Genomic DNA, 72,089 nt, shown 5'->3' on the forward strand with positions numbered 1-72,089 from the left:
ATTTGGGCGGTTTAGATTTGAGTTATTCATGCAACGTGTGAAATTTGCTTTCGCAATTAAAAAAGGATGGCTGTCGGCTGTCGCACTCTGCCAGCGGACCTACTCACTCCTTACACAAAACGGCCAGGTTTCATTTGAAAAACCTTCAAATTCCGCTTTTCAACCGAACATATTCCCATTTACAAAGCGAGTTATTCTCGGGTTCTCAGTTTGTACGAGCCTCAAGGTTCGATGATCCAGACTGTTGATCTGTTTCAAACATCGTGGATTGACCATCTGAAGAAACTAAAATCCTGACCGTCTATCGTGTCCTGGAAATTGATTACTAAGAAAGAAAAATTCACAGCCGTCCACGTCCAACTTAAAAGGCCCATGATCAGATTCTTTTAACATCACGATCGACCTACAGTAACATAACAATAATCTAGATCGCTGACGCATGGACCCACCTATACAAAAACAAATGAATGGTTGAGATAAATTGACCGACGGTTCAAATTCTTTGCACACACGCGGCCCACTTGATTACCTTATTGACAGAATCTGGACGGTATAGATCGCCCCACGAGCGAATCCAATCTTACACACGTGTGACTCGCGTACTCTAACGACTGCAATTGACATTTCCTGTTTTTGAACTTTGATACTCTGGCACTCAGAAATTGTCCACGTGGAATATAAATAACTTAAATCAAACCGTCCAAATTTGGGACCCCAATTTATATGGATCGTATGTCATAACATTAATTGATTGAGTCACCTGGCTAGCAGATTTATGGATATCTTATTCGACGGAAATGAAAATAATCAACGGTCTATAACAGAAAAACAAATGTCAGTTAATCAAATGTTAGGATTATCCAATAACCATGATTTTGATCAAATGAACTAATTATAGTTTCTCCCAAAATTTGGACGGTTTTTATTGAATTATAACTTTTCTACATTTAAGTTAAAGAGTGCCTACGTATCAACCATCATGGACCGCCAGAGTATCAAATAATTCCACTATTTTAACGAGCGTACTCCTGTGCTAATTCATCACCATCTAAAAAATGGTGGTGACTATCTAAATGTGGATCTTACGTAGTTTTTGTGCAATCAAGACCGTAAAAATATCTAATCCAACTGTGGATTGATTATAACCCAAAAAATGCATCGATTTTATGGTACTAAATCTCGCTTTTACAGTTTAAGAAATCTATTTAATATTCATCAATTGGATTATTCATATTAATTGATTATTGTATATTTACAAATATGACCCATGATTTGGATGGTATGGATATATGCATATCATTTTCACACGTGAGAAGATGACCCACTAACATTTCCAAAACGGTGGTAAACTTTCACGTGAGAAGACGGCCCACCAACATGTCCAAAGCGCTGCCGCTCCAACGGCTACTTCCTGACAGAAACCCGAGTATAAGTACCTCTTCTCTTCCCCAAAACTCTCTCTCTGTAAGAAAAGTACAGAAAACGCTCCGATTTCCCCTTATATAGGGTTTCCAAAACCCTAATTTCTTCCCCGAAATCCTCTCTCCCTCTCTATACATCCTTATATTCTACCAGAAATCTGAGAAATGGAGGAATTTGCGACCGATCCGAAGGAAGAGTATCTGATACAAGACTACGGCGACGAGTTTTACGAGGAGATCGAAGCGCCCAAGTTCGTGGATTTCACTGACCCTGATCGATCCCGGCCTGATGACAGTTCTTGGTTCTGCGTGCGCATCGGTAGGTCCCGATCTCCCTCGTTCATTCGATCTGTTGTTGTTCTTGTCTGCTCTGATTCGGTCTGGGACTTGCATTATCCCATCAGATTTCAATTTTAGTCCATTGATATAGTCTTTTATATTTTCTCCCTCCGTACGAATTCTTGTTCTGGATCTTGTCCGAAAGAGAAATGCTAGATCTGTTCGTACGAGGAGAGATTGAAGGGGTGAATGATGGCACACGTGCTGAAGTGGCACGCCTATGTTTGATCCGGTCCATGTACCTGTTGTAGTTAGATCTGGACGTTTCCCATCCCAGCGCAGGCCCGATTGATGAGTGTGTATGGCCTGATTTGAATTATGTGGCATGTTCGCGATTGCCCCATGTAATGACTGGCCCTGATCTCACAAGTGTTTTGAATATGTTCCGTGATTCGCATTTTTCAAATTCTCCAACACAAGTCGCGGTGGTGTTCCTCTATCTGAATTTAGATCTGTAGAACTGGAGCTCAACTTTTAGTGATCTGGACTGTTAATCTGATGGGCCTGAACTTAGTTGGGCAATGATGAATTGCAGAAGTAGATAGAACTCGAGAAATAAATGCAGAAAACAAAGGAGATAGGCTTAAATGGGATCACGTCCTCACAGTAACCCTTTTTCATGACCCTAATCCGCACTATACTTGTAACATGTTCATATGACATTTTCTTGAATCATTGCTGTAGCTTTCTCTTTTTCTCTCTAATATCCGTTATTGATAGGAAAAGAGTGACATTTTCTGGAATGGGTGTGCTCCTGTGGTACCATTACCACTTTAAGCCATGGGTGGTACTGGACAGAAGTGAGGCCCAAGTGATGTGATTAAGGATAGTGGTATTGTCCATAAGATGCATTACCTCATGTTTACCCCTCGTACATCTGATGCAGGGAAGGACGTGATGAGGTCGATCACCGTCTTCCTCAGGGAATAACTACTCTGAATCCACAGAGCTCTCTGGACTCCTCACAGAGCTTCCTCGAATTCACGAGGGATAAAAATAGAAATAATTTCTAATAAATTGATTGATGATTTAAAAAAAAAAAAATGAAATTACAATCCTTAGCTCAAACCAAGGACGGAGTTTTAGACTCAAACTCCAACTCACGCTTCCTAAAAACGTGACTTGCTACTATTTGTAGATGGTCACCATTCCTACTAGACTTCACGGTTTTCAGCCAAAAATAATAAGTGTCCAATTTAACCTAATTATGTTGTTCTCTTAACTTTTCTTAAACCCTTTTCATGTTGGGCACAACTCCTACCACTCAAAGGATCAAAAGTTATACACCAACTAAAGCTTACTATTTATAGTAAAAACAAAATTAAGAGGGACTTTTGACCGTCGATCTGATGTAAACTCGCAAATCCGGCAGGGGCAACCCAAGGTTGGTTGGCTAAAGTAGTTTCTCCTATCCCAAAATCATATGTGATATGTCGAAAAACTCATTCCGGTTTGCAAGATACAACTGTTTTAAGGTTCTGACATTCCAGATCATTTCCGCCTCCAATCGGACCTTCTCTGGTCCATCTTTACCATGAAAGTGTCTGCGACCCGCTCTACACCAACATCAAACTCCGCTGATCATAAAATCGGGTGGGCCACACCACAGGGAACAAGTTGAGAGTGGACGCCTACTGTTGATTTGAATGGTAGACCTACTGCGTAGTTTCTGCAATCCAGGCTATTCATAACCTTCTTCTGACATGGATGTGTACTTCACTATTTCCGTCTTCAGGATGTGACCAAAAGCATGAGAAAGTTGATCCTGATGCTCTTTACAAGAGTTTCGTTCTTCGGGTATGTGATCCCTTTCATGTGCTTTTTCCACCAATGTCATTATTGTGTAACTTTCACATGTGATGCTTCTGAATTATACAATACAGGTAATGGCAGCAAGAAGTCCCAACCTACGCCTCCGAAAAGCACTGAGTAGACGTGCTCCAAGGTATGTGAAAAACTTTGATACTCTAGCAGAGTGTGATGGATGATATGCAGGCACTTGGAAATTGCACACATGGCATATAGTTAGTCAAATTAAACAGCCAAAATTATGGTGTGCAGTGTGGATTTATCATGGACCAAAAATTAAGCTTGTTTGTTTATCTGACTATCAGATTGGTGGACATTTATTTGATGGTTAAAAATGAAAAAAAAATAAAATTCCAATGGTCCTCTTTCCACAAACGAGTGTCAGAATCAGGCGTTAGGATTGTTCAACCAATCTGATCTTGGATTTGTGACTCGAAGACAGTGGAATGCATAATCTAGCATATGCCACTTGTACAATTCCTCAGTGCCTTCATAATTCAAACATCATATGCAGCTGGAGTATCGTATAACTCCTTTTTTATCATACTAATACTATTTGGGTCATCCAATAACAGAAAGAATTCATTTTTCTAGTGCAATCCTCAAATGCCCTCGTTCTGCACCAGCGAAATCAGCCAAGGATAGGATACCGAGATTGACCATGATGACATCAATCTCTCAAAAGGCCCGTGATAGCAAAGTGAAAGTTTCTCTTATTTCCAAGTTGAATTTGACTCCGAGCAATGGAAAGACAAAGAAATCTTCTATTACAGGAAAGGCTTTGACGACTCCTAGGCACAAAAACTGCCCTCAGAATCAAGAACCCTTTCGAAGTGTTCGGAATCCAAAAGTAACCCCAGCATTGCCTAAGAGTAGCACAGCAGCAAAAGCACTAGTTTTTCATAGTCCAAAGAAAACTGAGAAGACAACTTCATTTAAGTGCCATAATATTTCTACACCGGATATCTGTAGTGAGATGAGGAAGCTTGCGATAAGCAGTCAAACAAAGAAGGCAGCGGGTCATTTTTGTAAATCTTTGAGAAATGCAGCGCGAGACCCAAATTGTTCCGTGCCCACTTCAAGCCCTGCAAAATCACAGTTGTGTGCTTCCAAGCAACACCGTAACCAGGCCAAAGTTTCATCCATTTCTCGAGGTTTTAAGGGCCGCGAAGTTCCTTCAAAGTATCTGAAGAAGGTAGGAAAGGTGAATTTACAGAAATGTGATGGATCCATGCCTCAAAGAGATGGTGATGACTCTAGTGATATGGAGATTGATGGAAAATCGAGGAATGGCTCTATGGAAGCATGCCCAAATGGATGTGAGGGGAGTCTTAAAGATGCAAAATCTTCAAAATTAGGAGACGCAATCACTACTGAAGAAGAAGAATCCTTGCCGTCTTCAAGGGAGCCATCTATTAAAGAGAATACATTATCGCGGTCTGAGAAGGATCAGACTTCAAATAGAGTGGTGGCTGAGACTGAAACAGTGCAGAGTTCTGATACTGAAAGTACTTCCGTAGTAGGAGTTGCAAATACTACAGAGGAAGAATCATTCCCTTCTTCAGATGACTCCTCCATTAGAGAGAACTCTCTATCAAATTCCGAGGAAGATTTGCAAGAAAAAGATCCGATAATTCAAACTTTGAGTGTAGTAGCAGAGGAGGCTGAAATTATGGAAAGGGTTGAGAAGAATTTAGAAGAAAATAATCGAACTTCAAATGGTGGAGTAGATGATGAGACTGAAGAACCCATTGAGATTGCTGACAAAGAAAATGCATCTGCCTCGGATGAGAATAGGTAAAAAGCCTAAATACATTTCATTTCTTTAACCATTTCCCATTATTTATGTTTCTCTCAATGATAATATTCATGGGCTATTCGTAACTGATGCCAGAGATGTTAATGTACGTGGCCACCATTCAGAAAGCAAGGTTGGCCATCACAAGGTTCATGAAAACCCTCAAAAGGTACATTTTTGTAATGTCATTTTTTTTTTCTGAGGGGCTGCTAACTCACAAGAGTAGGGTTTCAAATCCTAATTTCCCAGATCCAGGCCATTTATCAGGTGTGATGCCAATTTGTCATGGCCTGAAAATCAGTCTCAGTCCACTCATCATATGGGCTGTTCATCATCATCTTAGTACACGTGGCCAACCCGATTAATGGACTGACCTTACTCTTGGACAAAAACACATACATCCCAGCAGCATGGATCTTTCAAGCACATGCTACATTGGGAGGAGAGAATCGAAATGACACCTGCATTTTTCTTGTTTTTGTTAGTTTTACGGAAACACAAATATTATTGTGAATTTTCAAGTATATCTGAACATCATGCAGGTCAATACTTCCAAAACTACTCATGAAAGCACTGCTACTAGCGGTACTCAAGGCGGGAAGTATAAGAAAGCAAAACCAACAAATCCCAAGCCTTTTAGACTAAGAACTGATGTAAGTAAACCCCCCCTCCCCTTCTTTCACCTGTTTTGGTCACTCCCACCTTGCACTTTGCACTTGTGTTATTGGACCATCATACAGAAGGACGATAGCCCAAATACGAAGGTGATCAGATATGCTATAGTAAACCAGTCAATTGCTGGCTGGCTGCTAATGGACGTTCTAAGTTCAAAATGTCACAAGGTTTGGATGGTTATGATTGCTTTCAAATTTTTGGGGCTATGGCCCATCCATATGGTGTGGCTGTCTGCCCCTATGGTGAAGACTACACTAAACAACACTTTTACAACGACGCTTCGGTATAAAATGCCTAGTTGTAAAACTGAAATATTATTGCATTCTTCGGGAACGGGGTATCTAATGAGACGGGTTGCATCAGGAAAGAGGAATTCTAAAGGAAGCAAACTTGGAGAGAAGGCTTCAACTCCTTGCTCCTTCAAAGGAAACCACTCCAGTTTCCAAGCTTCCAAATGGGAACTTGCATAAAAGACCGCCACCTCGGAATGAGTTACAAGTGAGTTCTGTAATTCAGGACTTTTTTTTTTTTTCGTAACCGAAATAAAAGCAATTAAACCATGTTTTTGGGTTCCTTTACCTTCTACAACGTAGCAGAATGGGATGGTTAATGGACGATGTAGAAGAAACAGCAATACACAGGAGAGCAGCCAGATTGAATCAGATAAAACAGTACAAAAAGCTAACTCAGTGAGTACCAAAAGAGAATTTTTGCTAGATATTTTTTCAGAGATCATGATTGTATAACAACACTGCCACTTGAAAATCCAAACCACCCATCAGGTGGGCCTACTGTCTGGATACCTGACCCTAAAAACCAGGCAGGCTAATCCAATCAGTGCAGGAAACAAATGGATACTTAAAAGAGCTTCACCAAGCTTTTTCAGCTGTTTGTTTGTTTTCAACATTCTGGCCCACTTGATATTGTACATGTGCTCCACATCTGCACGTGGCAGCATGTAGTTGGTTTAGCGTACTTCTTCCTCAAACTCAAACATCGATCCTTTAGATTTTGCAGCAACGAATGAGACCTGCAAGCCTTAAGTCAGCAAGAAGTGCGGATTCCAAAACAGCTGCGCAAAGTCCTCAAATACACAAGGTATTGCAGTTTTCTTATCTCTTTGAATTGAGCTACCATGTGAACTTTGTAATCATGATGTAGAACTTTGTAATCATTATTTACATCATTGATATCCTTCACATATGCCAGTTGAAAGATGGAAGGGAGAAAGTTACTAAAGAAATACAGAACAGGAGTCCCAAATCGCCTTCATTGCGGCAACAACTCCTCAAACCTGGCAGGTTAGTTTGTTCTTTCTAACATAGTTCCATTCACTGCATCCATAGCCCAAGTGGTAGACTGAGTGAAGATAATCTTGTTTCAACACTAAGGTCTTGGTATCGATTCCCAAGTGGGGTTTGTACTAACATGTTAACCCCCCCAAAAAGAAAGTGCCAATGTGGCACACATGCACAAGATCCAGGCAGTTCCCATGTTCAACCGAAAATTCCCTTTCTTTATTTTCTCCATCTTTTGCAGGGCTGCGGCGTCGCCAGGTCAACTTGCCGTAATAAAAGAAGCACCCCATGAAGACATAGTGGAGAACAGTACTACTGCTGCTGCAGCCAGGTCTTCTTCACGTGGGAAAAGGCCTGTAACAGTTCCGAAGGAACCGATGTTTCACAGGATGCATGTACCAAAGAGCTGCACGAAGACACCAGTGAAGGCGACCTCATAATCAGGGTCATGATGTCTCGACCCTTTGTATTCGATTGTTTTATTCATTTTTACCTATGTTTGTAATCTCTAGTGTTCTTTTTTATCCTATGTTTGGAGGGCATGATTTGATGCTCATGTGCCTGATTTTCCTGACATTAAAAAAATATGAGAATGAAAAGGTCTACATGAGTAGATTGCAGAACATGAATTCCTGATTTGTGATTGATTGCCTGTAATAGAGGGTTGTCCTGTCTGAATTAGATGAAGAAAAACTGAAATTTGAATGAACCAAAATTGGCTTCTTTCTTTGGAATCAAGCCACAAATAGAGTTGGACTGCGTTGTCTTCCAATGTCTTCAATGTATCAGGACCCTTCATCTCCTTGTCGCTCCACAAAATACAACCCGTTGGTTGGTCCGCTGCTGCAATGGCCCACCAGCTGATCAACAACACCAGTTGGTTTCAAAAGCTGATTCCCAAGCAAAAACTAAAAAAAAAAAAAAAGACAGATGCGGAGCCACTGTTCGTTCCCCACTTACGGTCATATCGAACAGGTTATCATCACCCTAGGATTGAAAACTGGTTTCAGTGTACCGCATTTGTCACCACCCAAGCAGCATGCTATGAACACTGATCAAGAGGGCAGATTCAGTTCCACAGCGACATCTTGACAAGTCATATGGGGCCGGCTCAGTCAATTTGGACTGAGTTGGACTAGAATAGGGTGATACAAGGCGAGAGTAACCACCTCCCCCTAATGGACACCGATTAGGTGGTGGTGTGTGATGTGTTGGGCGCTGCGGAGTCCTTGATGCATGTGTTTTATATCCACAATGCCCCTCGGCTTTTCCAGCTCATTTTAGAGCATTAATACAAAAATGAATCAGATCTGCAGCTCAAGTGGACCCACACCACAGGAAAAAGTAGCCCACCTTAATGTTTATTTGCCAGCCATCCTGTTGATAAGGTAGGTGGTCACATAGATGTGGATGAAGGTAGAACACAAATATCAGCTTGATCCAACACTTGTGATTCTCAAAAAGTGTTGATTTTTGGGTGTTCAATCACCACTGTTTCCTGTATCCACTTCAACTTTCAGATCTGCTTCATTTTTTAGTTCATGCCCTAAAACGAGCTGACAGACGAAATAGATATAAACAAGGATCTGCTTCATTTTTTAGTTCATGGCCTAAAATCAGCAGCCAAGATGGCATAGATATTAAACAAATACATCATGGTGGGCCCCACCGCTTGTGGTGGTGTGGGCAACACCACCTGATCTGTGTCCTCACCATAACCATCCCAGCATGTGGGCCCCAATGCACATGCTAGCCATCCTGAGTCGGGATGGGCAAGGCAAACCTAAAATCCCTACTTTTTTTCCAATCAGGGAGATGATGATAAATCTAGACAGTCTAAGGATGGTTTATGATCTCAAAATCACATCTACCGGACAACCATGGCCCTTGCTTTTTTAGCTGCGCCAGGTTAATTAAAGTTGTTCGTTAGCTACTTCGATCTTAAGCTGTTGATTTGTAGTGTGCTAGTTGGAAATTTCAAATGCGCCATTTCACAACATACAATCCACTTGAAAAAAACAAAAAACATCATCTAATATTTTGGATGTTTTTTTTTTACAAGCACTCGCCCCTCCCCCACACACTCTCACGCACTCCACCACAAGTGGTGCTCAAACCCGTCAACCTCGTGTTGAAATTCTGGCATTTGGAAATTATAAATCCTCTGATTTATGGACATTTGAGTATGTGTAGGACCATCTGATATTTTCATTTTTAGCTGTCCAATAAATGTCCACCAATCTGATAGTCAGAAAATCAAATAAGCAGTCTGGATAGAAAGACTTCGATGGATGGAGGTAAAAGATAATGGAATCATTATTTCCATTGTCACTTTCTTGGTCATGGATTTGCAAGTGAAGATCCTAATCACCACTCCTTTTCTTGAGAAATGTGTATCCCAAAATGGATGAAAACATTATTCTTGGAATGCATGTCTGCATGTCAAATCAAGGGTTACTTGTATCCACATATGCAATTTCTAAGTGCCTGCATATCATCAATCACAGTCTGCAAGTGTAACATTTTTTTTTTTTCATTCTCAATTGTAAGCTGTTCGACTAAAATTAAATAATGCCTCTCCAGAATTCATTGCATTACTTGAATACAAAACTGTGGCGATCAACACCCTGATGGTTTTTCTTTTCCTTTCTTTTTTTCTTTCTCATTGCATGGGTTTCAAAGATTAAATAACAGAAGGAATTAGAAATTATAGGATTCAGTTTACATGTTTTGCCTTCTTATTGCGTTTATGATTGTCAGTTCCTCTGTCTTTAGTCTCCTTTCTCTTCCCACCTTTGTGGAACTTCTTCCGTCCCTGCCACCAAAGGAAACCCAGGAAGAATAGAAAGTGAAAAAAAAAAAAAAAAAATCATCCTGTAGTAAAATATGCAGGGGGGGGTGGGGGGGGGCAGGATTTTTTAAAAAACAAAAGGCTAAGGACACGTGATTCCAACAAATATCATGTCATGGTATTTCGTGATTAATCAGTCTAATTTGGTGCAATTCATGATATTTTGGTGCAACCAAACGCCTAAACTAGAATTATGATGACAATAGTTTGTGTGAAAGAGCACTATAGAGAGCAAAAACATATTTTTGCCCTTTTCTTGTAGGTATGGGAAACGAGTTCTGTGAATCCCATGAACATTAAACCTAAGCATAACAACATGTATTTGTGTGCCCTATCTAGTATGTAACCTGGTACAAGAATCATGCCATTCCACTCATCAGGGGTGCCAGTGTACCAATAAATGGACTGTTAAAATAAGCTGATTAAAAGTCCAAGCCCACCTGACGAATGGACCGACCTAATATTTGAGCCAGGGAACATATGCTGTGTACACCATAGCATTTCGGCATACGGCAAATATAGTACAACAAAAAATTTTAGTATCATCTGGTGTAGACACTGAAAAATACAGTTGAAAATTCAGCCATAAGAAATGGAGACGGCCAATAAAAAATAAAAAAATCAGAGGCGGATATATTCATGTATTTTCTAACTAGGCCAAAAGTATCAGATGTGTACCACATTAGCATGTTGGTCAAGTGTTAGTGGACTAGGGATCTCACATGTGTGGAGTTGGCAAAACTCATGAGGAAGCATATACCATCTACAAATTTCAGTAACATTGGCATGTTTGCTAACTTGGACTGGGTATGATAAAGGGAAATGGTAACAAATAGCACTTGTTTTTGGACCATGGCATATACACAATGGACCACCAGATGAATGACCTGAATCTCACACACATGCAACATTAGCACATGTGAGAAGATTAAGATTAATGATCCTACTCATGTAAGCATTGGCAGCGCGCTTATGGATAATTTCATAACCTAAAAATAGATAATCATGGCAATTTTATACATGCGAGAATAAAGTGATGGACATGAACATGAATACCATTTGTAATCCCTGCTAAATACAACCCTACAATTGCCAAGAGTTCATGGGAGAGAACATATAATCAAAATCGTACAAGGCGGATTTCAAAAGAGAGAGAACACAAGCACACACCTCAGCAGAGAAAGTCTTGAGAGGATCTCTACTTTTACCAAATCTTCTATTAAGCCCCGGGCGACGAGCTGAACTAGTTTTTCCCATTGCAGCTCTGGCAAGCTTAACAATCTTGCTGGCTTCCTGTGTTGTTGGGTCCAAAAGGTATTCGGGCACAGCACGTAAATGAGCGGGTGGAGGCTTCTTGCTGAGTACCTTGTCATGCTTCAGTAAATCTGCAGTATTACAAGCCCAACTCAGAATTTGGGACTCATGTGGTGTCCTTGCCAACCACACGACCATGCATGTCAAATGGAATTAATTCATGAAAAAAAAAAAAAAATCAGATTGGCATTACCTAAGTCCCTTGGATTATCTTCAAAATGGGCCTTTAACCTAAACAGAAGGAAAGAATGTCAGTAACAGATATTCATGTAACTGCAATTTGATTGGAGGCAGAACTGTTGCAACCCATTTGGCTTTTGGCCAGAAATAAACAAGTCACTCAGTGACACGTCAGGAACATATACATGTTACAACTGAATATAGGGGAATGGCACATGCGATATGTGAACTTATGTGCCTCCACTAAAAAAACTTGGTCATCTTTCTTCTGGTCCCATTCTTCTGTACTGTGACAATCAAGTTGCTATTCATATTACTAGCAATTCTGTGCCGCATGAGCATACTAAACATATTCAGATAGATTGTCACTTCATCTGTGAAAAGGTGGGTGCTAAAGAAATTGAAACTCCATTCATTTGTACGGAGGAGCAGCTAGCTGATATCTTCACTAAATCTCTTGGTCGGGACAACTTGCATCATCTGGTAGACAAGTTGGGTATGATTGACATCTATGCTCCAACTTGAAGGGGAGTATTGAGAATATATGTATTTTTTTTAGAGTGTGTGTGTGTGTAATCTGTTGGAGCACAATATGTGCTTTATATATTAATAATACGAGGGTTGTGTAAATAAGTCAACACAATCATTGCCATAGCCATTTTTCCTTCTCTCTCAACCCCTTCTCTTTTATTTTTTCTACTGATTTATTCTTAAATCTTCTTCCACTATTGTGTATTTTTCATCAAACCTGTTAAGCACGAACAACTCACCAAGGGGAAGTAGGATACAAAAATCACCTGATCTAAGACTCAAGAGGCCCACACCGGGCGCGAGATAAGAGGTTCTAGGAGCAATTTCCCATTGGTATGGCCCACTGAAGTCCTCGATTGGACCGATCTCTTGTACGTACAGCTCAAATAAGGGTTCTCACCTTACGGACATAGTGGGTTCTAACTTCTACCTCATTTTTGGGCTCACCTACTTACATGATCAGCCACAATGAATGGGCGGAGTAGATGCCATACAGACATCAAGGTGGGCCCCACAGCTTTTTGTTTCATGGTCAACCTGTAACAGGTGTTGTAGGAAATCCGCCTCCGCAGAATAAAGTGAGAGAGAGAGAGATAGGGAGGCAGGGGGAGGGATCAGAATCCTCTACACACGTTTTACAAAAAGTTCATGTCTCCGCCCATCAAGTTCATTCGTCAGCTCTAGGATCTGGGGCAGAAAATCAGCGAGATCCACAACCTAGGTGGGACACACACAGGGAATAATGGGGATGGGATGCCAACCATAGGTTTTATGCAACTGTTGTTGTAGACAATTCCAGTCAAAGAGAGGTGGGGAGGCTATCCCCGACAATTTCCTAAGAAATGAAAGAGCCTGTGGGCTCCATCTTAGCCATTAGATGCACTGGACGTTGTGGATTTGTATGTATGTCGCATTTCCATATGTATGTCTTTATGTATGTATGTGTGTATGTAAAACAATCAAAAAAGAAATAAATAATTCCAAGCAATACTCACTTCTCGGAATTAAGGATCTCATTCCTCAGATCCTGTGCTCGTGATTCTCTTATAGCTATTTTTGTCACGCTTTTTGCAACATCCTGTAAAAACCACCAGTCATCAGTGATTTGTTCTGGTGCCCTTCCTCGAAAGGGCTTAAAGCAGTCCAAAGGTCTCAAGTTTGCAGGGTCAAAAGTTCATATCAAATGCTATTGACTGAAATAAAAAGGCAAAGAGCATATAGGAAAGAAAGATCTATAGAATCATCAGCTGAGTCACCTCTTTCAAAAGTAAATGAACGTAAAATATAGTCGCAAAGTCACAACTTTTGGGAAATTGCAAAAGAAAAACCAATAATTCTCTAATATGATAGACTCTTAAGACAATGATGCATATCTTTAAGATGTTGCTTTCAGGCCAGCTCAGTTAGATTAAATGAAGGAGAGATTAAAGCTCTTCAGGATAGGTTTGAGATCTTTTCTTCAGCCTTCTCCAGAAATATTATGGCAGAAGGTGATTCAGATTCGAGCAATAGGCATCCAGTTCAGTTTTCCGTTCCAATTAGACTCTATTTTAAACAATATCCATGATAAAGCTTCTATGTCAAACATACCATTTCACTTAACTAGACATACCTTTCCTTTGTTTAATAGAAGGTGGGGCCCACATGATGGATGGTCCGCATCAAAGGTGGGGCCTACATCAAGGTGAACCCACATAATTGATTGTCCACATCAAAGGTAGGCCCTAATGATAAAAGGCCCACATCCAAAGAGGGCCGAGCATGATGGACAACCCACATTGAAGGTGGGGCCCACATGCTGGACAGTTTATATCAAAGGTGGGCTCCACATGAGGGGTGGTGGATATTGAAGGTGGCACATACAATGGACAATAACATTGAAGGTGGGCCCCACATAATGGCCAGTTGATGGGGACATCACGCGCACGCACGCCGCCCCCTACGCATGTACACATGAAGGAGGGCCCCAACGTCGATCTGGATCGATGACGATGTCCAGGGAGGGCCCCCATGTTAGAAGACGGAATTTTTGTTCAAAAAAATGGGCCCGATAATAAAGAAAAGCCCATCATGGGATCTCATGATCATGGCCCGCTAGTCGGATTGATTTCATATTTTAGGTTTTGCTTATTGTTATTATTTAGAACATCGTGAACGCTTTAGATTTCTTTGTTTAGTTTTTATTTTAGTTTACTTCATCGCCAAGTAATAGGTTGTGCACATGATGCGAGTTTTGGGGTATAGGGTTTTCCTATAAATAGGCACCCCTTGTAGTTCTTTTCAGTCATTGAAGTTAAAAAAAAAAATTCCTGCTTTATTTTTCTGCTCTCTTCGTGAGTTGTGGAAGAATTCAAAAGTGGGTGTGAAGCCCTCCCTTTTCGAAGGGCTAACTACCGTGGTGCGAAGCCACATCGATCCCAATTCACCCCCATCTTCCATCATCTTTTTTTTTCCATCTTCCCCCACCATCCATACTTCGAATTTGTCCTTTTGTTGCATCAGCTTTGTGCAGTGCAGCTGGGGTCCAGATTTCGGCCCGCAGGCGAGCTGAAACTTCGGCGGAGCACCACGCACAAACCGTACATCGGATCGAGCTGAAATTTGGAGGTTTTGGAGTCCATCCCTGGCCGACCAGGGCCAAGGTGGCCTTTTTCTGAATAGTGGGCCCCACACACGTGCGGCCTGGATTATACGCACGTCCGTCTGGGCCATTGTTGCTGTCCACACGCGGGATCATCTTTTAGCTCAGGTTTTTATCCTCTTTTATCCTCTCATAGCCATTTTTCATGAATCCTAACCCTAGATTACATGATCCCTAATTGATTTGCCTCTTTTTATCACCTTAGGGTTCCTTGAATTGAAATTAGGGAATCCCTTGGATTAGGGACTAATTTTTATGCATGAGTAGTTGATTTTATTTCCCTTTGATATCGTTTGGTTTATAATTTTTATTGGTCCAGTCCTAGCCTGTGTCGGCTTGGATTTTCATGTGGGATATGGAATTTGTGTGATTGTTTCTGAATTGGTGTGATCTAAGCCTGAAATCTAGCATATCATATTTAATTTTCCATGTCCTGCATCAAATTTGGTATCAGAGCCTAGGGTTCTTATAGGGGAATTCACCACATATTTAGAGTTTAGTTTGTTTGAGTCCTTCATGCATTCAGTCCATCATATATAGCTGAATTTTAGTAACAGTGTGTAGTCTCCTTCATATAGAGTCTCGTAGGGTCATTTAGTTTTTAGACGCATATAGTTGTCATAGCAGGTCCTTAGGTCGAGCAAGTCAGTGTACGCCCACACGTACGAGTCGCAGTTTCGGTTTGCACCCTACACTAAATATGGAACAATTGCAAGAGTCACTAAACAAGATATCTCAGACGTTGGAGTCTATGATTAAGCGCTTGGAAATGGACCAATGCTGTGAACAGCTTGATGTACGCATTACCCGACTAAAGACCATCGCTAGGACAAACCCCACCATTGGGGTAGATGTCCAATCTCAAGCAGGTGGCCTGGAGGATACACTAATGAATGGAGTTGGTCAAGGAATCAATTATGGGTGTGCACCCGGACACCCACCCCATGAGAGACATAAAGACCACTATTTTGAGGGGTACAACATGTGTGGCCTTGTGGCTGGAGAGAGTGCACCAGCGGCTAGTGTAGAGTTACCCACTGAGGCCATTCCGGTAATGGATGAGTTACATGATATCTTTCCTGATGATCTACCGGATGTCCTAGGAAGGATATAGAGCACACCAGAATATGGGACATCGTAATACCTACCGAGTTCACGTTGAATAAGTTTGTCGATAGGTCCACAGTCTAAATCCTTGTGAAGTCGTTCGATTATAAACCTAGGAAACTTATTAATCTTGTCCCTATGTCACTTTCCCATAGTCTGCAGAGTCATTTGCGCATCACACTCATTCATGGCATCAAGGCCGAAGATCATGACTAATAATGAACATTGCACATTTTATACAGAGGATAAATGTTTCAAAGGATTCAATATTGGGGACTCTGTGATGGTTCGTGGCCCAAGCGGTATCCTTCGAGGGCCGTTCGTAAGTTCCACGCGTGTATTGGACCCGTCAAAATTATAAAACGAAACGGTCTCAATGTGTATGAGATAGATCTTCCACCTTTCATGGGAATTAGTTTCACATCCGATGTGGAGGATTTAGTTACTTTTCAGAGGACCACTGATACTTTGTTCGGCCCTTCGCCCACCCATCCTGATTGGACAATAACATTGAAGGTGGGCCCCACATAATGGCCAGTCCACAACAAAAGTTGGCCCCTAATGATGAATGGCCCACGTCCAAGGCAAGCCCCACATGATTGACAGCCCACATCGAAGGCGGGGCCCACACAATGGATGATCCACATCAAAAGTGGCCTCCACATGATAGGCGATGGACATTGAAGGTGGGCCCCACATTATAGATAATTTATTTTGATGGTGGGCCCCACATGATGGATGGTCCACATCAAAGGTGGGCTCCACATGATGGGCAATGGATATTAAAGATGGACCCCACATGATGGACACTAACATTGATGGTGGGCCCCGCATGATAGATGACCCAATCAGGGCCAGCCCCCCATGATGATTGACCCACACCCAAGGTGGGCCCCACTTGATGGACGGTCCACTTCAAAGTTGGGCCCTGCATGATGGACAATCCACATTAAAGGTAGGCATGCACAGTGTTCGAGTTGCCGGTATCGCTACAAGTTTCGCTGGCCGGAGATAAAGATATAATATCGTTATCGTTGATAATATCGCCGATAATCGAAAATGCAGGGAAAAAGGGAGAAACATGGAGAAAATGGTGAAATTTTTTAGTGAAACTTCAGGACATGCCTAAATACACATATTTACATATTCAAGAATGAAAAAATTGCAAAATGAATGCATTATATTAGAAGTTTTCATTTAATGGGAGCCAAAAAGCATGCGTTGTCGTAAAAAATAACTCAAATAGTAACCAAAATGAGTTCATATAATACAAATGCAGCTGCTATACAGTAATTAAGACATGTAAAAGTAAATGAACTCAAAGATGCCAAAGTAAATGCTCGCCATTGTTTCCTTAAGTGTGGTCCACCTGAGATGCAGTCATGCAAATCTGTCTCATTTTAGACTCATGCCTTAAAATTATCTATCAAAATAAATGGACAACATTGATAAAATATTTATTATTATGATGGCTCCACATAACATCGACCCATCAATCCACGGATACAAACAAGTGACACGTATAAATCAGTACGCTTATCACTGTGTGGGGCCCATTGTGATTTATGTATTTTATCCACCCCATCCATCCATTTTACAAGATAATTTTAAGGCTTGATCCCAAAGAAGAAGCATATCCAATGCTCAAATGGACCACACCACAGGAAACGATGTGAATTGAACATGCCTACCATTGAAAAATTATTAGGGGCTACAAAAGTTTTGGATCCATGTCATTTTTGTATCTTACCTTCATCCATCCCCGTGTGATCTTATGAACAACTTGGATGACAAATAAACACCACCGTGGGCCATGGCGCCTAGGAAGGTTTCAACGGTAGGAATCATTGTCCCCATTGCCTTGGCGGTGTGGTCCACCCTAGCTTTGGATCTGCCTCATTTTTGGGTTCACTATCTAAAATGATCTCGCTAATTGAATGGACCATGTGGATATAACACATACATCATGGTGGGGTCCACAAAACTTGGTGATGTCCACACACCACTTATGTTAAAAGGAAGCGGATTGCGTACCGAGTAACTCAATAGGTTAAGCGTACTGTGTAAACTCTGTGGGATCCACCATGATTTATGTATTTTATCCACTTCGTCCAACCATTTTAATAAGTAAATTTTGGGCTTGAGCGTAGAAATGAACTATATCCAAACCTCAAGTGGAACACATAATGGGAAACAGTGTGAATTGAACATCTACTATTAAAAATTTCTTGGGGGCAACAGAAGTTTTGGATCAAGCTTGTAGTTGTGTTTTCCCTTCATCCATGTCTGTGTGATCTTATGAACAGGTTGGATGACAAATAAACATCACTGTTGGCCCAAGAAATGTTTCAATGGTGGAAGTTATTATTCCAACTGTTTCCAATGATATGGTCCACTTGATCTTTGGGTATGCTTAAATTTTGGTCTCAACCCCTAAAATAATATGGAAAAACGGATGGATGGCGTGGATGGACCAGATGCATTCACGGTGGGCCTAATAGAGTTTCGGACGGGGATTAGATACTGACGTAGTGACACTCGCTACACGTCACCAAGTTCCGTGGACCCTACTAGGATGTATATGTTGTATCCATCACGTCCATTCATTTGGAGATATTATTTTAAGGCATTACCCAGAGAATGAGGCAGATCCAAAGCTTTAGATGGACCCACCAAAAGCTGGGAAGATTGATGTACACCGTTGAAATCTTCCCGGGGACCACCGTAACATTTATTTTCCATCCAATGTTCATAATGTCACAAAGACATGATATGAAGAGGAAAATCAAATTTCATATTGATCTCAAAACTTCTGCCCAAAACGTGTTTCAATGGTAGGCGTTCAATTTCCATTGCCTTTTTGCGGTGTGGTCCACTGATAGTTAGATCTATCTTATTTTTCTTCTAACTCCTTAAGGCAGGCTCGCCAACTGGATTAACGTGCCGATATAACACATATCCTCATCATCGGACCCACTTAACTTCGCGTCCAACTACGCAGGTATACGACTAGTGTAACGTACACCCCTAATCCGCGTCCTCATATCGAGCCAAATAAAGAAAAAAATAAAAAACAAAGAAAAAAAGAGGAAGAAAGCCCTAAACATCGTTCGCGAGGGATTCTTCGAAGAAAGGGGGTTTTGAGGGAGGGTTTCGAAACCCTATATCATTCCCAAATCGCGGGAACGAGAAGACAGGAAAAGGAAAGGGAATTTTGTTTTTCACCTCTTTGGCGGTTTTAAATAAAGGAGGCAATCTTCGATTGTGGTTCACTAAGGGATCTTCAGATTGAACCGAAAAAAGGGTTTTGTTTTTTTAAACTTCTGTTGGATGGTATAGTGGTAATTTCTGATACTGAGATAGTATACAAATATGGAACATTTGTATCCACCTGTATTCAAATCATATCATCATGAGATCTCATGATCGTGGCCCACTCGTTGGATTGATTTATATTTTAGGTTTTGCTTATTGTTATTATTTAGAACATCGTGAACGCTTTAGATTTCTTTGTTTAGTTTTTATTTTAGTTTACTTCATCGCCAAGTAATAGGTTGTGCACATGATGCGAGTTTTGGGGTATAGGGTTTTCCTATAAATAGGCACCCCTTGTAGTTCTTTTCAGTCATTGAAGTTAAAAAAAAAAATTCCTGCTTTATTTTTCTGCTCTCTTCGTGAGTTGTGGAAGAATTCAAAAGTGGGTGCGAAGCCCTCCCTTTTCGAAGGGCTAACTACCGTGGTGCGAAGCCACATCGATCCCAATTCACCCCCATCTTCCATCATCTTTTTTTTTCCATCTTCCCCCACCATCCATACTTCGAATTTGTCCTTTTGTTGCATCAGATTTCTTCATTGAAGCAGGTTTCCAGATTTCGGCCCGCAGGCGAGCTGAAACTTCGGCGGAGCACCACGCACAAACCGTACATCGGATCGAGCTGAAATTTGGAGGTTTTGGAGTCCATCCCTGGCCGACCAGGGCCAAGGTGGCCTTTTTCTGAATAGTGGGCCCCACACACGTGCGGCCTGGATTATACGCACGTCCGTCTGGGCCATTGTTGCTGTCCACACGCGGGATCATCTTTTAGCTCAGGTTTTTATCCTCTTTTATCCTCTCATAGCCATTTTTCATGAATCCTAACCCTAGATTACATGATCCCTAATTGATTTGCCTCTTTTTATCACCTTAGGGTTCCTTGAATTGAAATTAGGGAATCCCTTGGATTAGGGACTAATTTTTATGCATGAGTAGTTGATTTTATTTCCCTTTGATATCGTTTGGTTTATAATTTTTATTGGTCCAGTCCTAGCCTGTGTCGGCTTGGACCCGCATAGATTCCCCTTTAATTGAATGTTTGGATTTTCATGTGGGATATGGAATTTGTGTGATTGTTTCTGAATTGGTGTGATCTAAGCCTGAAATCTAGCATATCATATTTAATTTTCCATGTCCTGCATCACCAGTCCACAACAAAAGTCGGCCCCTAATGATGAATGGCCCACATCCAAGGCAAGCCCCACATGATTGACAGCTCACATCAAAGGTGGGGCCCACACAATGGATGATCCACATCAAAAGTGTCCTCCACATGATAGGCGATGGACATTGAAGGTGGGCCCCACATTATAGACAATTTATTTTGATGGTGGGCCCCACATGATGGATGGTCCACATCAAAGGTGGGCTCCACATGATGGGCAATGGATATTAAAGATGGACCCCACATGATGGACACTAACATTGATGGTGGGCCCCGCATGATAGATGACCCTATCAGGGCCAGCCCCCCATGATGATTGACCCACACCCAAGGTGGGCCCCACTTGATGGACGGTCCACTTCAAAGTTGGGCCCTGCATGATGGGCAGTCCACATTAAAGGCAGGCATGCATGATGGATAGCCACATCAAAGGTAAGCCACGCAAGGTGGATGGTTCATATTGACGATAAGCCCCGCGCGATGGACAATTCACATTGAAGACAGGGCTAAGGAGGGCTCAATATAATGAACAGTCCACATCAAAGGTTGAGCCCACATGATGGGTGGTGAATATTAAGGGTGGACCAAACAAACTTAGAGGGATAAGTACTAATATGATGTTGGAAACCAAACATACTTTTCTACTTTTTGGCTAATAAATATGTTGTTTGCCAAACAAACTTATCTGCTAAATTAGTAGAAACCAAGATAAGCTACTTGAGGCACAAGTAGCTCATGCAATAACTTACAATCCTAACATCCCCCTAGGGACATTGCATTCTTAAAACCACGAAAAAGATAAGGTACTTTCCTAGCGCCCTCATCACAAATTAGTCTCAGTTTAAGAGCCAGCGTTCATCTTCCAATAGCTGCAAGTGGGAAACTAAATAAAGTACTACCAATAGTTACCTCAGCTCTGTATCGCAAAGACTCCACAGCATTTTTAGTAAGTAAAGGAAATGGAGCAATGAACTTTTGGGAGTCCGGGTGCTCAGCATCCCCCAACATGGATTTGACTTCTTCAAAAACTTCCATCTCATCTGGGGAAACCTGTTAATAACAAAAATGTAATTAAAAAAAAGTTACAAAAAAAAAGACCATTGTTAGACAAGCTACAAAATATTCATTATCAAACAATTTAAAATTTCATATATAATTTAAAATTTCAAGGCCCAAAAGGATGTGGATGGAGATGCTAAGAAAAGACTTGATGGCCTATCATCTAACTGAAGGATCTGGCCCTTGATAGAGTGGAATGGCATAACAGGATTCACGTAGCCGAACCCAATTAATTGAGATAAGGCTTAGATGATCATGACAATGATGATAATATAATTTAAATTCTCAACAATCAATTACAAAAAAGAAAAAAGAAAAAAACATGTTTGGGCAAAAGAAAGAATCTAACAGCCATGAACATCTCAAACTCATCATTTAAAAGACTTAAAGTGGCTGATGCCAAATAAAACAAAGGCAGCAGCTATCCAGTAATCTGGATTCTACTTTTCCTATTTAGAATATTATAAGCTCTTAGTTTGGCTTATACACATCTTTAGCATGAAATAGGCAATTGCACCAAACTCACGATAGAAACAGATGCACCAGTGTTATAAGCTCTTCCAGTACGTCCGATCCGATGCACATACCCAGCAGGACTTCGAGGCATGTCAAAGTTTACAACCTGCCAAACAAAGGTGAGCACAAGAACTGTGAATTGTAGAAATCGATGCTGAACAACAAGACAGTTGTTGTTGAAAATAAGTGACGAAAAGCATTCAAACAAGACAGAACTATTACATTGTATACTTAAAACACAAATCTGAAAAAAAAACAAAAAACAAAAAACAAAAACCAAAAAGAAGAAGAAGAAGAAGAAGAAGAAGAAGAAGAAGAACTTTCTTGCAAGTCAGAAAACAGCATATTTTAAATGAGGAATTAATACCCAAGGATCTGAGGGCATCTTTGGGCCTTGGCTCTGTACAAGTCTGCACCATTGTTCAGTGATCCAGACCATTGTTCACAATGGAAGGATCACGCACCAAAAAACTCGCAGATTGAAATCCTAGTGATCACCATGGATGGATCATGCACCCGAAAACTCACAGATTGAAATCCTAGCAATCACCATGGATGGATCCAGACCATTTTTCACCATAGATGGAGCATTTTTTTCCATATTAATCTTACGTAAGAATTGCTGCCTAACCCCCTCTATCTCCAGAATCAATGAGTATGTTTGCAACCAAAATACCATCGTAATTTGTCTATCCTTAATACAAACACCTTGAAATGAGAAGATCACAAAGCAATACAAAAAAAAGGAGCAGCTATGATGGGAGGCTTGTGTTGATAACAACAACAACAACAACAACAACAACAACAATAATAATAAATGATGATGATGATAAGAATACGAATAATTTGTAATTGGATTCCCTATTAGTCTTAGAGGAATAAAATTGAGCCACTTGCATACCGTATAAACATTTTTGAAGTCAATTCCTCGTACCACCCCAAATTCTGAGTCCAATTTCTGCTTTGTATGCTTCTTAGATTTTTTGGATCCAACAGGATTTTCCCCATTGATTTGTTCTTTATCTTTTATCTGGGTGCCATCTGTCGCTATCAAGTAATCAAAAAGTCCTGCATTAAATTCCTGATGAAAAACAATAAAAGAACAGTAGTAAGAAAGGGAAACTGCAATGCCTTAATTAGCTACCACAAATCAAATGCCTATCGCACCTAGCCAAAGGAAAACAGTGAGTAGCAAAAACAGATTTTTGGTAGGAAACTCTTTGATAATTTTTTTTAGAAAGGTGAGAAACACACACACACTACCACCCCACACGCGTAGGTTCTCAAACCCTTGACCTCAGATATGAGACAAACAGTGTCTACCACTGAGCCAAGAGAAGAGACCTGAAACTCTTTGATAAATAAGTACGAACAACATAAGAATCAAGAGGATTTCCTGTTATCCTCCTAAAATGTCTCGAGCATGTTTAAGAAAAATTGACAGCCTTGAAATTCTATCAGATATAGAAACCACAAAACCTTTTTGTGCAAGTTTCACATAAGAGAAACCAAAAAGGAAAGTCCTTATGCATACATAACCAAACAAATGGAATGGAAGGAGTCCAGAGATAATATTACCTCAAGGATATGGAGACGTGAATTTTGTGGCAACTCAGCATTTAAAACAGCAGATCTGATCCCGAACTGCCACAGACAGCAGAGCCTACTCAATTATCATAACAGTAAATAACAAAGATTCCAATGCAAGGACAAGTTGATGATGTCCCAGTCAAAAAAAAATAAAATGTGCAGATTGTTTCTCTCATAAGCAAACAACCACTAATCTTTCATTGGCAAGTGGCTTTTGCAGACAAATGAAAATAGAGTACGTCTTTGAACACCCAATCCTACATTAATTGCACAACAATAAATGGCACTTCCCATTTTACTTGGTGACCATTTCAGACATACCCTGTCATCCAAAATTGAAGCTTTGGTAAATTCCATGTGTCTAACTGTAATCGATGATCTTATTAAAGAATTGTTAGAGTAAATGGCTGTGTGTGTATGGACAGGGCACCATAATGATGGTGTACACAGGTTTGTGTCATCCAGATGAATACCAAGTCGATGTATATCTCTTAGTTATTATCTTTTAATTATCTTTTAGATATCTTTTGGTTATTTGATTTGTTTTGGTAACTCTCTTTGTAAATAGAAGATTATCTTCGTAATCAGGGGATTATAAATAAAGGATTCTAGAGGAAGAGAAATGCACATTATCTCCTCTTCTTGCTCCCTATTTCTACAAAATTTAAATTTATGAGTGACTCAGAAACTTATGGCTTAAAAGAGCCATGCAAATGAAATTCACAGAAAGAATGTCACATCAGCCACAGATAACCTTATAGGATCAAATGAAATGATTCAACCTGTTTCTTCCTATAAAACAAAAACATGTCACGGGCAACAAGATGCCAAGATCACCCACTCTTATTGAAAAGAGTAACCATATTAGAAGATTTCAGAATCCCAGGATCTCGGAGTAATTTTCTTTCTTTCTTTCTTTTTTCTTTTTCTCTTTTGTCTTTTTGTGTGTGTGTGTGTATGTGCGCGCATGTTTGTTGCCGAAACTTCTATTTCTCACTTCCTATTCACTGGAGAGCCAAAAATCATCCACATAAACCCCAGATCGAACAATGCTTGAGAACACTTCCATTCAGGGCTTTTCCATGATTCCACGGAATATTTGCAATGAGTTTAAAATAATAGAGTTGAACAGAGAATCATGTGGGCATGTGAACAACACATTTGCCTCGTAATGACCAGAGGTAGGTACCCTTAGAGAAACCCGAAGGCGCTGAACAACAATTATCCTCAGCTAAGAGAACAATAACAGCCTAAGATATATATATATATATATATATATTTGAAAGATAACTTGTATTAAAGGAGGAAAAAAAGAAAAACAAAAGAAAAGGCCTGCTGAGATAGCAGAACCAGTTAATCCTTTAGAAAGGCAAGATCTACATTGAAACCATCTGTATGGGATGCCCATTCAGCGATCAAACACTTCACAAAAGTCGAAACTAAGTGTGGGGGCTTCGATTCATTTCGACAACAACAATTGTTTCTTTCTGTCCAAACGGCCCACCAAGTTGCCAAAATTGCCATGCGCCAGATCCGAGATTTTGATTTGTTCATTCTAACACCGTGCCAAGCCTTGAGAAGCGTGTCCACATCTCTGGGAAAGCACCATTTGATCTTGAAAGAAGAGAGAATCACTGTCCAAATCGAGTAGGCAAATGGATAGTGGATCAGCAAATGATCTACAGTTTCTTCAGCGGACAAACAGCAAACGCAGACATTAGGAAGTATCATTCCTTTTTTTCTAAGGTTATCCAAAGTGAGAATTCTACTATTCCCCGCCAGCCACCCGAACACATGGAACTTGGGAGGAACTGCATACTTCCAGATGAAGTGAGGGCTCTGATGAGAAGAGACACTGTTGGGAGTCGAGAGTTGTTTGAAGAACGATCTGACAGAGAAGACTGACGACTTGTCCACCTTCCAGATGAGGTTATCATTACGTTCCTGATTAGGAAGAGCAGGCTGTAAGTAATCCATCAGATTCATAAAATCAGTAACCTCCCAATCCTGCAGATTTCGTCTGCATTGTATGTTCCATGACACCTTGTTTGCTTGAATTGAGTAGTTCTCAGCTATGAAACTGTTTCGATTAGCTGCTAACCGGAATATGGTGGGAAATCTGTCTTTCAGAGGAATCTCGCCGATCCAGATGTCCAGCCAAAATCGAATAATGTCTCCCTTTCCAATTTCAAATCCAATCCTTTGGATCATTTCTTCTTTCATTTGGCAAATTCCTTTCCATAAAGCTGAAGCCCTATATAGAGAGGACTTGCTCGTCCACCACCCCCCTTCAGAGCTCCCATATTTAGCTTTAATAATCTTATTCCACAGACAGTCCTTTTAAGTGCCGAGTCTCCAAATCCATTTCCCTAAAAGAGCCCGATTCATCAGCTTCAAATCTTTTATACCAGTTCCTCCGTCTTTAATCTGCTTGCAGACTTGCTTCCAGTTCATAAGATTGAATTTATTCTTTTCATCGTTGCCCCTCTATAGAAACTTGCGGCGCAAAGAGTCAATATTGTTGAGAACTTTGGCAGGGCAGCGAAACAGGGACATGAAGTAAGTAGGAAGATTAGAAAGAGCTGCTTTAATCAACGTTAGACGACCCCCAATTGAAAGATAACGCCCTTTCCACCCAGACAGGTGTTGATGAAATCTGTGAATAACTTTGTCCCATTGGTGTTTTTTGGGCACCCCAAGACATAAAGGGAGGCCAAGGAAAGAAGTCGGGAAGGACCCTGAAGAACATCCCATTAATTCTGCTAAGTCGCTGATTTCCTGGGTATCCAGATTAATCCCATATAATTTGGATTTGGACATATTTATCTTCAATCCCGCTACTGCTTCAAAACACCTGATAACTGTTCTCAAATTAGCAACCAAATTTGTGCGCGCTTCAGAGAAAATAAGGATGTCATCTGTGAACTGCACATGAGTAATCGGTTCCTACAATCCTTTCATTTCAATGCCCCTGATGATGCCCTCCCTTTGGCCTTTAAGAAGCATCGCAGATAAAGCCTCGCCAATGATTAGAAAGAGGAGGGGGGAAAGAGGGTCCCCTTGTTTGAGCCCACGGGAGCTATTGAAGAATCCTTTCGGCGAACCATTCAACAGGATTGAAAAACGAGCCGAACTGATGCAATCATTTATCCAGCTCTTCCATTTCTCACCAAACCCCATGCGTTTCATTAGATAAAGAAGGAAATCCCATTCAACGTGATCATAAGCCTTCTCCATGTCGAGATTGCAGAAAACGAATTTCTTCTTTGACCGATAACAGAAGTGGAGACGTTCGTTAGCAATAAGAGCTCCGTCGATAATCTGTCTACCCGGAATGAAGGCGCATTGATTAGGAGCGATGATAGAGCCAATCACTTTCTGCATTCTGTTTGCAAGGACCTTCGCCAAAATCTTATACGTACTACCAATTAGACTTATTGGTCTAAATTCCCTGAACTTTGAAGCCCCAAGAAACTTTGGAATCAGCTTGATAAAGGTTACCCCAATATTTTTTGAAAGTCTTCCTCTTTCGTGAAATTCATTGAAGAAAGCCATGACCTCATCCTGAAGAATATTTTATATATATATATATATATATATATATATGAGGAATGGCCGTAATTGGACCCACTTTTTTACATATCTTTCGTTGTTAGGTACACGTTAACTTCTTTGGACTTCGATTGAATCAAGAAATAGGTTTGATTGTACATCTTTTTTATATATATAAGGTATCCTCCAGATAATTCAAATCAAAGCAATTTGATGGAGTAAACACGATGACATATCTGGGGAGACATCAGCGGATACAGATTTACCATAAGCAAAGGTGGCTACTGAGGCCGAACCCACATGGGCGGAGGTACCACCACCAGTAGCTGCGGTGTGCATATAACTTTTGCAAGTTAGAAATGTAAATTGCAAGAATTAAGGATCATGACATGGATCGTAAGTATTGTTTCTTCCTCTAACTTATTCCACATAACATTAGAAAGAATGCCAAGAAATGAAACGTATAAAATAAATGTGTGTGAGCACAATGAACATGCATACCTGTTCCAGAAAGAGTTTCAATCTGAAACCCATGTCAATAGTATTGACAAATATTAGCACTTTCTTCTGAATTAGTTCCAATTTCAAAAGAGCAAGGATGTAAAGTTGCTTATCACGAGCACTGCATGAAATCTGAGGAAAAGACAGAGATCCAATGATTGTGACAAGTGTAACATCAGTTAATCTGAGACTGACTGACTACTGAGCAAAAGAAGGCATGAAACTTAACACATATGGGCACAGTGGCAAGCATCAGCAGATTTGTACAAGCAATAACAGTGCAAGGAAGTCACGTAAAGTTCAAGGTTTTTCTGAAAATGTTGCTGAAAAAGGTTATGGAATATATTTATCAAGAAAATAAAAACTAAAAAGCCGCAGAAAGTGGCAGACGACTTTGAAGGAGACCTTGAGTGAGGTGACTCATCACTCACTGAAATGAGATATTTCAAAAGAAGTCACCTCAACAAGGGCAAATGACTAAAATGAGGTATTACACAATGCTGGGCCCAAGAATATCTAAAGGTATGCAGTCTGCAGTTTGCACAGGAATGTTCCAAATTGCTGAAGTGATGGGCCTCACATTACATTCCCGATGCTCCAAAAAATCCACGGTGGGAACATTCTAGCCCTTCAATTGGTGATCAGAAACTTGATGGTTAAAAAAGGAAATGCAGCAACCATCCACCATCAACCAAAAATAGCTAACGGCTAGATTGCCAGATGTTCCCATCAAGGGAAGTTTGGTTCATGGGTGATCCATATTAGGGCCCATCATAATAATGGTTTTGATTAGTGAACCATGGCAATTACTTGTACAAATTGAAAACCCAGGCATACTTCCAATATTCTCATGTCAAATATCATATGTTGAAAAAGAAGATGAACAAGATAAAAAATGAGAAAACTTTCAAGTATGAACAATTAACAAATTTCTGGGAGTGGGAATTATGGAAATTTTGTTGTGGCGTTTGGGTTGCATTGATGCTATGGTCATGTTGCTTTCTTTGTGCCTGTTTAAGTAATGCGATGGTATCATCATGTCCGGTGAAAGTCATGCTGGTGATGCTACACTGGAAGTGGTACACTTGGAACAATATGCAGGCGAGTGGTATGGTAACTGTCAAATGTTGTGGTAGCAGCACCATGGTTGTAGTGGTTGAAGGTGGCATGATGGTGTGCTGAGGTCATAGCTGTAGTGTGTTGGGCATGGTATCGAGTCCTTGGAAAAAGTTTTGGGCGACAACATTGCAGTAGTATATTTACTTGTGGTAGCTTGGCAAGGTTTAAATATCGTTATTAGGGGGCATATCAGACAGGCCCAAAAATGACAGTTTGCGAGTCGTATCAGGCCATATTGGGACAGTATCAGCCGAAATTTCCTTCTGCCAAAAATATGTATCCAAAAATTAAGAAATATGTAAGAAACCAGAATGCATCACTTCTTTGTGTTTTAAACATATTTAATGGTGAATCATACTGTTTTTTTTTATAAATATTATCTATCCACATGACCTACTGAAAGTCAACAAATTAGGACCTAATCGAACACAAATCAAACACAATTTGGTGGATCACGGCCCATTCCATTGAATTACAACAAAAAGATGGAAGAGAGAGAGAGAGAGAGAGAGAGAGAGAGAGAGAGAGAGAGAGAGAGAGAGAGAGATGATTGTTTAACCCCTCCCCAATTTTCCCCAAAATGGTCCATTCCACTTTGACTTTGATTCGTTGTCATATTAGCCTTGTCTAGGGGCGAAGGAACAACACATCGTTGTCAAATTAGCCTTGTCTGGGGATCTGGACTTAGTAAATATTGAATTTTTTATTTTTTTATTTTTTATTTTTACAGCACAAGGTGTCCCTGCCCCATTGTGAGGTGAGATTATTCCCTGCGGATGCATGCAATCACCCGCAACCACGTGCATCGGGTAATGCCGGCGAGGGGAGTTGAACCCACGCCTATAGGGAGCAAACCCACAATGCTAGCCGCTCGCCTAAACCCCAACAGTAGATGACTGAAACTGAGCCCCATGGTTTACAAAGATAAAGACACCAAAAGAAGACTATGAACTTGAGCTTTCATTAACTGACTCAATTGTGAGATCCAAATGGCCCACATTTGAAGCTTCAACATTTAAATATACAGAACAATGAAGGTTCAGTTCATGAAAAAAAAAAAAAAGAAGAAGAGAGAATCCAGAGTGCTCCTTCCAGCTATGTCACGATATCTACATCCTTCAGATCATCTATTCCAACATTGAAACTTGATCTGGAGCATTGCCTGCTTTGCATAAAATTTTACTGGAATCATAAGGGCCAAAAATAGCTATGTCACGATGGACTCTCATTTGATGACTTGCACAACCCTTCAAGGAAAAAAAAATGCTATTCTCATTTGTATGAAAATCATCCTATAAACACGTGACAATATCTCAATATGGAACTATACAAAAACATTGGTGGGTTGGCATAAGAGAGAGAAGGCATCTGGGCACTATTACTTATCTTTCAAAAAAAAAAAAAAAAAAAGCAGACACCATTACTTTATGGGACGATATTAACCATTAAGAAAATTGCTATGGAAGGTTAGCCATCTCATCCCCACAATGAGCAACTTACAAAACAATGTCAAATTTTTTTTCTTCACTTCAGTATTTATACCACAGGTAACAATTCTTACCCAAAATTGTTGAACGCTTTTTGGGATAATCTCATCCTTGACATTGCCTACTTCTGGTAGAGTCAAAATGTATGGATTGTGCAGCACAAGCTTCTTCAATTTCTCAACATCAGCACTGCCCACCATGAAAGAAAAGACAAAAATAATTGACATTGGCCAGACTATACAAGCGCTGGCAAGAAAGAAATGAAATAAAACAATTCAAAATAACATTTCATGAGTAAACCATGTGTAAAGACTGCAATACCAATATGCAGCAAGGCATTTTATTCATGAGAGGCAATGACTAAGGTGCCGCTCGTACTTTGGAAACTTATGATCCTAGATGCTTCAAGTCCTAAAATAGCTTATACTGTGATTTTTGCTGCCACTCGCTTTCCGCCACCAAAACTCCTTGAAATGCACTATTGAGGAGATTGGCTATAACGTGGAAGATATGCACCCTCCAGCAGGAGAAAGGAATGGGATGGCAAAGACATAGCCTTGTTGTCTTTGATCTCAATGAGATTCAGTAACTTGAGTCATTTGGTCTAGTTTATGTTGTTTTATCTTCTTTCAAGCTTTACCCATTCTCTAACAAGAGAGAAAGTTCCTGTTTGCACAGGGAGACAATTCTGAATTCTTTGGATTTTTCTGCCAAAAGGATTTGGAAACACAAATTGCATGCATTTGGCTCATCCAAAATGTCAGTAGCGGGAAGCAAGACAATGCTAAAAGCACGGAATTTTCAAACACATTTGTATTCCGTCCAAAAAGAAATGGATAGGGCTATCATATCCTATTGTTCAGATGTACCCATGTCCAAGCAAGCCCCAAGGCTTTAAAGCACTATCACTTAGAGAATGTTGGATGGAAGACTCAATGGATTTCTTTTGTTGTTATTGTTATTACTACACTTGGTATTTTGACAAACACATCATTTTAAATTTCACACATATGATTTATGCACGGTTATTATTAGTCCATTTACTACCACAAGGAGTACATATCTATCATGCATGTTCTTTGATTCATTGCTAACACATGCTTGCTCATGCCTTTGCTCAAGAAAATGCCATGAATACAATGAAATCCATATGCATTAGCATGTTACCATGATGTCCTTTTTTCCAGGTTTAATTTTTTTACAATTTTTTCCTAAAACCGTGCCGTGAAGTTTACACTTTGAAAAAAGAAGTTTACACTTCAAACTTATGTCAGACCACTCCCAGTATTGCTTCTCGGAATACTGGATAGGTAACAGATATCCTCGAATCAGAACTGGTGATGAAATGCAATGAAAAATTGCAATAAAGTAACTGCATATGGACCAGGGATGGAGCTCTGGTGATGGGTTAGATGGACAAGACTACGCTACGGGGCTCAAAAATCAAATAGTTGATCGGTCATGTGTGTAGATCACCAAGTGGAAAGTTCAAGAAAGGGACAATTTAAGGAAGAGGGGAATGTTCATTACAAATATTTGTCTGTGTTGCATGGAACATGAAGAAACAGTGGATCATCTCTTTATCCACTGCCCATTCACATATCGGATATGGACTGATATTCTGCGTCGTTTCAACATTCAATGGTCCTTTCCTCAATCTGTTTGTGAGTTGCAGCAGGCTTGGCATGGTATTTGTTTTGGTAATTACAGGTCAAAGCTGTGGAAAATGTCCCTTTTGGCAGTTTGGTGGGCTGTGTGGGAAGAGAGAAATGGGAGATGCTTTAATGACATGGCAAAATATTTAGAGGGCACTGTGAATAGGGTAATCTACTTCATAGTTGAGTGGGCTAGTGCTGTTGACAAATTGAAAAACTGTAATTTTCTTTTTCTAGGGAAGTAGCGAAGGGGCTACCTCAGCTCCTCAACTATCCTTTCTTTGTATGTTTTTGTTCCTCCTTTTATATATATATATATAGAGAGAGAGAGAGAGAGAGATGCTCACACACAACTAGTTGGACCGTTCAAATTGGTCTAACTAGCTGTGCATTAAATGACAAAAAAAAAAAAAAAAATCATCTTTCTATACACATGTAATGCACTACATATGAAGATATGTGACATCGAGTCTTGCATAAGTATAATGGCAGTTACATGTCATAGATCCAGTTCGTTTATCAAATAGGGCCCACCAATAAAATTTTATGTACTAAAAATTAGTAAATAATTCTCATCATTGGAACCACACATATAAGTGGAATTTATATTGTTGGAATGGATTTTTAGCAACTCGCTTTTCTTGTAAATGAATATTATATTATTGATTTTTAAAAAAAAAAATCCTTAATATGCTTACATGGGACCCAATCTAATGAACGAACTAGATTTTTTAGACATGTGGGGCATCGCTCCAATATATCACACATGCACAACTTATTTAATCATCCCACTTTATTTAGAAACAACCATTCTCCGTATCTCTCACCTCATTTAATGCACTACTCTCCTTCTTTCATTATCTTTACGGACGTGGTTTCGCTAGCGAGAGTCGCTGCCAATGGTCGGTGCTCCGTGTGCCCCACTATGAAGTATTTGTTTTATCCATGCCGTCCATCCATTTTTATAGATCATTTTAGGCCTTGATCCCAAAACTTAGGGGAATATAAATCTCAGGTCAACCACACCACAAGAAAATAGTAGTGATTGAATACACACCATTAAAATCCTCCTAAGGCCCACTGTCCTATTTATTTGACATCCAATCTGTTGATTATGTCATGCAAACCTAGGTGTAGGGAAAAAACAGAGATCAGCTTGATCCAAAACTTTTATGGCCCCTACGAAGTATTTAAAGGTGGACTTTCAATCAACACTATTTCCTGTGATATGGTCCACTGGAAATTGGAATATACCTCTTTTTTGGTATCATACCATAAAATGATATAGAAAAACAGATGAATAACATGGATGAAACAAATACATCATGGTGAGGCCCATAGAGCACCGACCACTAGCCATTGGTGGCAGGGTCAGTAGCCAATCCGCTCTCCATCTTTACAACGCTGGAACTTCCAACCCCACATGGAGTGGATTAGGTGCAACCCTGTCCGAGCATAACAGGGTGTATCCCTTACCGTGGGGGTCACTTTTGATGTATGTATTATATATCCCTGCAATCCAACCATATTTTTAGTTCATTTTAAAACACTATTCAAAAAATGAAATGGATATAAGTCTCAGGTGGACCACACCATAGGAAACAATGGTGATTAGCCATTAGAAACATTTTGTAAACCACAAAATTTTTGGATCAAGAAAATTTTATTTTTTTATTTTTTCACTTTCCCATAATCTAGGTTTTCATAACTTTATCAATATGTCAAGTGGAAAATAAACACTTAAGTGGGCCATTGGAAGTTTTTAATGATAAATGTTCAATATCAAATATTTCTTATCGTTTGGTAGTCTTGAGAATTTTATCTTCTCACTTTTTGGAATCTTGTTGTAACATGACCTGAAGATACGGACCAATGACATGGATATACAATACATATACTAAGGTGACCCCACGGTGAAGGATGCACCGTATTGCGTGAGGACCATGCCACACCTATTTTCGTGGGTGTTGTTTTTTTTCTCGGAATGATGAGCGAGGAGTGCCCTTATCTCGGAGCCAACAGCGGGAGAGGGAGGCGAACATTGATTTTTTATAAGGCCCACTGTGTGATGTATATATAAGATCCCCTCCGACCATCATATTTGTAATCTCATTCTAGTTAAAGTGTCAAAATATCAAGCCGATATTTGATTCAAGTAGGCCACACAAATAGATCAGTAGATGCAAAGACGTGCACCCTTAATTTTTATAGGGCCCACATTTATCGTTATGTGAAATCCACTCCAACCGTTAGAGGCCACACCAAAAGCCATGTGTCGTACCAAAAAATCATGCTTACATATGATTCAAATAGGCCCCATCAAGGGAATCATTTTGAATGGTGAGATTTTTTTTTTACACTATTTTCAATTATGTGGTCCACTTGAATAATGGATGGGGCTAATTTTTGGACCCAAGGTCTAACATGAGGTGACACACATGATGATCTGAGAAAATTTCACATTAACACCATGGCAGGTCCCATGACTTTTGATCTTTTTTTAATAGGAGCCTAGTAAAAGCCACCGAGAAACAACCGTCTCTCTTTCTAAGCATTGATTAGCATTAATTAATCAAACTAGTTGGACGGTCCAACTAGTTGTGTGTGAGCATTACTCATATATATATATATATATATACTCTTCTCCATTAAAAAAAAAAAAAGTTCAAGAAAGGGACAGGCCCATCAAACTCTACATGGGTTGCTAAGAACGGGATTGAAACAGATCATATAGCATGGATAGTCCATATGGGAACTGTATGGTTGATGAATATGAACTGGCTGCAACCAAGGTATTCTGTAATGGTAACAGTGGCTGTAACGGCCACCACCACCACCTTTACAATACGGGCCATAACGACAGTTAAGACTCCCGTAACAGCCATTACGGTCTCTTTTTTATTGGGGGAAAAAGAAAAAAAAAACCTGAAAAACCTGTATTTGCACCATAACGGACAATTATGAGGCCATTACGGCCTTTACAAGGGGCGTAACGGGCTGTTTCGGGAGCCATAACAGCAGTTACAGGTCATTTTTTCCATAACAGTCGTTACGACCCCGTAATGTGTAATGGTTGCCACTGTTACCTTTACATGACGGCCTTTATGGCCCCGTAACAACCGTTATGGCATACCATGGATGGCACAGCTCAATAATGGATTATGTGGACAAGGGAATGTCGTGAAGAAAGGGCAAAAAAACACCAAATCATTGATCAGCCTTTGGCAAAACTGCCAGGCAAAGGCATCAAACAAGATCAAGCATGCAAAATCCTAAGGGGTAGATAACAGATGAATATAGGATCCTCTGCCTGACAAAATTAATGTGGCCTTCAGTCCATTCGAGTGGGGGACATGGTACGATGATCCATAGTGTTGATCTGATAAGCCATCCCACTATGGCCCATGCCCTAAAATTATCCCAAGTGGAATGATTCTAACTGATTGATTGCTTGCAAATAGATAATAAGAACAAAATACTGAAAAGATTCACATTCAACAGATAAAAGAATAAAAAACTGCATGTCTAGGATCTTTTAGCAGAGAATTGGTTGGAGCACATTCCATCCAAGGTGTGGCCCATCAGATCAACAGGCTGGATCACCGGACCATGCCCGCACTTGTAAACAAATCTACACTGTCCATCATATACACTTCCTCAGGCCAAGGATCATACAATTACTGTGGCTAATAATGAATATTAAAATATTAAAATCTGTGAGGCTTGGTAGAGGCCTATTAGTCCCTTGGCCATCTGTGCAGCATGACAGGTGATGCACCAGACTCCTCGATTTGCATATGCATATCCGGTGGCAAATTAATTAGAACAACCAACTGTAACAAGGAGATTAACAGTTTGCTTTTGTCTGTTACTTTACGAACATATCCAGCTAAACCTTGGTCAATTTGTAACATAAACCAAGCTTAGGAAAAATTCAGAGTAAAACAGACACCTCAGAAGAGCAGAAATGTTTAGAGCTGGTAAATAGGTATAATTGATTTCTTCTACATGACCATTTATGGCTATTGATATTGACAGCCATTAAAGTAGTCCGAGAACTTTTTTTTAGTACAAGAACATAGATATGAACTTTGAAAGCTGGTAGCAGTAAGTCATGAATGAAAAGGAATGAACTTTCAAATCCAGTACATAAAGAATTAAGATACCATACCTTGAAGTAGCAGACATGAGAAGGCATTGACAGCGTCGAGGGACATGTGGGATAAGGGCTTTTAAGTCGTCTTCATAGCCATATGACAAAAGAAGATCTGCCTGGAATCAAATATAAATCAAGTATTATTCTTGCAAAAGAAACCAGACACACAAAAAAACCCACATTCCACGGTTGAATAAGAGAGGAGACAAATAGGTAAAACTTAACATCAATAAAACCTTGATACCATCCAATACAATCTGAAATGCATTCAGATGAAAAAGATAAATATAGAGAGCAGAATCAGAACTACAAACAATTCCTATTGTGGCAAAAATCACAGCACGATAGCCAGAGCCATAACTCGTTCTTTCTTTTCTTTTTAGTCCAGATATTTGGCACATAGAATACATGTTTTATAAGGAAGAAATAACCACTATGTTTCCTAGTTTGGAGTCTCATAGCAAGCAAATGCTTTTTGGTCAGTTTTATCTAAGTTATAACAAACTCAACAAACTCACAGGCTATAAACAACAAGAAAGTAAAGAACTAAAAGACCATAATAGGTAACAGTTAAAACTACACCTCATCCAGAACTAGAATTGAAAGTGAATCCTGAAGGGATGTTGTTTGGAGGGCATCTTTTGAAATGCATGTTGAAATGCAAGCCGGTGTTGAGACTAGTATATCAGGAGGCCCTGACAGCACAGCCCTCTGCAAAAATACTAATGTATCAGCCAACCAAGTATATAGAACACATCACTATAGTATCTCAGATTTCCAATAACTATGAAAGCAAACCAGTCCATGTAGTAATATCGCAAAGACTATCTAGTTGCATTGACTGAAAGATAACTCTTCATTGAAGCATCCCCGGATTAAAAAAGTCGAAGAGAAACAACCTACCATATCAGATAGAGGCATGTTGCTCGTTAACTGTACGACTTTCAGTCGAACTCTACAGAGTTCAAGGAGCGATAAAGCTTCTGAATAAACCTGAAAAGGTGTAATGTCAGCTACTTCAGGGAAGACGTGTGTGTGTCACAAAGCTATAAATATAAGAAAAACACAAACTGTAACAATGAGGGACTCATTTTGAATACTCGCCGTTACTTTAAACAAAATAGTGACTTGCCCAAAATACAACATGGAGTTCAGTAACATAGTGATTGAGTAAATGGCAAGAATCATAACCAAATAACAGGTTCTCGTTATTTTCACCAGTGCCAACAATATCAAGATGGTAATGCACATCACAATCATCTTACCCTTTCTCCCAACAATCTGAGCATGGCTCTTAAATAGTAGGTTGGCAAAAGCTTTGTGATCATCTGCCCACCATACATCAACCTCCCTCTTTAACCCAGGTTCTTGGAACCACTGAGGCAGGTGCTCGCATTGAGAACAGTCACATGCCAACACAGTCCTGCACAATATTGACCCCAGCCCAACTACTACTACATGCCCGCCCCATGGGGCAACCAACCAATGTATGGCCATGGAGCAGGTGCAGTTGCCAGGCAAACAGCTAAGTGAAAAACACCAAACGCATGAAAACGGTCATGCTCAGATAGTTGGCTGCTCAAAATAGCAAGGAATTTACCGATGTATGATTACCAACGCAACTCACATGCCAACATGGTCAGATCAGGCGCCACATAAGCACAACTATTGTGATCTACCCACGAAGGGGAAAGTGTGAACAGTCTATGACTAGAGCATGCAATGCCAGACAAGCCCATTGAGCAAGGACCATTGTAATGCTTTGTTTTTAATTAAATAATCAGGTAAAAAACAAGGACATTCTCTTAACACTGAAAAGATAGATATCAATAGAGAGACTGCCCTTATCAGACCAGCTCACAATGGAAACCCTCACAAGAAAATGCATAAAATTTTGAGCCAACTTATTGTAACTTCCGGTTCCTAATTTTTATCTTCAATACTAGTAACATCTTTTAGTATTTGAAGCCTGGTCTTGAGAGTGATATCCAAGAAGATCGCTCCAGGCCACAATGGCTTGATTGGCTTTTGTAAGGTTCACTCATTTCCATGTTCCAATGGAGGCCAACTACAATTCTTAGTCCCTACTCCCTAGCTGAATGAGTTTCCAGACTTGAGCATTCTGTGGTGACTCATACCCATTGTCTTCATGGACTTGTGCATCCCTTCTTAATAAATTTTATGTTGTTACCTATCAGAAAAAATAACAACAAAATTTTCTATTTTTGCCAATCAGGAAAAAAAAATCTTAAGGCTGCATTTGGAAGTCTCAACTTTTTCAGGCGAAGTAGGATTCTTTTCTGCCATTAATCGACATTGGGTAGGTTTAGGTCAGACCAGGAATGTTTCAAATAACAATTTGGACAGAAATGATGGCAAAAAAGGAAGCCCATGTGATGTTGTTCCCTTTTTTTCTGGCTGGACCGCCAAACGCACATTGGAGCATATGGTTGCCTGTTCCTCCAAGACATTGGTTCGGATGTCAAGTGAACAGCGCTGGCGTATTGTGCTAGGTTTCTTTCACTAATGGAGAGCCACGCAGATGGAACTTTCATAAAATCCACCCCGTCCATCAGGTACACTGCCTCACATTCACCAAGGAACCCAAAAAACATGATAATCCAACACTCAATTGGGCCACACCATAGGAAACAGTTGGGATGGGACGGCTACCATTAGTTGTGTAGGGCTAACCGTGGTGTTTATAGGCTATCCAATCCATTCATCTTATGTGCCCCATAATGATGAAAGAATTACGCAAAAATTAGAGTATTCCAAAACTCAGGTGGGTATTCCATAATGGTAAAAGTGGATGTAACCAATGTTGTCGAATTGCATATTCAATCATGTGTGATCGCATATGCATGTGCATATGCAATCATGTGCGAACGCATATTTTTATTTATTATTATTTTTATTTAAAAAAATAAAAAATATATGGAAAAATAAAATAAAATAAAATAAATTGTAAAAAAATATAAGAAATTAAGGGTAACTTTCCTAAGTTAATAGATAACTAATTTTGCATATTTAAAATATATTTGAGAGAAATAAAATCAATTAAACAATGAATTAAACATTAAGTGCTTGAATCTTGCTCTTCCAACTTCCAAGATAGGAAATGTAGGGGAGAGAGAGAGAGAGAGAGATTAAGACCATTTAGAATAAAGAAATGTAAGAGAAGAAGAGAGTTTCGGAGTGAGAATATTGCAAATGGGGGAGGTTTGGAAGCCTTTTTTATAGACAAAAAGTTATTTTTTTACAAATAATAATAATAATAATAATAATGTGCCAACCGTTGGTCAATATGCGATCGCATATTTTCGCATATGCCACATATGCAGTCGCATATGTGCCAAATCGCATATGGATATGCGCATATGCGATCATCTGATAAGCGATCGCACATGACCACAATGGTTGTAATGGCCACCATCGTTACCTTTACGATACGAGGTGTAATGGTCCATTACAACCATTGTTGTCATGTATCAACCCTATAATGGACCATTACGAGGCCATTATGGCCTTTACAGGGGACATAACGAGCCGTTACAGGGGCTGTAACGGCCTTTACGGGTCATTTTTTTCATCAGGGCCTTTACGACCCCGTAACGTGTAATGGTTGCCACTGCTACCTTTACGTAACAGCTTTTACAGCCTTTACGGCACACCATGGGTGAATCATACCACGTGAATTTAGAGGTTTTTGGTATAATTTTATGGGGTAGCCCCACTTAAGTGTTGAATTAGCAGAAAACTATGGCTTGGAGAATGGGTTTGCTGGCAGTTTGGTGGTCGGTGTGGGAAGAAAGAAATGGGAGATGTTTCTGTGGCACTTCAAAATCTCCGGATCTTTGCTTCTTAAGAGTGCAGCTCCTCTTAGCAAATTGGGGAATAGTCCATCTCAGCTCTTAATCAGCCGTAGGAGTTGATTCTGTCCAGTTTTCTTTTCTGTTTTCTTTTGTTTCTTCTGTTGCTTTTTCAGTTTTTTTGTTTTGTTGGAAGCTTGCTCTCGTCCTGCTATCTCAGCAGGAGAACTCTTCCTTGCTTTTACATTTTCTCAGTTTCTAATACATCTTCATAACTTTTTATAATAAAAAAATTAGCTTGATTTTTGCCTGATTTTTTAGATCAAGGCCAAACAAGGGGTGGTGTACCTGATGGATAGCATGGAATTCATACAAGTCATCCCCCCACATCAAAGAAAGTAAACGTAGTAGGTACCTAGGCGAGGTATGCATGCATTTTCCATATTGATTTGGCTACATCCAAAAGCAACCTAAATCAATCCTTACCATCTACTGTTGCGTTAGCTGCATCTTGCTTTTTACTAGTGATGTCTCTCAATGTACATAATCAAATTCCTCAACGTAGCAATCTTACAAAACATTTCATCATACGATTCCAAAAGAAAAAAAGCTACAGGGCATCGCTGAAAAAACAGAGTCAATCACATAAAAACATATTATACCTGCTGGCACAGCTCTCTGGTTGGCACAAGAATGAAAGCACTTGGGGCAGTCTTTCTAGAACTAGACTCAGTAAAAAGCTTTTGAAGCAAAGGAAGAAGGTATGCATAGGTCTTTCCTGAACCAGTCTTTGCCCGTGCAACGACATCCTTACCTTCCTACAAACATAATGAGAAATTTATGCGTGAACATGTTAGAACCAAATGAAATGAATGATCCTAACCAACAAACACATGACCAAACGGCCAAACCTAATTACGGTGTTTTAAATAGCGGTAGTGTGATGCGTAGCGCTCAGCCCTCTATAGCGTGTAGCGTAAGCTATACGATACTTCTATTTTTTAATTTAAAAATAGGACAAATATAATAAATAGTGAAGAAAAAAAAAAATTATATATATATATATATATATATATATATATATATATATATATAAATGCTTAAAAGATGATTCATTTTATCAATTATAAGCATGTTCAAAAAAGTTATTAGTTATCATTTATCTAAAGCCAATTCACATATATAAGCCAAATCAAATAATTATCACATCAACAACTTTCTAAGAAAACCACTTTAATTAATAATGTCTAATTGAAACCACAAGTCACAATTATGAAAAGAAATAAAAATCCCGTACGTTAAAAGTATCAAGTATAATACAAGTGTCACATTCCTCAACATTAGGAACAAAGAAAACATGAAAAAATTTATAAAAAAATAAAATAGTAAAAAAATACATTGTAGCTTACGCTATGGACGCTACGTGCTACGTAGCTGTAATGTACACTACAACCGCTACAGGGGATTTACGCTATTTGGGACGCTATGTAGCGAACGCTACCATTACGTTACGGGCATTATTTGAAACATTGCCTAATTGACATAAAATCTAACAAAGAATGTGTTTCCACATATGCAAGGACTGCATTAAGCTACTTTTGGACAGAGATGTTTAATTTAGTGGGCTAGCGCCTGCCAGCTTTGACTTGTTCGGAAGGAAGAACCCTAAAAAAGCAAGAAGTTTGAACTTCACATTCCTCCTTGAAAGGAAATTTTGTACTACCTAGGGTTTTGCAGTGTTCTCCCACAAACAACAAGAAAATCAGGCGCTAGCCCACTAAATTAAACAAGACTATCAAAAGCTGTGTCCAAACTAATTGGATTTAAGAAGCAAAATACAAATCCAAGTCAAAAGTGATAAACATCAGAGAAGAGTATCCATTTTTAAAAAGCAACAGTTAAGTTTCAAAATATTTCAAAAAAGGGGTTAATCAAACTAACCAAGATCAACGGAACAGCCACATGTTGAATGGGTGTTGGTTTTGCGATATCCTTCTTTGTCAAGGCACGAACTAGGCGGGGATCCAAACCAAGCTCCTCGAAGCTCAGATCCTCCTCTTCTTCATTCTCATTGGGCATGTTCTCCACAAGACTAGCCATTGGCACCTGCACATAACCATAAACCAGTTTCCCAACGTCACCCAAACAGGCACACCCAACAGATCAAACCACAATGAGATTTCCGTAGTTCTCAAAAATGAAAATTAAAAAGGAAGTTCACAAGAAAAGGGGAAAAAAGAAGAAAGTATTGAGAGAAGCAATGCAGAATCCTTTTAAGTATTGATAAAGAAGAGCAGTTGAGGAGAGCCTGAAACAATTGCAAAAAACTAAAATTGAAAAAAAAGTAAACAGAGATACTTGAGCACAGAAGCTATGTGTTTGTTTTAAAAAATAATAATAATAATAACAACAGAATATGAGATACTCAACCTGAGAAGCATTCCCATGCTCAACCCAAGAAGCATACCTAGGCTTTCAGATTGTATAACTGGGGCCTAAGTTTCAGTAATTCATATCATCAGTCTCCTGGGCCCCACTTGAATGGGCCATGCCCTCAAAATTGTCCATAATGGTATAATCCTAACCTTTACCCTTAAGTTAGGTGCTTGAAATAGAAGGTTAGGGAAAGAAATACAACAAGACATTCAAGTAAGTGATGCAATCGCCCCGCATCCCACACGTGCACGCTCCGCACGTGTGTACAAGAAAAAGATCACCTTCCTTTTTTAGCCATCATCACTTTCCATTTTTTCAAATCTCTAAATTAGGAAATCGGCTCTTTCTTTCATATCTTTATTTTTTTAGGCAGAAAATAATTTTAAATATTTTCTTATCTAAGTATCTTCTTATTTTAGGCATTTTCTTAATTATAGAATGCTTTGTTACTTAGGTGCTTTTTTATTTCATAGATTTTTAGATTTCATATCTTTTATTACAGATTGTAAGGTTGATTACAAATAGGACCTATGTCCTATGGAATAAGTCAAGTTGATCAATATTCTCTTTGTGAAATTTTCTTCTTTTTCTCTATGGTGACTGTTGAAAGAAGGGAAAGTGATCTCTAGTTCTAGACTAGAGGACTGTTGAGCTTGCTCACAATCTTGCATTTGCGATCTCTAGCATCCGCTAGAGGATTGTTGGATCTTTCCCACAATCTCTTTCTTACAAGACTTTGGGTCATGGTCCATTGACACAATAAGATTGACAAGACAAGGGAGGGGGTAAACACAAAGCCAAAACTATGGAATTAGTTGGCCTAAAATAGAGAATATAGAATATAATTTTAGTAACAATGGGAGTGGAAATGAAGAATCAGTAAAGATTATTGACCGTTAGAAGTACCCAAAAATGGCAATTTTCGATGTCTTGGATCGACATTCAAGGGGGCAGAGAGGTTGAGAAGGATGTTGCTCATAAAATTAGATCTAGGGGTGGTAATGGGTCGGGCTACCTGGCCCAGACATGTAGAGCCAGAGCTTGTGCCTCTAAACTTGACCCAAGGACCGGGCTCAGGCTTGAAATCTAGGCCCAATTTCTGGGTTGGGCCGGGGCAAGGCCAATAATGACTATCTCAGTCCAATCATCAAAATGGGCCAGTATTATACAAAAGAATGGATGAATTGAAGACACTTGTGAGTGGCCCCATTAATGTTCATGTGTAGCTTAAAAGCAGTTTTGAATTCAAGGTCAATTTCTATGATTAAAACCATTTATGTAAAAAGATTCATCATGGAGGGGGACGTGCGCACGCGCACATACACAACAAACAAACAAATCTTAGATTCAGACTATTTCAAACCTTTGATCATGCCACTCCTTTCCTAGGGCCAAGGTCAAGCAAGGCCTTTTTAGCCCAATTAAGTCCAAGGACAGGCTTAGGGGACTAGGGCTGGGCCAGGGCTAACCCCCAGCCTGGCCCATTCCTTACCCCCCCCCCCCCAAAAAAAAAAAATAGAGCTGGGTGGATGTAATTTAAGGCCATGGGCCATCCACTGTGAACCCCATCATATCAACAGTGTGGATCACTGAACCATCAGTCCCACTTGTACAAACTAAAACCCCAAACTTTCTACAGTACCTTAGAGCAGTGTGACAGATATTGCCGAGAATTTGAAAATGTCACGAAAAATACAGTAACCGATAATATCATCGGATTTTCAAAATCCCAGCAGATTTTAAAATATCATGTTTTATCACAACATTTATCTCACAGTATTAACTCAAAAACTAGTAAAAAAAATCTTTAAAAAATTTACATAAATATTTATTTAAGTTTTAAATTTATTTACTAATTTAGAATAAATATTTTTATTTTTGGCAAGATTTTCCCAATAAAATCCTGAGGAAAACCTTAAAATTTGGAAACCTCCCAAGAAATTTCTGGGCCGAGAAATTGCAGAGAACATGGTTTGTCACTATGCCCCGACGAGTATCAGATGGTTCGGAATCCAACACTTATGTCTATAGGAAACATTCTATTCAGAGTCTCAGACTAGAACAATTGCTACCTAGAAAATTCGGTCTAAACTATATTTTAAAAAATTAAATTAAAATAAAATTTAAATGGCAAAATAAATGCTTTGCAAAGGTGTGTTTGGATTCAGTTGAGCTGAATTGCAATAATTCAACAAAGAAAAGAGGCGAATGACGCGAATTGAGTTGGGATCATCTTAATTCGTTTACCAAACCAGAAATCACGATTCCATGGATTTCAAGTCGTGATTGAAGCCGTCAAATCGCGATTTGTTTCTGAGCAAGTCCCATATGGACATTTCCACTCTGTGGAATTTGAGTATTGCAATTCAATTCGTTTGAGCATCCAAACGCTGCCTACGGAGAGAGAGAGAGAGAGAGAGAGAGAGAGTGACCTTTTCCTGTGTGAGGCTGCTGAGAGAGGTTTTAGGTTTTTGAGAATAACCAGAGTGGGAGGCAAGAGAGGTTTTAGATGGACGCGGATTAGCTGCTGACAGGTTGAGCAGCGAGACTCGCTACTAAGTGACGTAACCAAGTTCTGTGGGCCCCATTATGATGTGTGTTGTATCCACACTGTCCATCCATTTCGAAATATTATTTTATGGCATAATCCAAAGAATGAGGTAGATAAAAATCTTTAGTGGGCCCCACCACAGAAAACAGTGGGGAGAGTGATTCCTACCGTTGAAACTATCCTAATGACCACCATGATTTTTATTTGAAATCCAACCTGGTCAAAAGTTAAAAAAGACATTTCCCCACTGTTTTCTGTGCTGGGGTCCACTGAAGCTTTGGATTTAACTCATTCTTTGGATCTTACTCTAAAATGGTCTCTCTCCAAATGGATGGACGGCGTGGATACAAATTATACATCATGGTGGGGCCCATGGAACTTGGTGACGTCAAGTAGCGGGTCTCGCTACTCAACGTGTCAGTAGCTAATCAGCGTCCGTTTTAGGTTAGAGAACTTTGATACTCTGGCAGAGTACGATGGATGATACGCAAGAACTTAGAATTTGAGGTACATGGAATTCAAATCATTCAAATTTAAACCGTCCAGATTATGGTCCTTAATTTGGATGTGTAAGAAGCCAAATATTGCACTTATTTATTCATCTGATTCTATGATTGGTCGGCATTTGTTGGACGGTTAAAACAATAGAATCCAGTGGTCATATACAATAGACAGTGGGTTCCGCATTTTAGTCGGGAGTAATATTGCCACGTGTACATTTATTAGGGCCTGTGTATCACGCTTCATATGTGACAGAGCATCAAGTGGCTCCCGTTTAGTTTGGAAAGAGAAGTTTTAGACGCTACAGGACCACTGAAATTGTTAGACCAAAACGAGTAGGTGGCCCACCTTCCCTCTGATCGTAGCTATTTAGAAGATTGGCCCATCTTGAATTACGGCAGCACTGAAATCCTAACCGTGATAGACGGCCTTTCACGTCCAGTTAAAGGATCCTTACTATTGCTCCGGTGGTAGACTCTTTAGGAGTTTCAACACCCGGTCAAGGGTTCGAGTATCCATAGGTGGTGAGATCCCACTGCCACGTGGGGTGGGGGGGTGGGGGCTGTGTGCGTGTAAAAAAAAAAAAGTCCATAGAATCTGGATGGTTGGTATGGGGAACCCGGTGGGGAACCCAGTGGACAGAATTTTGGCCATGTATGGGAGGGAAGCGGATTGGGTACTGAGTAACTCAGTACGCTAAGCGTACTGAGTAAACTCTGTGGAGTTCACCATGATCTATGTATTTTATCCACTCCGTCCATCTATTTTATTAGATACTTTTATGATATGAATCCAAAATTTAAGGATATCCAAAGCTCAAATGCACCACACCACATGAAACAGTGTGAATTGAACTTATATTGTTGCAAAATTCTTGAGTGTCACAGAATTTTTGTATTAATCTTATATTTATTTTTTTCCCTTCATCCATGTCTTTGTGATATTATTAACAGCTTGGATGACAAATATACATCACTGTATGGCCTAGGAAGGTTTCAACGGTGGAAATCATTATTTCCACTGTTTCCTGTGGTATGATCCACTTGAGAGTTAGATATGCTTCAACTTTGGGCTCAACCCCTTAAATAAGCTGAAAAAACGTATGAACGGTGTGGATAAACCACTTATTTTTACGGTGGGCCCAACTGAGTTTACTCAGTACGATAAGAGCGTACTGAGTTACTCAGTACCCAATCCGCTTCCGTATGGGAGAGGGCCTAGGAAACGCATTGGCTACTCCCCAGCACCCGCCAATGGCTGGTGGTCAGTGCTACGTGGGCCCCACCATGATGTATGTGTTTCAACTATGCGGTCTATCTATTTTTACAGATCATTTCCATGAGACAAAAAATTGAGTTATATGTCAATCTGAAGTGATCTGAAGTGGACCACATTACAGGAAACAGTGTTGAATTAGTATAGTCCATCAAAAACAGTTTGCAGGTCATAAAAGTTTTGTATTAAGCTGATTTTTGTTTTTTCCCCGGGCTTGTATGACCTAATTAAAAGATTGGATGTCAAATAAACAGTACAGTAGGCCTCGGGAGGATTTTAATGGTGGATATTCAATCACTATTGGCTACTCCCCACTATGATGTGTGCGCATGTAAAAAAAAAAAAAAGTCCATAGAATCTGGATGGTTGGTTTGGGGAACCCGGTGGGGAACCCAGTGGACAGAATTTTGGCCATGTATGGGAGAGGGCCTAGGAAACGCATTGGCTACTCCCCAGCACCCGCCAATGGCTGGTGGTCGGTGCTACGTGGGCCCCACCATGATGTATGTGTTTCAACTATGCGGTCCATCTATTTTTACATATCATTTCCATGAGACAAAAAATTGAGTTATATGTCAATCTAAAGTGGACCACATTACAGGAAACAGTGTTGAATTAGTATAGTCCATCAAAAACAGTTTGCGGGTCATAAAAGTTTTGGATTAAGCTGATTTTTGTTTTTTCCCTGGGCTTGCATGACCTAATTAAAAGATTGGATGTCAAATAAACAGTACAGTAGGCCTCGGGAGGATTTTAATGGTGGATATTCAATCACTATTGTTTTCATGTGGTGTGGTGCACTTGAGATTTATATCCCTCTCGTTTTTGACATTAGGCCTAAAATGATCTTTAAAAATAGATGAATGGAATGGATGAGACACATACATCATGGTGGGGCCCACATAGCACCGACCACCAGCGACGGGACTGGTATCAGAGGGAGTAGCCAATCCGTTTCCGAGGTCCTAAGGAACATGTAAACGGTTCACCCTGCCAATGGCCAGTGGTCGATCCTCTGTGGGCCCCACCATGATGTATGTGTTTCATCTATGCCGTCCACCCATTCTTCCAGATGATTTTATGGTATGAGCCCAAAAATTAGGTTGATCCAAATCTCAAGTGGACCGCACAGTGTTAATTGAAACGCCCACCATTAAAAACTTCTTGGTAGCTACACAAGTTTTGGATCAAGCTGATATATATATTTTCCCTTCATCCAAGTCTGTATGACCTAATCAACAGGTTAGATGTCAAATAAAAATTACATGGGCCCTAGGAGGTTTTTAATGGTGAAAATTCAATCGCTAATGTTTTCCCATTGTGTGGTCCACCAGTGGTTTATATATACCTCGTTTTTTGGATTGAGACATAAAATTATCTTTAAAAATGTACAGAAGGCGTGGATAAAACCAAAAAACCATGGTAGGGTCCACATAGCCCCGACCACTAGCCACCTAGCTCGTAGCAGCGTCACTAGCCAAACCGCGTCCGAGGAGAGGAGTAAGATGGACGACACACACGATGCTGGCCGAGAGATTGTACATGGCATTCGGTTCGTAACCAGTGGGAGCCATATTCCAGTGATCCAAACCGTTCATATCATCAGGCCCACCTTCATTGGTCCATATATCAAGAACTCCCCACGTGAAAAGAGTTATAAACCTTTGAATATGCATCGAACAAAGAAACCAGTGGATTGGCCACTGTCCCAATCAATCGGTAAAAGCCTAAATATTCTGTGGCTAGGATCTTCCAATCTAAAAGCCTGAACCTGGGTCCATTGTTTCTTCCTAATAGCTGGGTGGGTCCATCCACCTGATGGACACGCATCTAGAAAATGTCACATTAATTGGACGGTTCAGTTCGTCCAACTGTCTCCAGTGGCTGCGATCCAATGGTAAAAATCAGGCCATTAGGACTCTTCCACTTCCATCCATCCATGCTTACTCTGGCCCACCAGTGGATGGTCCCGATCTTATGAGGATACTCTCACTCGGCCCACCAATGTCAATAGGAGGGGCCTTAATCAATCCATTCAACAAAAGGAAGCTATAAAAGTCAGATCAAGCCCAGCAGTCCATTTGTGGACCAGATTCAGGCCCTGACTCGTAATTTGATGATAGGCTGAATTAGGCCGATCTGTGATGCATATGTGATGAACGGCCTGATTCTGGGCTCAATGGTGGTTAATGACAGATGCTGAGGTGGCAATGGACCAGGCGGCTAGCCCTGGCTTGAGGGTTGAGCCTAGACTTGAAATCCCATCCCATTGCCCAGCCCAGACGGGTCCAATCCATGGATGAATGGCCCAGCGCAGCCTGGAGCACTAAGGGCCCGTTTGGCCGGTCGGATTGGAAGGGATGGGATGGTATTGGAAGAGATTGGAAGTCAAATCCCGGGATTGGCCTGGCGTGCCAAACAGAGCCGGTGATCTGATCCCAATCCCATGTATCTCAAGGCAATCCGCTGAAAACACCATCATTACATTTAAATCCCATCAAATCCACCCTAATCTTTCAAATTTGCCTGGGACGTGTTTGGTTTGAGGGATTAGAAGGGATGAGAAAGTTTAATACCCGGATTGGCGGGCGCGCCAAACAGACTGGATATAGCAATCCAGGGATATATCAATCCCATGGATCTCCAGACAATCCACCGACAACACCATTATTACCTAGAAATCCATGCCATCCACCCTAATACCATTCAATCCCTTCCAATCCACCCGGCCAAACGGGCCCTAAGTAGAGTTGTGCATGAGTTGAGTTAGCTTGGATTAGCTCGACTCACCTCCGCTCCAAATTGAATTTGGATTGAATTGAGCTAGTTTTCAGAGCTCGGAGAAAATTCGACCCTAATCTCAATTAGACAAAAAGATCGAACCCCAACTCAAGTAGACCCGGATCAAATCAATTCAGTGATTTAGTTAAGCGAGGAAGGAGTGGATACAAAACAAATCACTTAAAAAAAAATCTTTACATTATAAAGTTGCTCATGTATCTTTGTTTTGATGTTGTTAGCTCAGTGTTTGATAAATATACTTGTAAAGTATTATTATTATTTTACATTATATGAGAAATTAAAGATACACCCTATATGCTTGAGAAAATATTGCACAGATTCAAACTCAACTCCAATTACACCAAGGGCCTGTTTGGGCGGTGGGATTAGAAGGGATTCGGTGGGAGGGGATTCAAAAAATATAATTATTACCCATGGCAGGGATTGTCCCGGTTGCCATGGGATAAGATTAATACCATGCTTTGTTGATAATTTGGTGGTACATTCAATGGATATACCCACCATCATTTGAAATTATTGAGAATAACACACGTGTTATATCTAAACCGTTCATTTATATTGTAACATCATTTTATAGCATGGGCCTAAAAATGAGGTAGATCCAAAACTTATTTGGCCCCAAAGAAATTTTCAACAGTAAATATTCAATCCCTATTGCTTTCTATGGTGGGGTCCACTTGAGCTTTAGATTTATCTGATTTTTTAGCCCATGCTCTAAAATAATCTTGAAAAAATAGATGGACGGTGTGGATATAGCCCACACATCATGGTAGGACCTATACAACTTGCTAACATAAAGTAAAATTGACACAGGGCCCAATGCAATTCCATCTAATCTAACTCCAAACTTTTCCATTCTTCCCAAACATACGTGTGGAATTGGCACGGGACCAGATGAATCCCATCCCACCTAATTCCTTCTAGTCCTACTGACCAAACACGTCCCAAGGTACTTACCAAACTAGGTCGAACTGGCCGGTCAAGCTAGAGGACTAAGCCAAGCCAAATTCAAGCCCGGGTTAGCCGCAGGTCGAGCCGAGCTAAGCTCAGCTGGTTTCAACTAGTGTACAACTCTAAATTGTCACTAAGCCACCCACCATGTTCCACGCGTGTATGAGATTCAATCCATAGTATACACGAGTGCTAGATCCAGGTGGAGCATCATTAGGTTCAATGCTCATCCCAAGGGCTACCATGCAAACATCACACCGATCAAACAATCTTAACCATCTGATCATAGAATTTAATATTGATGGTGAAGATCATTTACACGTAAATAAGTTCAATCAACAATTTGACCCCTCTATTGGAAAAGGCCAATTACGGATTGCTTCTGATCATAAAGGATCACTGATGTTAGGCAATCTAATCATATCATCCATGGCTTCGGAAGAGGATAGCTAAAAAACTGGGGCTAAATCAAAGGTGGATTGGATCATCCTATTGCATCTCATGAATGGGTTATGATATTAATGGACGGCTCAGATCAATTGACTGGACTGTGCAAATTACCCAACTAACTAGGAACACTATAAGAAACCTAACCAAACTCAACTAGGTGGTAGGGATATCTTCTTCGCCTCCACACACTTCAGGGTAGCCACGCATGTTAATTTGGACAGTTCGGAAGACATCCAACCGTTCATCTGGCTGTTCTATGTTTAGATGACATTTTAAAAAAGGCTTAAATCTTTCTTTTTGGAAACAAATGTATTAAAATGGTTGATTTAGTTAAAAAAGAAAAAAGAAATCAACGGTTTAAGATTCATATAGACATGGACCCACTTGAAAAGCTAGTGACCGCCACTAATTGATTGGTAAGGATTACTCTACTTTTCTGTGGGACCCTCATATGATCATGGCACAGAGTTCGAACAAGCCGAGCGTGCAACTCTTTCATCCAGACCGTTGATGAAAGGGTAAAATCAAAAAATTTCTCAGAACTGGGCACGGATTGGGTACTACCCCCGTACATACCGTTCATATCATCATTCATATTCGGATGAACGACAACACAAATATTAGATGAGCTTTTTCTAACTTACACCTCACTTTTAAGCCACCAACCTTCGTTAGCAGCTCCAAACTTACTTTCCCATACTTAGATCCATATTGTACGGGCACATTTTTACTGGAACTAAATGCCCTGCATTCCATTCGGAAGGAGATTAGCTGGTGTACGAACGGTTCGAAAGAGATCAAAGTTACATGGGCTCTACAGTTATGTATTTATTATATCCATAATGTTCATCCATATTTTAAGATTATTTCATAGCATTATTCAAAAAAAAAAAAAAAAATCATATCCAAAGAACAACCGGGCCACACCACAAATAGCAACGGGATATTGATTTTCACCATTAAAATTTTAGTAGGGCCCACCATAATATTTATTTTCCATCCAATCTATTCATAAGGTCACAACGACCTGCACGAAGAGGAAAAACAAATTTCATACTGATCGTAAACTTCTGCAACCCCTAAAAGGGTTTCACGGGTAGACGTTCAATACCCCATTGCTTTTTACAGAGTGTCCACTTGACACTTAGATCTGTCTTATTTTTCGTCTCAAGCTTTAATATGAGCTAACCATTAATGCGAGCTAGGTAAATGAATGGACGGTTTGGATATAACACATACACCATGATAAGCCCACGGAATTTGCTTACGTCGATACACTAACTATATAACTGGTGTGCGGTAAAACAGCCAATCCGCTTCCATTTCTTTCACGGCCGCGGCCCTACCGCCGACGGGGCAATGCCGCCCGACTGTCAAACGGGCGGCGGTAGTACATGTGGGATAAGTTTCCCCTTTCTGATGAACAAGGCACGAGTTTGTACATGTGGGGCCATGCTTGGTTCATCCAACCCATATATCCAATGGTCCCATCAGGGATGCCTTATGGCTAAAAAATATTTCAAATTGGAAGTTCATAACCGTCCAAGTTTTTGTCTTTTCTCATTGAATGTGAACTGCTGGTTCATTTCTTAACCATGCATGCCAACTGACTATATGACGCAGGGGAGGACGTGAGGTCGAGCACCGTCTTCCTCAAGAGGATAACTATTCCGAATCCACGGAACTTCTCTGGACTCCTCACAGAGACTTCTCGAATCCACGAGGAAAGAAAGCAGAAAATAGAAATAAATTCTAATAAATTCGAAATTGATTGATGAATTATTAAAATCGAGTTTACAACCCTTTAAATAAGGGTATCAAGCAATGAGAAAGAAATCATAATCAAACTACAACTCAAACTCCTAGAATCCGCGACTTACTATAAATAGTAAACTTACTATTTATAGACGGTCGTGATGTCTACTAGTGCGCAAGGTTTTCGGCCAAAAATAGTAAGTGTCCTATTTGGCTTCACCAAACCGTTCCCCTAATTATTCTAAGCTCTTTTCACGTTGGGCGCAACTCCTAAAGCCCAACGGATGAAGAGTTACAATCAAACTAAAACTTACTATTTATAGTAAAAACGAAATTAAAACAGGGAAACGACCGTCAATCAAGGGGTTTTTCGCAATTCCGGGCTGCGCAACCCGACGTAGCGGGTTGGTTGGCTAAAGTAGCTCGTTCTACCCCAAAATCATATATTTTACGTCAGCTAACTCATTCCGGATTGCGAGATACGCCCGATCTAAGGTCCGATGGTCCGGATCACTTCTGTCGTCGACCGGGCCTTTTCTGATCCATCTTGGCCATGAAACTGTCCGCGACCCGCTCTACATCAGTCCCTCCACTTCAAAAGAACTCGTCCACGAGTTCTCATCCCGTTGGTTCATGATACTCGAACAAGTCCGCGACGTTAAAAGTCCGTGAGATCGCCATGTCATCTGGAAGATCAACAACATAAGCGTTGTCATTGATCTTTCGGATGATTGGTACCGGTCCAATCTTTTTATTCTTCAACTTGTTGTACGTTCCGGTCGGAAATCGTTCTTTGCGCAGATGGACCATTACTTGGTCACCCACTTCGAACACTTTTTGTCGCCGATGCTTGTCGGCTTGCTCCTTGTATTTTTCGTTCGAGGCATGTAACTTGGTTTGTACTTCCGCATGAATGCCCATGATCTTGTCAGCCATATGTTCCGCTGCAATGCTCATGCCTGGGAGCTTGGGCAGAGGGACCAAGTCTAGTGTGTGGCGAGGGACTCGTCCATAAATAACTTGGAACGGGGATTTTCCTGTCGAGCGGTTCACCATGTTGTTGAATGCAAACTCCGCTTGACACAAGGCTAAATCCCACTACTTTAGTTTTTCTCCTGAAATACATCGAATGAGGTTTTCCAACTTGCGATTCACAACCTCGGTTTGCCCGTCAGTCTGTGGGTGGTAGGCACTACTGAACTGAAGTCGTGTATCGAATTAAGTCCACAAAGTTCACTAAAAGTGGCTTATGAACTTCGTGTCACGATCAGAAGTGATAGTCTTGGGAACCCTGTATAGCCGCACAATTTCTCTGAAAAATAGATTCTCCACGTGTGTTGCATCGAGAGTCTTCTTGCATGGAATAAAGTGTACCATCTTGGAGAAACGATCTACTACCACGAACACCGAGTCCATGCCCCGTTGTGTTCGTGGGAGACCAAGCACGAAGTCCATAGATAAATCCTCTCAAGGACTGTCAAGCATGGGTAACGGGGTGTAGAGGCCCGTATTATGAGATTACCCCTTGGAGGTCTGATAAATATAACAACGTTGGACTACCTTTCCCACATCACGTACCAATTGTGGCTAGTAATACCGTTCTTCCATAAGAGTTCGCGTTTTGTCTCGCTCAAGGTGTCCACTGAGACCACCTCCATGTAGCTCTTGGATTATCTGTTCCCTTAGCGAACTGTTCGGGATACACAGTCGATTTTTCTTGAAAAAGGAACCCGTTTTGTATATGTAAGTCGCCAGGGTGACCTTCTTGGCATCTAACTCATGCGTCCTTGAAGTCGTCGTCATCGGCATATATGTCTTTGAGGCGCTCAAACCCGACAACTTCATTGCTCATAGTGACTAACAAAGTTTCACGGCGACTCAGCGCATCGGCTACCTTGTTCCGTTGTCCTAACTTATGTTTTAGCATGAACGTGAATTCCTGCAAAAATGAGATCCATCTAGCATGCACACGCTTAATGTTAGCTTGACTATTAATGAATTTGAGAGCTTGAAGGTCCGTGTAAAGTATTAATTCCTTTTGAAACAAATAAAGTCGCCAGTCCCGCAGATACATGACCACCGCGTATAACACGATCTCATATGTAGACCACTTCTGACGTGCATCGCTAAGTTTCTCGTTGTAGAAGGCTACACCGGCCTACCTTCTTGAGACAAAACTCCCCCAATTCCGACATATGAAGCATCACATTCGACTTCAAACAGTTTGTCGAAGTTGGGAAGTACAAGAACTGGGGTCGTGGATAGTCTGCACTTGATTTCGGCAAAGCTCCTGTCGGCTTCGTCAGTCCACTGAAACTGCCCTTTCTTCATGCAATCTAATACTGAAATTTTTCACGAACCGACGATAGAATGTCGCCAGTCCATGAAAACTTCGCACTTCGTGAATATTTGTAGGAACCGGCCATTCTCTGATTGCCTTCACCTTTTCCTCATCCACCCGAATGCCCGTGGATGTGACAACAAAACCCAGAAACAATAGGCTATCAGTCATGAAGCTGCACTTTTTAAATTGAGATACAGTTTATTTTTAGTGAGCACTTGAAGGACCTTCTTGAGGTGTTCCATATGGGTGGTTTCGTCTTGATTGTATATCAAAATATCATCGAAGTAAACCACAACGAACCGCCCAATGAAAGGTTTCAGAACTTGGTTCATCAATCTCATAAATGTGCTAGGCGCATTCGAAAGCCCGAAGGGCATGACCATCCATTCGTATAATCCTTCCTTGGTTTTAAAGGCTGTTTTCCACTCATCACCCGACCGTATTCGAATCTGATGGTAGCCGCTCCTTAGGTCCAATTTAGAGAATATTTTTGCACCCTCTAGCATGTCCAGCATATCGTCCAACCGTGGTATAGGAAACCTGTATTTTATGGTGATTTTGTTGATGGCTCTATCAACACACATGCGCCAACTCCCATCTTTCTTTGGAGTTAATAGAGCTGGTACAGCACATGGACTCATGCTCTCCCGAATAAGACCCTTACGGATCAACTCCTCTACTTGTCCCTGCAGAATCTCGCACTCATTCGGACTCATTCGATAATGGGGACGATTCGGTAAACTCGACCCAGGGACAAAGTCGATAAGGTTTTGGATATCCCGCATGGGGGGTAACCCATCGGGAAGGTCATCGGGCCAGATTTCTTTGAATTCATGTCGCTGGGGCTTTAGTCTTTCAGGGATGTTGGTAGGCTCGAGTTCTTCCCCTTTTACAATTAATGCATAAGTCTGTCCTGTTTCCTTTGATTCTTCCACGAAGTCCCGTATGGTTAAGAGAAAACGGCCCTCCACTTTAGAAGTTTCAGGTGGTCCCTCTGGATCCATAGGGGCCAATATGGTCTTTCGGCCGTCCTTGACTAAGATATATATATTATCTCGCCCTTTATGAGTGGCATCACGGTCAGCTTGCCAGGGCCGGCCGAGTAGTATGTGACATGCTTCCATGTCGACCACATCGCATACTACTTCATCCTTATAATGTTTGCCAATTGAAAAGGATATGGTGCCGTTCAGTTACCTTTATTTCATTGACCTTCTTGATCCAACCGATTGTATATGGAGAGGGATGACGCTTCGTTTTCAATTGCAATTTTTCCACCATGACCTTGGAGACGATGTTCTCGCTACTCCCACTATCAATGATCACGTCGCAAACCTTTCGATTCACCGTACACCTAGTGCGGAAGATGTTATGCCGCTGTGGATGCACTTCTTTTCTTGGCGCATATAATAGTCGCCTCACGACAAGCGACTCGCCGTGATCTTCCTGAATTCAACCTGAATCATCTGCCTCGTCCTCGGTGGTATGCTCCTGTTCTTCAATATCCGGATCTTCATAAGCGTTATCAGCACTACCATCATTGATGGCAAGGTTTGCCACTTTTCGCTGGGGACAAGTATTTGATAGGTGGCCCGGGGCCACAACGATAGCAATTATCAGGCCTTGGCCGAGCATAGGGGTTCGGGATTCTACTTGGACCAGTAACAGTCGATACGCCCCTTTGGGGTCTAGCTTGCCCACTTCCATGATCTCGGTTCTCAAACGTAGGAGGTTGAGTGCGTGCTCCTACGGGCTCCTTCCCCTTAGGCTGTACAGTTCCCTGGGGCAGACCTGCCACAGGAATCCTTGCGGTAGGATAGGTCCGTGTGTTAAGATATTCAAGTTGCGCTTCTGCCCGGGTAGCCAACTTGATTGCATCATTCATCGTCTAGACGGATTGCATCTGAACCCGATCCTGGATAGCCATACGCAAGCCACCGTTGAATCGGGAGACTTGTTGCGATTCAGTCTTGACCAAATCGTTACGTGCTGCCAGGTAGTAAAATTCTTCTGCATATTCTCTCATCGACCAACTACCCTGTCGACAATTTTGGTATTATTGGAATAATACTTGATCCTAATCGCTAGGGAGGAATCAGGCATGTAGTAGCTGCTTCATCCGCTACCAGGTGTGGATTGGTGCTTTCGTCTGCCTGGTTCGCACGAGTTGCAGTTGTTCCCACCAAGCTGAAGCTCCTCCTTTCAACTGGTAGACCCCAAGCTTGACCTTCTTTACTTAAGGATGTCCATGTAGTCAAAAAATCGCTCAACTTCGAAAGCCAATCGAGGAAATCCTCGATGTGTAATTGGCCATTGAAGCTAGGAATATCAACCCTCATCTTGAATTCTCGATCCGCTTGATCTACTCGATCGCCGCCATGTCCGGGGTGTTGGAAGAGTATATCGTCGATTTCCTCCTCACCGGAGCCCCCTTCCTCGGGAATGACCCTTGAATGCACTGTCAATCTATCCTGCGATCAGGGCGATTAATTTGGGGTGGAGGATTGACACCAGAACACGGAGTTGCCTTAGGTTTTCCGCAAGAGATCCGCTATGCGGTCGATGGAAGCTTGCAGCCTTCATGGCTTGTCGATTCTCTCGTTGCGCTACTTCGAAAGCTGCAGCCGTTAAAGGTAAATTCCCTGAGCACCGCCCATGGGATTGTTGCCCGACCTCTCGTTAGAAGCCATCAATCCGAGGAGAAACCTCGCTTTGATACCAAACCGACGCAGGGGGAGGACGTGAGGTCGAGCACCGTCTTCCTCAAGAGGATAACTATTCCGAATCCACGGAACTTCTCTGGACTCCTCACGAAGACTTCTCAAATCTACGAGGAATTAAAGCTGAAAATAGAAATAAAGTCTAATAAATTAGATTTTTTTTGATGAATTTTTATAATCGAGTTTACAACCCTTTAAATATGGGTATCTATCAATGTGAAAGAAATCATAATGAAACTACAACTCAAACTCCTAGAATCAGCGACTTACTATAAATAGTAAACTTACTATTTATAGACGGTCGTGATGTCTACTAGTGTGCAAGGTTTTCGGCCAAAAATAGTAAGTGTCCTATTTGGCTTCACCAAACCGTTCCCCTAATTATTCTAAGCTCTTTTCACGTTGGCGCAACTCCTAAAGCCCAACGGATGAAGAGTTATAATCAAACTAAAACTTACTATTTATAGTAAAAGCGAAATTAAAACAGGAAAACGACCGTTGATCCAGGGTTTCGCAATTTCGGGCTGCGCAACCCGGCGTGGCTGGGTTAGTTGGCTAAAGTAGCTCGTTCTACCCCAAAATCATATATTTTACATCAGGTAACTCATTTCGGATTGCAAGATATGCCCGATCTAAGGTTCAATGGTCCAGATCACTTCTGTCGTCGACCGGGCCTTTTTTGATCCATCTTGGCCATGAAACTGTTTGCGACCCGCTCTACATCAGTCCCCTCCACTTCAAAAGAACTCGTTCTCGAGTTCTCATCCTGCGCTGGTTCATGATACTCGGTCAGGTCCACGACGTTAAAAGTCCGTGAGATCGCCATGTCATCTGGAAGATCAACAACATAAGCGTTATCATTGATCTTTCGGATGATCGGTACCGGTCCAATCTTTTTATTCTTCAACTTGTTGTACGTTCCGGTCGGAAATCGTTCTTTGCGCAGATGGACCATTATTTAGTCGCCCACCTCGAACACTTTTTGTCACCGATGCTTGTTCGCTTGTTCCTTATACTTTTCGTTCGAGACATATAACTTGGTTTGTACTTCCGCATGAATGCCCATGATCTTGTCGGCCATATGTTCCGTTGCAATACTCATGCCTGGGAGCTTGGGCAGAGGGACCAAGTCCAGTGTGTGGCGAGGGACTCGTCCATAAATAACTTGGAACTGGGATTTCCCTGTCGAGCGGTTCACCATGTTGTTGAATGCAAACTCCGCTTGAGACAAAGCCAAATCCCACTGCTTCGGTTTTTCTCCTGAAATACATCGAAGGAGGTTTCCCAACGTGCAATTCACAACCTCAGTTTGACCGTCAGTCTGTAGGTGCTGCTGAACTGAAGTCGTGTATCGAATCGAGTCCACAAAGTCTGCCAAAAGTGGCTTATGAACTTCGTGTCACGGTCAGAAGTAATAGTCTTAGGAACCCCATGTAGCCGCACAATTTCTCTGAAGAATAGATTCGCCACGTGTATTGCATCGAGAGTCTTCTTGCATGGAATAAAGTGCGCCATTTTAGAGAAACGATCTACTACCACGAACACCGAATCCATGCGGCGTTGTGTTCGTGGGAGACCAAGCACGAAGTCCATAGATAAATCCTCCCAAGGGCCGTCAGGCACGGGTAAGAGTGTAGAGGCCTGATTATGAGACAGCCCCTTAGAGGTTTGACAAATATAACAACGTTGGACTGCCTTTCCCACATCACGTACCAATTGCGGCCAGTAATACTGTTCTTCCACAAGAGTTCGCGTCTTGTCTCGCCTAAGGTGTCCACTGAGGCTACCTCCATGTAGCTCTTGGATTATCTGTTCCCTTATCGAATTGTTTAGGATGCACAGTCGATTTCCCTTCAAAAGGAACCTGTCTTGCATATGTAAGTCGCTGGGGTGACCTTCTTGGCATCTAACCCATGCGTCCTTGAAGTCGTCGTCATCGGCATATATGTCTTTGAGGCGCTCGAACCCGATAACCTCATTGCTCATGGTGACTAACAAAGTTGCGCGGCGACTCAGTGTATCAGCTACCTTGTTCTGTTGCCCTGACTTATGTTTTAGTACGAACGTGAATTCTTGCAAAAACGAGATCCACCTAGCATGCACACGGTTAATGTTAGCTTGTCTTTTAATGAATTTGAGAGCTTTATTGTCTGTGTATAGTATGTATTCCCTTTGAATCAAATAATGTCGCCAGCGCAGTGACTGGACCACCGCGTATAACTCGATCTCATATGTAGACCACTTCTTACGTGCATCGCTAAGTTTCTCATTGTAGAAGGCTACCGGCCTACCTTCTTGAGACAAAACTCCCCCAATCCCGACATATAAGGCATCACATTCAACTTCAAATAGTTTGTCGAAGTTGGGAAGTAGAAGAACCGAGGTCGTGGATAACATGCGCTTAATTTTGGCAAAGCTCCTGTCGGCTTCGTCAGTCCACTGAAACTGCCATTTCTTCATGCAATATGTGATTGGTGACACAATGGTACTGAAAATTTTCACAAACTGACGATAAAATATCGCTAGTCTATGAAAACTTCGCACTTCGTGAATATTTGTGGGAACCGGCCACTCTCTGATTGCCTTCACCTTCACCTCATCCACCCAAATGCCCGTGGATGTTACGACAAAACCCAGAAATAACAGGCTATCAGTATGAAGCTGCACTTTTTTAAATTGAGGTACAGTTTATTTTTAGTGAGCACTTGAAGGACCTTCTTGAGGTGTTCCATATGGGTGGTTTTATCTTAACTGTATATCAAAATATCATCGAAGTAAACCACAACGAACCGCCCAATGAAAGGTTTCAGAACTTGGTTCATCAATCTCATAAATGTGCTAGGCGCATTCGAAAGACCAAAGGGCATGACCATCCATTCGTATAATCCTTCCTTGGTCTTAAAGGCTGTTTTTCACTCATCACCTGACCGTATTCGAATCTGATGGTAGCCGCTCCTTAGGTCCAATTTAGAGAATATTTTTGCACCATCTAGCATGTCCAGCATATCGTCCAACCGTGGTATAGGAAACCTGTATTTTATGGTGATTTTATTGATGGCTCGGCTGTCGACACACATGTGCCAACTCCCATCTTTCTTTGGAGTTAATAGAGCTAGTATAGCATATGGATTCATGCTTTCTCGAATAAGACCATTACGGATCAACTCCTCTACTTATCCCTGCAGAATCTCACACTTATTCGGACTCATTCGATAATGAGGACAATTAGGTAAATTGGACCCAAGGACAAAGTGGATATGGTGTTGGATATCTCGCATGGGGGGTAACCCATCGGGAAGGTCATTGGGCCAGATTTCTTTAAATTCATGTAGCAGGGGCCTTAGTATTTCAGAGATGATGGTAGGCTTAAGTTGTTCCCCTTTTACAATTAATGCAAAAGTTTGTTCTGTTTCTTTAGATTCTTCCATGAAGTCCCATATGGTTAAGAGAAAACGGCCCTCCTTTAGAAGTTTCAGGTGGTCCCTCTAGATCTATATGGGCCAATATAGTCTTCCGGCCGTCCTTGACAAAGATATATATGTTATCTTGCCCTTTATGAGTGGCATCACGGTCGGATTGCCAGGGCCTACCGAGTAGTATGTGACATGCTTCCATGTCGACTACACCGCATACTACTTCATCCTTATAATGTTTACCAATTGAAAATGATATGGTGCACCGTTTAGTTACCTTTGTTTCACTGACCTTCTTGATCTAACCGATTGTATATGGAGAGGGATGACGCTCCGTTTTCAATTGTAATTTTTTCACCATGACCTTGGAGACGATGTTCTCGCTGCTTCCACTATCAATGATCACGTCACAAACCTTTCGATTCACCGTACACCTAGTGCGGAAGATGTTATGCCGCTGTGGATGCACTTCTTTTCTTGGCGCATATAATAGTCGCCTCACGACAAACGACTCGCCGTGATCTTGCTGACTCCAACCTAAATCATCTGCCTCATCCTCGGTGGTCTGCTCATTTTCTTCAATATCTGAATCTTCATAAGCGTTATTAGCACTACCATCATTGATGGCGAGGTTTGCCACTTTTTGGTGGGGACAAGTATTTGATAGGTGGCCCGGTTGGCCACAACGATAGCAGTTATCGGGCCTTGGCCGAGCATAGGGGTTCGGGATTCTACTTGGACCAGCAGCAGTCGATACGCCCCTTTGGGGTCTAGCTTGCCCACTTCCCTGATCTCGGTTCTCAAACGTAGGAGGTTGAGTGCGTGCTCCTACGGGCTCCTTCCCCTTAGGCTGTGCAGTTCCCTTTGGCAAACCTGTCACAGGGATCCTTACAATAGGATAGGTCCGTGTGTTAGGACGTTCAAGTTGCGCTTCTGCCCGAGTAGCTAACTTTAACGCATCATTCATCGTCTAGACTGCATCTGGACCCAATCCTGGATAGCCATACGCAATCCACCGTTGAATCGGGCGACTTGCTGCGATTCAGTCTCGACCAAATCGTTACGCGCCGCCAAGCGGTAAAATTCTTCTGCGTATTCTCTCACCGACCGACTACCCTGTCGACAATTTTGGTATTGTTGGAATAATACCTGATCGTAATCGCTAGGGAGGAATCGGGCACGTAGTAGCTGCTTCATCCGCTGCCAGGTGCGGATTGGTGCTTTCGTCTGCCTGGTTCGCGCGAGTTGCAGTTGCTCCCACCAAGCTGAAGCTCCTCCTTTCAACTTGTAGGCCAGCTTGACCTTCTTTACTTCGGGATGTCCATGTAGTCAAAAAATCGCTCAACTTCATAAAGACAATAGAGGAAATCCTCAATGTGTAATTGGCCATTGAAGCTAGGAATATCAACCCTCATCTTGAATTCTCGATCCGTTCGATCTACTCGATCGCCGCCATGTCTGGGGTGTTGGAAGATTATGTCATCGATTTCCTCCTCACTGGAGCCCCCTTCCTCAGGAATGATCCTTAGATGCATTGACGGTACTATCCTGCGATCAGGGCGATTAATTGGGGCTGGAGGATTGCCGCCAAGAACACGGAGTTGCCTTAGGTTTTCCGTCAAGAGATCCGCTATACGGTCGATGGAAGCCTGCAGCCCTTGCATGGCTTGCTGATTCTCTCGTTGCGCTACTTCGAAAGCTGCCGCCGTTAAAGGTAAATTCCCTGGAGCACCGCCCATGGGATTGTTGCCCGACCCGTCGTTAGAAGCCATCAATCCGAGGAGAAACCTCGCTTTGATACCAAACTGACGCAGGGGAGGACGTGAGGTCGAGCACCGTCTTCCTCAAGAGGATAACTATTCCGAATCCACGGAACTTCTCTGGACTCCTCACAGAGACTTCTCGAATCCACGAGGAAAGAAAGCAGAAAATAGAAATAAATTCTAATAAATTCGAAATTGATTGATGAATTATTAAAATCGAGTTTACAACCCTTTAAATAAGGGTATCAAGCAATGAGAAAGAAATCATAATCAAACTACAACTCAAACTCCTAGAATCCGCGACTTACTATAAATAGTAAACTTACTATTTATAGGCAGTCGTGATGTCTACTAGTGCGCAAGGTTTTCGGCCAAAAATAGTAAGTGTCCTATTTGGCTTCACCAAACCGTTCTCCTAATTATTCTAAGCTCTTTTCACGTTGGGCGCAACTCCAAAGCCCAACGGATGAAGAGTTACAATCAAACTAAAACTTACTATTTATAGTAAAAAACGAAATTAAAACGCAAGGAAACGACCGTCAATCAAGGGGTTTTTCGCAATTCCGGGCGTCGACCGCGTAGCGGGTTGGTTGGCTAAAGTAGCTCGTTACTACCCCAAAATCATATATTTTACGTTAACTCATTCGGATTGCGAGATACGCCGATCTAAGGTCCGATGGTCCATATCACTGACCGGGCCTTTTCGATCCATCTTGGCCATGAAACCGCCCAATCGACTCTACATCAGTCCCCTCCACTTCAAAAGAACTCGTCCTCGAGTTCTCATCATGCGCTGGTTCATGATACTCGAACAAGTCCGCGACGTTGAAAGTCCGTGAGATCGCCATGTCATCTGGAAGATCAACAACATAAGCGTTGTCATTGATCTTTTCGGATGATTGGTACCGGTCCAATCTTTTTATTCTTCAACTTGTTGTACGTTCCGGTCGGAAATCGTTCTTTGCGCAGATTGACCATTACTTGGTCACCCACCTCGAACACTTTTTGTCGCCGATGCTTGTCGGCTTGCTCCTTATACTTTTCATTCGAGGCATGTAACTTGGTTTGTACCTCCGCATGAATGCCCATAATTTTGTCAGCCATGTGTTCTGCTGCAATGCTCATGCCTGGGAGCTTGGGCAGAGGGACCAAGTCTAGTGTGTGGTGAGATACTCGTCCGTAAATAACCTGGAACAGGGATTCTCCTGTCGAGCGGTTCACCATGTTGTTGAATGCAAACTCTGCTTGAGACGAAGTCAAATCCCACTGCTTCGGTTTTTCTCCTGAAATACATCGAAGGAGGTTTCCCAACGTGCGATTCACAACCTCAGTTTGACCGTCAGTCTGTGGGTGGTAGGCGCTGTTGAACTGAGGTCGTGTATTGAATCAAGTGTACAAAGTCCACCAAAAGTGGCTTATGAACTTCGTGTCACAGTCAGAAGTAATAGTCTTGGGAACCCCATGTAGCCGCACAATTTCTCTGAAGAATAGATTCGTCACGTGTGTTGCATCGAGAGTCTTCTTGCATGGAATAAAGTGCGCCATCTTGGAGAAATGATCCACTACCACGAACACCGAATCTATTCCGCGTTGTGTTCGTGGGAGATCAATCATTAAGTCCATAGATAAATCCTCCCAAGGGCCATCAGGCACAGGTAACAGGATATAGAGGCCCGCATTATGAGATTGCCCCTTAGAGGTTTAACAAATATAACAATATTGGATTGTCTTTCCTACATCACGTACCAATTGTGGCCAGTAATATCGTTCTTCCACAAGAGCTCGCGTCTTGTCTCGCCCAAGGTGTCCACTAAGGCCACCTCCATGTAGCTCTTGGATTATCTGTTCCCTTAGCGAACTGTTTGGGATGCACAGTCGATTTCCCTAGAAAAGGAACCCGTCTTGCATATGTAAGTCGCCGGGGTGACCTTCTTGGCATCTAACCCATGCATCCTTGAAGTCGTCGTCATCGACATATATGTCTTTGAGGTGCTCGAACCCGACAACCTCATTACTCATAATGACTAACAAAGTTGCACAACGACTCAGTGCATCAGCTACTTTGTTCTGTTGCCCTGACTTATGTTTTAGTACGAACGTGAATTCCTGCAAAAACGAGATCCATCTAGCATGCACACGGTTAATGTTAGCTTGACTATTAATGAATTTGAGAGCTTGATGGTCCGTGTAAAGTATGAATTCCCTTTGAATCAAATAATGTCGCCAGTGCCGCAGTGCCCGGACCACCACGTATAACTCGATCTCATATGTAGACCACTTCTTACGTGCATCGCTAAGTTTTTCGCTGTAGAAGGCTAGCGGCCTACCTTCTTGAGACAAAACTCCCCCAATTCCGACATATGAGGCATCACATTCGACTTTAAAAAGTTTGTCGAAGTTGGGAAGTACAAGAACCGGGGTCGTGGATAATCTGCGCTTGATTTTAGCAAAGCTCTTGTCAGCTTCGTCAGTCCACTGAAACTGCCCTTTCTTCATGCAATCTGTGATTGGTGACATAATGGTACTAAAATTTTTCACAAACAGACGATAGAATGTCGCCAGTCCATGAAAACTTCGCACTTCGTGAATATTTATAGGAACCGGCCATTCTCTGATTGCCTTCACCTTTTCCTCATCCACCCGAATGCCCGTGGATGTGACGACAAAACCCAGGAACAATAGGTTATCAGTTATGAAGCTGCACTTTTTTAAATTGAGTTACAACTTATTTTTAGTGAGCACTTGAAGGACCTTCTTGAGGTGTTCCATATGGGTGGTTTCGTCTTGACTGTATATCAAAATATCATCGAAGTAAACCACAACGAACCGCCCAATGAAAGGTTTCAGAACTTGGTTCATCAATCTCATAAATGTGCTAGGCGCATTCGAAAGACCGAAGGGCATGACCATCCATTCGTATAATCCTTCCTTGGTCTTAAAGGCCATTTTCCACTCATCACCCGACCGTATTCGAATCTGATGGTAGCCGCTCCTTAGGTCCAATTTAGAGAATATTTTTGCACCCTCTAGCATGTCCAGCATATCGTCCAACCGTGGTATAGAAAACCTGTATTTTATGATAATTTTGTTGATGACTCGGCTATCGACGCACATGCGCCAACTCCCATCTTTTTTTGGAGTTAATAGAGCTGGTACAGCACATGGACTCATGCTTTCTCGAATAAGACCCTTACGGATCAACTCCTCTACTTGTCCCTGTAGAATCTCGCACTCATCCGGACTCGTTCGATAATGGGGACGATTCGATAACTGGACCCAGGACAAAGTCGATATGGTGTTGGATATCCGCGTATGGGGGTAACCCATCGGGAAGGTCATCGGGCGATTTCTTTGAATTCATGTAGCAGGGCCTTAGTATTTCGGGGATGTTGGTAGGCTCGAGTTCTTCCCCTTTTACAATTAATGCATAAGTCTCTGTTTCCTTTGATTCTTCCACGAAGTCCGTATGGTTAAGAGAAAACGGCCCTCCACTTTAGAAGTTTCGGTGGTCCCTCTGGATCCATAGGGGCCAATATGGTCTTTCGGCCGTCCTTGACGAAGATATATATATTATCTCGCCCTTTATGAGTGGCATCACGGTCGGATCCCGGGCCGACCGAGTAGTATGTGACATGCTTCCATGTCAACCACATCGCATATTACTTCATCCTTATAATGTTTGTCAATTGAAAAGGATATGGTGCACCGTTCAGTTACCTTTGTTTCGCTGACCTTCTTGATCCAACCGATTGTATATGGAGAGGGATGACGCTCCGTTTTTAATTACAATTTTTCCACCATGACCTTGGAGACGATGTTCTCGCTGCTCCCACTGTCAATGATCACGTCACAAACCTTTCGATTCACTATACATCTAGTGCGGAAGAAGTTATGTCGCTGTGGATGCACTTCTTTTCTTGGCGCATATAATAGTCGCCTCACGACGAGCGACTCGTTGTGATCTTGTTGAACCCAACCTGAATCATCTGCCTCGTCCTCGGTGGTATGCTCCTGTTCTTCAATAGCTGGATCTTCATAACCGTTATCAGCACTACCATCATTGATGGCCAGGTTTGCCAATTTTCGCTAGGGACAAGTATTTGATAGGTGGCCCAGTTGGCCACAACGATAGCAGTTATCGGGTCTTGGCCGAGCATAAGGGTTCGGGATTCTACTTGCACCAGCAGTAGTCGATACGCCCTTTTGGGGTCTAGCTTGCCCGCTTTCCTGATCTCGGCTCTCAAAAATAGGAAGTTGAGTGCGTGCTCCTACGGGCTCCTTCCCCTTAGGCTGTGCAGTTCCCTAGGGCCGACCTGCCACAAGGATCCTTGCAGTAGGATAGGTCCATGTATTAAGACGTTCAAGTTGTGCTTCTCCCCGAGTAGCCAACTTGATCACATCATTCATCGTCCAAATGGACTGCATCTAGACCCAATCCTGGATAGCCATACACAATCCACCATTAAATCGAGTGACTTGCTGCAATTCAGTCTCGACCAAATCGTTACGTGCCGCCAGGCGGTAAAATTCTTCTGCGTATTCTCTCACTGACCGACTACCCTGTCGACAATTTTGGTATTGTTGGAATAATACATGATCGTAATCGTTAGGGAGGAATCAGGCACGTAGTAGCTGCATCCGTTGCCAGTGCGGATTGGTGCTTTAAATGCACTGGTTCGCACGAGTTGCGATTGTTCCCACCAAGTGAAGCTCCTCCTTTCAACTTGTAGGCCTCAAGCTTGACCTTCTTTACTTCAAGGATGTCCATGTAGTCAAAAATCGCTCAACTTGAGAAAGCCAATCGAGGAAATCCTCGATGTGTAATTGGCCATTGAAAGTAGGAATATCAACCCTCATCTTGAATTCTCGATCCGTTCGATCTACTCGATCGCCGCCATGTCCGGGGTGTTGGAAGAGTATATCGTCGATTTCCTCTCCTCACTGGAGCCCCCTTCCTCGGGAATGACCCTTGGATGCACTGTCGGTGACATCACTTCAGTAGCCAATGGCTCAGTATCCAATCCGCGCCCATATATAAGTGGATTTCTCACAAACATCAAGGTGGGCTCACTTGGAGTCAGAGTTAAGTTGGCACCGACATCAACAGCAATCAGTGTAAAGCCACTGGTCGGTGGACATTTAAGTCTAGAGAGCAGGTTACTCAACCATAGATGGGGCCCACCAAGATGTTTGTGATAAATCCCTATGTCCATCTATTTTGTGACGCAGGGGAGGACATGAGGTTGAGTACCGTCTTCCTTAAGAGGATAATTATTCCGAATCCACAGAACTTCTCTGGACTCCTCACAGAGACTTCTCGAATCCACGAGGAAAGAAAGTAGAAAGTAGAAATAAATTCTAATAAATTCAAAATTGAATGATGAATAATTAAAAACGAGTTCACAACCCTTTAAATAAGGGTACCAAGAAATGGGAAAGAAATCAGAATCAAACTACAACTCAAACTTCTAAAATCTGTGACTTACTATAAATAATAAACTTACTATTTATAGACGGTCGTGATGTCTACTAGTGCGCAAGGTTTTCGGCCAAAAATAGTAAGTGCCCTATGTGGCTTCACCAAACCGTTCTCCTAATTATTCAATTATTCTAAGCTCTTTTCACGTTGGGCGCAACTCCTAAAGCGCGATGGATGAAGAGTTATAATCAAATTAAAACTTATTATTTATAGTAAAAACGAAATTAAAACAGGAAAACGACCGTCGATCAAGGGGTTTTTTGCAATTCCGGGCTGCGCAAACCGGCGTAGCGGGTTGGTTGGCTAAAGTAGCTCGTTCTACCCCAAAATCATATATTTTACATCATATAACTCATTGCTGATTGCGAGATACGCTCGATTTAAGGTCCGATGGTCCGGATCACTTCTGTCGTCGACCGGGCTTTTTTTGATCCATCTTGGCCATGAAAATGTCCGCGACCCGCTCTACATCAGTCCCTCCACTTCAAAAGAACTCGTCCTCGAGTTCTCATCCTGCTCTTGTTCATGATACTCGAACAAGTCCGCGACGTTAAAAGTCCGTGAGATCGCCATGTCATCTGGAAGATCAACAACATAAGCGTTGTCATTGATCTTTCGGATGATTGGCCGGTCCAATCTTTTTATTCTTCAACTTGTTGTACGTTACGGTCGGAAATCGTTCTTTGCGCGCAGATGGACCATTACTTGGTCACCCACTTCGAACACTTTTTGTCGCCGATGCTTGTCGGCTTGCTCCTTGTATTTTTCGTTCGAGGCATGTAACTTGGTTTGTACTTCCGCATGAATGCCCATGATCTTGTCAGCCATATGTTCCGCTGCAATGCTCATGCCTGGGAGCTTGGGCAGAGGGACCAAGTCTAGTGTGTGGCGAGGGACTCGTCCATAAATAACTTGGAACGGAGATTTTCCTGTCGAGCGGTTCACCATGTTGTTGAATGCAAACTCCGCTTGAGACAAAGCCAAATCCCACTGCTTCGGTTTTTCTCCTGAAATACATCGAAGGAGGTTTCCCAACGTGCGATTCACAACCTCAGTTTGACCGTCAGTCTGTGGGTGGCGCTGCTGAACCGAAGTCGTGTATCGAATCGAGTCCACAAAGTCCGCCAAAAGTGGCTTATGAACTTCGTGTCACGGTCGAAAGTAATAGTCCTGTGAACCCCATGTAGCCGCACAATTTCTCTGAAGAATAGATTCGCCACGTGTGTTGCATCGAGAGTCTTCTTGCATGGAATAAAGTGCGCCATCTTGGAGAAACGATCTACTACCACGAACACCGAATCCATGCCACGTTGTGTTCGTGGGAGACCAACACGAAGTCCATAGATAAATCCTCCCAAGGGCCGTCGGGCACGGTAACGGAGTGTAAAGGCATGTATTATGAGATTGCCTTAGAGGTTTGACAAATATAACAACGTTGACCGCCTTTCCCACATCACGTACCAATTGCGGCTAGTAATACAGTACTTCTACAAGAGCTCGCATCTTGTCTCACCTAAGGTGTCCACTATGGCCGCCTTCATGTCGCTCTTGGATGATTTGTTCCCTTAACAAACTTTTGGAGATGCACAGTCGATTCCCCTTGAAAGGAACCCGTCTTGTATATGTAGGTCACCGGGATGACCTTCTTGGCATCTAACCCATGTGTCCTTAAAGTCGTCATCGTCGGCATATGTCCTTGAGGCGCTCGAACCTGACAACCTCATTGTATTGTACGTTCCGGTCGGAAATCGTTCTTTGCGCAGATGGACCATTACTTGGTCACCCACTTCGAACACTTTTTGTCGCCGATGCTTGTCGGCTTGCTCCTTGTACTTTTCGTTCGAGGTATGTAACTTGGTCTGTACCTCCGCATGAATGCCCATGATCTTGTCGGCCATATGTTCCGTTGCAATACTCATGCCTGGGAGCTTGGGCAGAGGGACCAAGTCCAGTGTGTGGCGAGGGACTCGTCCATAAATTTGAACGGGAGTTTTCCTATTGAGTAGTTCACCATATTGTTGAATGCAACCTCCGCTTGAGACAAGGTCAAATCTCACTGCTTTGGCTTTTTTCCTGAAATACATTGAAGAGGTTTCCCAACGTACAACTCACAACCTCGGTCTGCCCGTCAGTCTGTGGGTGATATGCGTTGCTGAATTGAAGTCATGTATCAATCGAGTCCATAAAGTTCGCCAAAAGTGTCTAATGAACTTCGTGTCACGATCAGAAGTAATAATCTTGGAAACCCTGTGTAGCCGCATAACTTCTCTGAAGAATAGGCTCACCACGTATGTTGTATCGAGAGTCTTCTTACATGGAATAAAGTGCGCCATATCAGAGAAACGATCTACTACCACAAATACCGAATCCATGCCATATTGTGTTTGTGGGAGACCAAGCATGAAGTCCATAGATAAATCCTCCTAAGGGCCATCAGGCACGGGTAACGGGGTGTAGAGGCCCGTAATATGAGATTGCCTCATGGAGGTCTGATAAATATAACAACGTTAGACTGTCTTTCCCACATCACGTACCAATTGGGACTAGTAATACCGCTCTTCCACAAGAGTTCGCGTCTTGTCTCGCCCAAGGAGTCCACTGAAAACACCTTCATGTAGCTCTTGGATTATCTGTTCCCTTAACGAACTTGTGGGGATGCACAATCGATTTTTCTTGAAAAGGAACCCGTCTTGCATATGTAAGTCATCGGGGTGACCTTCTTGGCATCTAACCCATGCGTCCTTGAAGTCGTCGTCATCGGCATATATGTCTTTGAGGCGCTCGAACCCGACAACCTCATTGCTCATGGTGACTAACAAAGTTGCGCGGCGACTCAGTGCATCAGCTACCTTGTTCTGTTGCCCTAACTTATGTTTTAGTACGAACGTGAATTCCTGCAAAAACGAGATCCACCTAGCATGCACACGGTTAATGTTAGCTTGACTATTAATGAATTTGAGAGCTTGATGGTCCGTGTAAAGTATGAATTCCCTTTGAATCAAATAATGTCGCCAGTGCCGCAGTGCCTGGACCACCGCGTATAACTCGATCTCATATGTAGACCACTTCTTACGTGCATCGCTAAGTTTCTCGTTGTAGAAGGCTACCGGTCTACCTTCTTGAGACAAAACTCCCCCAATTCCGACATATGAGGCATCACATTCGACTTCAAACAGTTTGTCGAAGTTGGGAAGTACAAGAACTGGGGTCGTGGATAGTCTGCACTTGATTTCGGCAAAGCTCTTGTCGGCTTCGTCAGTCCACTGAAACTGCCCTTTCTTCATGCAATCTAATACTGAAATTTTTCACGAACCGACGATAGAATGTCGCCAGTCCATGAAAACTTCGCACTTCGTGAATATTTGTAGGAACCGGCCATTCTCCGATTGCCTTCACCTTTTCCTCATCCACCCGAATGCCCGTGGATGTGACGACAAAACCCAGAAACAATAGGCTATCAGTCATGAAGCTGTACTTTTTTAAATTGAGATACAGTTTATTTTTAGTGAGCACTTGAAGGACCTTCTTGAGGTGTTCCATATGGGTGGTTTCGTCTTGATTGTATATCAAAATATCATCGAAGTAAACCACAACGAACCGCCCAATGAAAGGTTTCAGAACTTGGTTCATCAATTTCATAAATGTGCTAGGCGCATTCGAAAGCCCGAAGGGCATGACCATCCATTCGTATAATCCTTCCTTGGTTTTAAAGGCTGTTTTCCACTCATCACCCGACCGTATTCGAATCTGATGGTAGCCG

At 41.6% G+C, this 72,089-nt stretch overlaps 2 protein-coding genes across 5 annotated transcripts; one reads left to right on the top strand and one right to left on the bottom strand.

The window, feature by feature from the left end:
- The first annotated feature begins 1,448 nt into the window (after nucleotides 1-1,448).
- On the top strand, nucleotides 1,449-7,963 carry LOC131218845 (uncharacterized). 4 transcript variants are annotated; one of them, XM_058213698.1, is made up of 11 exons: nucleotides 1,449-1,740; nucleotides 3,496-3,557; nucleotides 3,644-3,705; nucleotides 4,164-5,366; nucleotides 5,464-5,536; nucleotides 5,910-6,020; nucleotides 6,406-6,540; nucleotides 6,636-6,731; nucleotides 7,051-7,140; nucleotides 7,252-7,343; nucleotides 7,582-7,963. In XM_058213698.1, exons 1-11 carry the CDS (start codon nucleotides 1,587-1,589, stop codon nucleotides 7,778-7,780), a joined length of 2,277 nt encoding a protein of 758 aa, XP_058069681.1. In that variant the 5' UTR covers nucleotides 1,449-1,586; the 3' UTR covers nucleotides 7,781-7,963. The 4 variants fall into 4 exon arrangements, with proteins under 4 accessions (XP_058069681.1, XP_058069683.1, XP_058069684.1 ...); XM_058213700.1 differs by having other exon boundaries at nucleotides 7,060-7,140; XM_058213701.1 differs by having other exon boundaries at nucleotides 1,450-1,740; nucleotides 6,639-6,731; nucleotides 7,060-7,140.
- Nucleotides 7,964-9,849: 1,886 nt separating this feature from the next.
- LOC131218846 (DEAD-box ATP-dependent RNA helicase 16) lies at nucleotides 9,850-44,868 on the bottom strand. The gene is made up of 16 exons (XM_058213702.1): nucleotides 44,758-44,868; nucleotides 41,831-41,995; nucleotides 40,552-40,707; nucleotides 36,981-37,070; nucleotides 36,660-36,788; nucleotides 36,093-36,193; nucleotides 30,341-30,455; nucleotides 27,661-27,792; nucleotides 23,596-23,661; nucleotides 22,919-23,098; nucleotides 22,028-22,123; nucleotides 21,352-21,492; nucleotides 13,212-13,294; nucleotides 11,699-11,736; nucleotides 11,362-11,576; nucleotides 9,850-10,155 (listed from the first exon to the last, which is right to left on the bottom strand). Exons 2-16 carry the CDS (start codon nucleotides 41,987-41,989, stop codon nucleotides 10,057-10,059), a joined length of 1,800 nt encoding a protein of 599 aa, XP_058069685.1. The 5' UTR covers nucleotides 41,990-41,995; nucleotides 44,758-44,868; the 3' UTR covers nucleotides 9,850-10,056.
- Between the last annotated feature and the right edge of the window lie 27,221 nt (nucleotides 44,869-72,089).

Source organism: Magnolia sinica, chromosome 11 (genome assembly GCF_029962835.1).
Source record: "Magnolia sinica isolate HGM2019 chromosome 11, MsV1, whole genome shotgun sequence".
NCBI lineage: Eukaryota > Viridiplantae > Streptophyta > Magnoliopsida > Magnoliales > Magnoliaceae > Magnolia > Magnolia sinica.

What these genes read in the sequence shown, in the direction of transcription:
- LOC131218846 (XM_058213702.1), bottom strand. Translation starts at nt 41,989, where the DNA reads ATGGCTAGTCTTGTGGAGAACATGCCCAATGAGAATGAAGAAGAGGAG. An exon ending in TGGCTGTTCCGTTGATCTTG is followed by an intron (nt 40,708 to 41,830) that starts GTTAGTTTGATT and finishes TTATGTTTGTAG; the next exon opens with GAAGGTAAGGATGTCGTTGC. An exon ending in TCAAGACTTTCTCTGCTGAG is followed by an intron (nt 10,156 to 11,361) that starts GTGTGTGCTTGT and finishes CTTTGGTGGCAG; the next exon opens with GGACGGAAGAAGTTCCACAA.
- LOC131218845 (XM_058213698.1), top strand. Translation starts at nt 1,587, where the DNA reads ATGGAGGAATTTGCGACCGATCCGAAGGAAGAGTATCTGATACAAGAC. An exon ending in CTGAGTAGACGTGCTCCAAG is followed by an intron (nt 3,706 to 4,163) that starts GTATGTGAAAAA and finishes TCATTTTTCTAG; the next exon opens with TGCAATCCTCAAATGCCCTC. An exon ending in CAGTACAAAAAGCTAACTCA is followed by an intron (nt 6,732 to 7,050) that starts GTGAGTACCAAA and finishes TCGATCCTTTAG; the next exon opens with ATTTTGCAGCAACGAATGAG.